The 62,032-nt window shown below is 30.2% G+C and overlaps 6 protein-coding genes and 1 non-coding gene across 12 annotated transcripts in view; 5 read left to right on the forward strand and 2 right to left on the reverse strand.

Moving 5' to 3' along the window:
* The window catches only part of LOC148206434 (uncharacterized), a 2,290-nt gene extending 687 nt beyond the window's left edge, over positions 1–1,603 (forward strand). For all 5 annotated transcript variants that reach the window (XM_088104299.1, XM_088104298.1, XM_088104297.1 and 2 more), the window contains one exon: positions 1–1,603. This exon is cut by the window's left edge. In XM_088104299.1, the coding sequence (XP_087960425.1) occupies positions 139–1,473 (1,335 nt within the window). In that variant the 5' untranslated portion in view covers positions 1–138 and the 3' untranslated portion in view covers positions 1,474–1,603.
* Positions 1,604–24,728: 23,125 nt separating this feature from the next.
* LOC124826610 (homeobox-leucine zipper protein HOX15-like) lies at positions 24,729–26,054 on the forward strand. Its single transcript, XM_047299476.2, has 4 exons — positions 24,729–25,078; positions 25,169–25,398; positions 25,481–25,560; positions 25,641–26,054. The coding sequence occupies exons 1-4, from the start codon at positions 24,904–24,906 to the stop codon at positions 25,945–25,947; spliced, it is 792 nt and encodes a 263-aa protein (XP_047155432.1). The 5' UTR covers positions 24,729–24,903; the 3' UTR covers positions 25,948–26,054.
* A 7,435-nt stretch (positions 26,055–33,489) lies between these two features.
* On the reverse strand, positions 33,490–36,698 carry LOC148206435 (protein trichome birefringence-like). Its single transcript, XM_088104300.1, has 5 exons — positions 35,365–36,698; positions 34,955–35,147; positions 34,670–34,863; positions 34,354–34,512; positions 33,490–34,189 (listed from the first exon to the last, which is right to left on the reverse strand). The coding sequence occupies exons 1-5, from the start codon at positions 36,354–36,356 to the stop codon at positions 33,835–33,837; spliced, it is 1,893 nt and encodes a 630-aa protein (XP_087960426.1). The 5' UTR covers positions 36,357–36,698; the 3' UTR covers positions 33,490–33,834.
* Positions 36,699–48,520: 11,822 nt separating this feature from the next.
* LOC148206436 (thioredoxin-like 3-1, chloroplastic) lies at positions 48,521–50,127 on the forward strand. Its single transcript, XM_047299493.2, has 5 exons — positions 48,521–49,089; positions 49,191–49,265; positions 49,548–49,614; positions 49,716–49,733; positions 49,859–50,127. The coding sequence occupies exons 1-5, from the start codon at positions 48,779–48,781 to the stop codon at positions 49,955–49,957; spliced, it is 570 nt and encodes a 189-aa protein (XP_047155449.1). The 5' UTR covers positions 48,521–48,778; the 3' UTR covers positions 49,958–50,127.
* Positions 50,128–50,432: 305 nt separating this feature from the next.
* On the forward strand, positions 50,433–50,514 carry TRNAS-GCU (transfer RNA serine (anticodon GCU)). Its single transcript has one exon. It is a non-coding gene; the product is annotated as a tRNA-Ser (tRNA).
* A 1,262-nt stretch (positions 50,515–51,776) lies between these two features.
* On the reverse strand, positions 51,777–53,239 carry LOC124826618 (uncharacterized). Its single transcript, XM_047299492.2, has 3 exons — positions 52,294–53,239; positions 52,110–52,189; positions 51,777–52,016 (listed from the first exon to the last, which is right to left on the reverse strand). Exons 1-3 carry the CDS (start codon positions 53,185–53,187, stop codon positions 51,923–51,925), a joined length of 1,068 nt encoding a protein of 355 aa, XP_047155448.1. The 5' UTR covers positions 53,188–53,239; the 3' UTR covers positions 51,777–51,922.
* A 2,417-nt stretch (positions 53,240–55,656) lies between these two features.
* Positions 55,657–58,528, forward strand: LOC148206438 (DNA-3-methyladenine glycosylase-like). Of its 2 annotated transcripts, XM_088113548.1 has the most exons (6): positions 55,660–56,064; positions 56,146–56,217; positions 56,311–56,434; positions 57,030–57,100; positions 57,872–57,929; positions 58,024–58,528. In XM_088113548.1, exons 1-6 carry the CDS (start codon positions 55,720–55,722, stop codon positions 58,188–58,190), a joined length of 837 nt encoding a protein of 278 aa, XP_087969674.1. In that variant the 5' UTR covers positions 55,660–55,719; the 3' UTR covers positions 58,191–58,528. The 2 variants fall into 2 exon arrangements, with proteins under 2 accessions (XP_087969678.1, XP_087969674.1); XM_088113552.1 differs by lacking the exon at positions 56,146–56,217 and having other exon boundaries at positions 55,657–56,064.
* The last annotated feature ends 3,504 nt before the right edge of the window (positions 58,529–62,032 follow it).

Consider the following 62,032-nt stretch of genomic DNA (forward strand, 5'->3'; position numbering starts at 1 on the left):
GGGTTTCTTGGATTTGTGTTGGACTCGAGGTTTTTGGTGGAAAAGTTTTCGCTTTCCTTTTCTTTGTTGTTTCCCTTTCCCTGCAATTGAAATTTGCAATAAAGGAAGCATCTTTCCAGCTTGGAGATTGAAACTGCGATGGAGGAAGAGTCCTCCGATGCAATGAACCTTGATTTGAATCTGGGTCCGGGCCCAGAGCCTGAAACTGGCCCAATAAGCAATGAAGCTGTGAACTTGGATGAGTGGATAGGAGAGCCTCTTCAGAGAATCAGCGAAGCTGTGAGGTTTAGGGCACGGCAACGGTGGCGATGGCGGCATGTTCCGCTACCGCATCCTGAACTTCATGTCCACATCCCACCTGAAGCTGCGCGGCATTTTCATATACCTCCTGAGGCTCACAATATCTCCATGGAATTGAACCAGTTTCTGGTCAATTCTGGAAATGGAACTGCCTTACAGGCTGGAGAAGGCAGTGTGGCGGCCGAAGAGAGAGTGGAGGAGGTGCCGAAGGCGTGTGAGAATGTGAATGGTGTTGCAGAGGACGAGGCCTTGCAGAAGAAGGATGATGTTGAAAAGGGTAGTGGCACTGATGGGGACTTTTTTGATTGTAACATCTGTTTGGACCTCTCTAGGGATCCTGTTGTGACTTGTTGTGGCCATTTGTTTTGTTGGCCTTGCCTGTATAGGTGGTTGCATCTGCATTCAGATGCGAGAGAGTGTCCAGTTTGCAAGGGAGAGGTCACTCTCAAAGGTGTTACCCCAATATATGGCCGAGGGAACACTGTCCGAGGTCACAAGGAGGATTCTGCTCTTAAGATCCCTCCCAGGCCCCAAGCAAGGAGGGTTGAGAGTCTGAGACAAACCATTCAGAGAAATGCATTTACAGTCCCTGTGGAAGAGATGATTCGGCGTATCGGGAGTAGAATTGATCATAGTCGTGATTTTGTTCAGCCACATGAAGGGGAGGGTGCCCGTGAAACTGCAGAGAGAACTACTTCCTTGCTAAGTAGGTTCTTGACTGCTCGAGGGATTCGGAGAGAGCAGAATTTAGGACCACTCCCTGAGGATGTGATGGCTTTTGCTCAGAATAATGCTACTAATAATACTGCTGAGGCAGGGGATAACCGAAATAGGGTGCAACAATCTCATATGCTTCGAAGAACACAATCACATAGAGCAACGCTTTCTACTATTTCAGCATTCACTTCTGCTGAAAGGTTACTGGAGGCTTATTTCCGTAGCAGTGCAATTGTTAGGAACCAAGAACAACCTTCACCTCCAGTTGATGACAGGGATTCTTTTTCAAGCATTGGCGCTGTTATAAATTCAGAGAGTCAAGTGGACACTGCTGTGGAGATTGATTCCATGGTATCCTTGTCAACATCCTCTTCTAGGAGGAGGAATGATGCTTCAAGATTGTCTGATGTGGATAGTGGAGATTCTCGTGCTCCGAGACGCAGACGTTTGAACTGATAAAAAAACTCTTTATAGATCTTCAACTTATTACTATTCTATCATGTACCTCATATGATAATAATTTTCCAACACCTATGTAAGTGCTTCTTGCTTTCGCGTTGCCTTATATTTATTTCACCGTTTACAATTTTGGTAGATTCACGATGATTTCAGATTATTGTCATTCGCGGATTAAGAATTTCTTTTAAGCATTGAGCCGATTCTAGAGTCTCCTGCATCCAGGAACTAAATTTTCCTATAGAATAAGGTACCAAGCTACTCCATTCGGAAGAGTTTACATGGAGTTTATTTTACTCATGAAGAGGGCTATATATGATTTGTTAAAAAGTTTTTTTTCTCAAAAATCTTATTTCAACAAGATTCATAATGAAGTTCATCAAAACAAAGTCCTTTGTTTTTTATTTTGTTCAAGTAGGAGTTCAACATGCAATGAACTTATCAAATAAGTAGTTTAGCCAACCTATTATTTAGCCAAAATGCATTGCTTTATCTGAATTATCCCTTGATGGGATGGTCACCACTTGTATCAAAGAAGCAGTTTATCTGCCGATGTACGCACGAGCTTTTGTTTACTTTTACTGCGGTTGAATTGTTCGGACCCTTCTTACCCATAAAAGAAAAAAAGTTGTGATTCAGCGTTCATAAAATATCTCTTCACTAGATCATATTTAAGCCTGATTTTAGGACCAGAACATCATGGTACTGTCTTTGCTGATATTGTTTTGATTGGACTGATCAATAACTATGTTTACTATCTATCTTCAGATTCAGTCACCGTTGTTTTAGGGCAAAACCAGTTATAATACTGTCTTTGCTGATATTGTTTTTATTGGACTGATCTATAACTATGTTTACTATCTATCTTCAGATTTAGTCACCGTTGTTTTAGGGCAAAACCAGTTATAATACTTACGTTTATTCTAAAATGGTTGTGGAGTTCTTATGTGTATCACTTTGTCTCATCGCATCTTCTAGGCTTCACCTAATCTAATAAAAATTGGTCTGGGTTGAATTAGATTGTAAATTTTGATTTCTTTTAAAATTTGTAATGTCAAAACATACTTTTTTTGTTAGATTTTTTATGATAAGTTTTTGAAAAATAGACTGTATTATTTAAAATCAAATAATTCAATATTTTAAAAATACATATTTTGAATGAACAAAATTGAACAATAAATATATTTATAGATTGGATTTCACAACTCAATTTTCCTGCTCAATTTATAGATTGGATTTCACTATTTGGATATAATTGTTTAAAAATAGTAATTAAAGAAATAACCATGTTCTGGAATGAAATGTTTACCTAATTCACTGTAGTTCATAAAGCATGCTTCATCGTAGATGTCTAAATTTGAGGTTGTAAGAATGCATGTCTCCTTGTACCAGATGTTGACGAAGATATTTTATTTTCAGACATAGTTGGTCAATGCCAATTGGTATAGTTGATGATGCAGGTTGTGGTTCCTCAAGTTTTTGTGAAATAATATTATTGTTGTAATATATATATATATATATATATATATATATATATATATATATATATATATATATATATATATAGTAAGCAATTACGTAGGTATTTGTTTAGTGGTCCAAGTCCAAGAATACCTATTGTGCTGAAGCATCTTGTGCTGCGTCAATCTCAGTTTGCACAGTCTTCTGCGTTACCTTTTGTGGCAAAGTTTATGCACATGGTTTCATAGAAGAATGACACTGTGGAAATGTGATAAATATTCAATCGTTAAATTTATCTATTTTTAAATTCATGGTTGATTTTTTTTTTTAATTTTCTTTTTTGTTTAGTTGGTGATGAAAGGAATAGAAGTACTAGAGAGAGAGTGTGAGTGATTGGTTGGTGATGATTGTGATCTTGATTTAGTGTTGTGTGTTGAATGGAGTGGGGTAGTGCAGAAGATGGAGAAAGAAAGAGAAGGAAACATGTGAGGAAGAAGAAGGATTTTAAAGTGAATGTGCATTTAATAATAGAAATTTAGTTTTTCCATTGCAGGATATTAACTATACTGTGACGTGATCTATTAAGTTTTAACACCAATCTTCTTTTAGTAATTATATCAATCCACTAAATTTTTATAGACGGTTACTTAAATTATTTTTCTTGAAATATTTAGTTGTTCTTACATATGGGTAAGATAATCTTTATACTATTAAGATGAATTTTTCTATATACATTTAAACAGGGGGTGAATGTGTTTGTAAAAGTATTCTAATATGTTAGTTTTTACAAAAATAATAATAAATGTAGAATAAATTAATAATGAATTCTTTAAAAATGTAATTTTTCTATACTATTTTGATAGGTTTCTCTTGTATTAATTGTTAAAAAGAAGATATATATTTTTTGCGATATTGGTTTTTGAAGAATGAATGGGAAGGATAGAAAAGTTTTGATTGATTATGGAGAATGAATCATCTTCTTTTTATCTCCTTTCAATACTTGTGCTTTATTCTTTTCATTAATTGTATGATTTGTTTGATATTCTCATTTAGATTAAAGAGGTAAGTTGATTTAGTGATATCAAAATCCTTTTTAAGGTTTTTAAGACTTTATATGCTGATGGCAAAAGAAATATGTAATTGTAAATATTTGTAACTAAAATCTATTACGGATATTAAATGGATATTTTTAATAGATACTCGTGGAACAAATAAGTATATGTATTATGATATCTGACTTGCAGATGATCACTATCCACTATAATTATTTTTTTATGTTTTTTTGGAAAAAAATTATTAGTGAATGTTATTTTAGTATTTAAAAAAAATAAGTGATTAATATAAAACGATTAGTAAAAAATATAATTATTGAAAAATTGTTTAAAATTTGATTTCGTAGATTTCTATTTTTTATTTAAGCCTATAAAATTGAATTTATTTTCAGAAAAATTCATTCTTTTATATTTATATTTTGGTACAACTCATTCAAATTTGCATTGCATTACCATTTTAGTAAGTAACCTAATTTAAATGGTACTTTAAAAACAATTTTTTAATTTAATTTTATATTTTAAATATTTGAATTTAAGTAATTTTATTCAAAGTTATATATATAAGTATTCATGAGTATCCATGGGTATTCATGGAGTATCCAGAGGTATTTTTTTCATGGATACACCCAACACGTAATGGGATAGATAACAAAGAATTTGTTTTTCGCAAGTCGAATATAAGTAGTGTACTATCCTATACCTGACCTAACATGTTGTCATTTCTATTTACATATAGATTAATGCTTTAAGTTTACATATTCAAATTTGTCTCAATGTCTTGATATGTTGTTATAAGAGACTTCAACCAAGTTAATAACATGTTGTTCGACTGAGTTTGAAGGATAATCATATCATCAACATAAACTTCAAGTTTCTTATCAATTTGTTGATGTAAGGTTTTATCTATTAAACTCTAACAATGTTCTAACCTTTGACGAGTATCCTTGACATGAAGTATAAAACTCTTAACTTTAACCTCTCTTCTCATTTTCAACCTAGTGTTCTCCTGCCTTAAGGCATCCATCTCTTCAACATTCCTTTTCTTAAACTCAACAAACTACTACTATATTTTTGTTTGGGCTTCTAAGACAGCGGTTGTGTCGGTCGAGGAAGGCCTTGCTTCTTTTGCTCCAGTCATCCTGCTTCTTATAGACACCAATGCTTCTCTTCAGAAAATATGAGTTGGTCTCACAACGGGTGTCAATTGTTTTTATAGATCCAACTATATCCTAGGAAGATTTCAATAAAACACTTCAAACGCTCCAAGCCTTCAACTTCAAGGTTGTCCTTTTCAAAGATACTCGTCCTCTCTTAGCCAGACATGAGTTGTGCTTGTAGAAGTAATCCAACGCTCAAGTCAGCTGAGTGCGTTAGAAGGTAATCAGTGTAATAATAAAATAGGTGTCATTAATGTAACTCGTAAAATGTGTTATCTATACTTACTATTCATGGGACCTTACTTGGATGGGCCTAGGCCACATAGTTTAGTTACCTACTAACCTTGAATTATCATAATTAAGTGTGGATCTTCTAGTTTAACTTGTAGATTAATGTGACTAATAATGCAATTGGTATGACCTTGTCCTAGCTGAGTAGTTGCGGGTTGGTACATGTCAACCTAGTAGGCCAACATGTATTCGGTTAGGATTAAGTTTTATATTATCATAGTCAAATGATACTTAGACATATATGATACAATTACTAATAATTTTAATCATAATCATAGGTATATTTGACTATATAATTTATATGGTAATAAAATTGATATAATATTTTTAAAAATTGTGAATTAAAGTGTTATGTCAACTTTAAATAATATTAGTTTACCGTACCTTATATGTCTTGTGAGTTAAATGAACATGTTCAAGGATAGTTCAAGGGTTTGAAAGACTTAAAAGGAAACTTAAGAATGAAGCATTTTATTTAAAATATATTTTTTGAAGTATTTTTTATGCAAACTTATTTATTAAATTGTTGTAATTAATTTTGTTTAACTTTCACATTGTTATCCAATTTTGATTCCTCTTCATGGCTTATTTCATCAGAGATTTCCACTATATTATCCACCAAAAGGCTAAACGCTATCCTACTTAATAGTTCTACAATATAATCTAAGCACAAATTTCAACTCATTAAAATTTATGCAGAAAAACTCTCAAAACTCAAAAATTAAAAAAAGTACCAAAAAATAAAAAACATGACAAAAGAAACACATTTCTAATCCTAATACAAATTCAACAAATAGAATAAAAACAATAGCAACACAAATAGGAAAAAAAAACTAACTAGAAACGAGGATAAAAAGATTGGTATATATAAAAAAAAATTTAAAAATAAAATATGACAAAAAGAACTCTATAATAAAAGAAAGCAAGGAGAGTCATGACTTGAAGTCTGGTAAATGAAAAGTCACATAAATAAAAGAAGAAAATAAAAGTAAAACTTGATTATAAGATAACAAAGGTAATTAATCATTCTCATCTTCTTAAACAAAATCATAATTTATTGAAAAAAAAGTAACTCATTTGATATCATTTTTAATACCAATAAAAATTAATAAACACAGATAATAATTAAATTAAATTTTATTTTAAAGAATATATATAATTAATTTAATAAAAATATATTAGTAGTAAAACAAATTAGAGTTTTTTTTCTTAAACATAATTTTATTATTAGTTTAATAGAAATATGTTATTACTAAAAGACAATTTTGAGGTATTTTTCTTAAATATAATTTTATAATTAAGTTAATAAAATATTATTAGTAGTAAAAAAATGAAACATTTTTCTTTTGAAGTTTAAAACAAATATTTTACTTACTTTTAAAATTCTGGATAATAATACTGAAACTTCTAAAAAAGTCGCGATATGATATTCTTCTAATATTCAAAATATAATATATATATATATATATATATATATATATATATATATATATATATATATATATATATATATATATATATATATATATATTAATGTGTTATACCCATCTCTTTTAAGATATTATAAACAACTTGTTTCTATTTTTTAAATTTAAATGTAATATATTTGAATAACTTTATAAAGGTTATGGACATTAAATTTATATTATTGAACATCTTTTAGATGTTGATTTTTGGGACGATAGACTTTTAAGGACATGAAATGGACATACTTATAGTTCAGTTATTTCATCTCTCATTTAGTAAGAAATATTCTTGTAAAATTCTAAAAACGTTTTTTATTGTAAAATGTTAAGCTTTAATGAGAAGTAGTTTAGGAAAAAAAAATCCTTTCCAAATATTATTAATAAAACTAAATAGCCTGAAATATGTTTTATTAGTATACAAATTAGTTAATTTTATTTTTTTAAAATACGTATAAATAAGTAATCATGCTCGTGTAGTGCTCATAAAACTATCAAATCTAATATTTCGGGCCATTGTTTCCCGCCACTCCGTAACTTTTTTCAGAGAATATTTACTTAAAGTTAATCACTCTAAAACCTCTTTATAATAAAATTTATTATTATAAAATAATATTTTAAGAAACATTTAAAATATATTTTAGATTGTTAATTGTTGTTGAAATTATGTTTATAATAGCTGAAGCATATTTATTTTTTATTTAATTTGTTTTTGTATAATTTGTTTTAGACTTTTTAGTTGTTGAAGATTTAATCATAGTTTACTAATATTTATGAAAAAAAGTATGGGATATTATACAAATTCATAGTTGAGAAAATAAAAGAAGGTGAAACTTCATGAGAAAAAAACTTTACATTTGAAGAGTAAAATACTAGAATGCCTAAAATGACCCTATTCTCCATGATGTGGGACTCTTGTTTGTGTGGTTTGTCCTTGATCTAGTTTGACCAGGGTTGGACGTTCACAAGGCCCAAATGAAAAGCTCAATTAGGATCCAATTAAGGCCCGCATCTGCATTTACAAAAATACAAAGGAATTTCATAATCACACCTATATAATTTATACAAGTCCCTTGCCTCCTGCAAAATCACTTTGAAATTGAACTTGAACTTGAATTGGTATGAACAAAAGAACTGAAATGCTTTAAATATTTGAGACGACAAATCTTAGTTTGATATGATTTTTTCATGAAATGGGCTAAAGCAAAATATATATATATATATATATATATATATATATATATATTGCTTAAAAGTTAAGATAAGAGATTATTTAAATAATTTTTTTATTTCTTCAAAAATATCTTTTAAGAAAAAATTATGAAAGATATTCCGAGTTCAGAAACTACCAATACATTATTCTAATAATATTATTTTAATCATCAAATATAGTAATTCACGCTATATTATTTCAATTAAGTCTCGTACTAAATAAAAGACTATTTAATGGAGATGTATGTAACGGAATTAAATTGTGAGTTTAATCCTTTACAAATCTAACTGGAATTTAATGACACTTTAATTGGTAGATTTTTTTTTAGACTCGGTTGTAAAACTTATTAATCCTTTATTCTTGTAAATATTTATGTAAATGTGCATAACAAAGTTTACTATTGCTAGAAGAAAATTTTATTATTTTTTAAAATTTTAAATAAAGCTATTTGTTTTAGGTTTTCATTCTTTTAAAAGAAGTTCGATTTTTGTCTCTTCAAAATTTTAAATTTATGGTTTAGGTCCCTTATATCCAGATAGATGAATAACATTCATTTTACCATTTTATATTATATGATAATACTAGTTTTTATCACTTACAATAATTATTTAACCTTTTTATTTAACACGTGAGTAGTTAACTAATTCTATAGATTTCATTATTTATATGGGAATGAAATATAGATTTCTATTATTATTTATAATATGTTTATGTAGGATTTGAAAACTACATTTACAATATCATTATAAAGCATTTATATAAAAGTAATTATTAATAAGAAAAATTAGTTTTAATGGTTACTAGTACAAAAACAGCGTACAACGTCGAATATTTTTGGCTTTTCACATCAAATTCGAGATCAACGTCATATCGGGAGACGTTAAATTAACGTCGAACATAGAATAATTTGACGTTAATCAAATTAACGTCGAATTTTGTCAATATTCGACGTTAATCAATTTTTTTTTAATTAATTGTGGTCATTTCTTACAACTCTATGAACATGTAGTGTAGTATCAACAACAAACAATAATAACAAAGAGGTTTAATGTCTCTGTAGGTCCTTATTTTGGCCCAGAATCTCAATTAAGTCCCCTTTCTTTTTGCCGTCTCAATTGGGTCCTCATTTTTGTAAAATTGGAGCAATTAAAGGTCTGCCGTCAAATTGGACAAACGGCCGTTTAATTGTGCGTTATGTGGCATTAAAAACGAGTTTTATTTTAAAAAATGAGGTTAAATCAGCTTTAGGAAAAGGGCACAGTGGGAAAACTCATTACGATTCTCACTTCAGTAATTGGTCTTCCCCTTTCCTTCTCACACACAACCAGAGTGGCGGTGGCGCTTCGGGAGGCGAAGTGTGAAGCTGTGCTTCTCCTCAAGTGAGTCCTGCGCGGTCTCAACGTGATGTGACGGGTTGGCCGCGGAAGGCGTCGTGGACGGTGTGGTTCGGGGCAACGGCGAAGGAGATGCAGTTCGAGGAAGGCGAAGGAGATGCAGTTTCGTGTTTCATTCGTTAAAGTTCTGATTGTTAATTAATCTCTGGAGCATTTATCTCCCTCATCCAAGCTTTTCTAATGTTCCATCATCATGCTGTGAGTGAAAGGTGTGGTACATTGAACTTAAACAAAACCCCGTTTCTGTCCACGAATATCAAGTAATAAGTCTTACCATCTTAGGGACACTTGAAATCAAGTTATCTGATAAGAAATTTGCATGAATGATGATAAGCAATTTGCATGAATGATGGGACCCCTTCCAGTACTCATATCTCTAGTTCTCATCTAAATCTAAAGCCACAAATGCTGCAATGATGTGGAAGATCATCAAATAATCCACTAATTACAGATGAATGGAATTCTCGTAACACTGCTTCAGGACACCGGTACAAGAACATACAGACGATGGCATGGTTGACTCATCATAAGCCACTTGGTTCAATCCCAAGTCCTGACCTTTCCTAGACGAATCAAATCCCTAATTCTCAAATGAATCAATCTGCAGAGAAAACAGATGAATCAAATCCCTAATTTCAATTTTAAAAAAAACCCTAATCTGAAACTCAACCAAGAACGTGATCCCCACCACCCACGAGAACGACCATTGAGATGCCGAAACGAACCCTCCCTCCTTGCACCACGAAGCGGACCGACCAACGTCCTCGTGCAGTCGCCGCGACCTTACTGCTCCATCAATTTGTTATCGTCGCGCCTCCGCTGCCCCTCCACAAGGTCTCTGCCTGTGCTCGAAAACGCAGAATATTCTCTCCCCCAACGTTGAGTCTGTTTGCGTCAAAGGAGAAAGGGAAGAAGCTTCAAGCTTCTGGAGTTTTGCTTTTAACTGGAACAGAGAAGAGATGGGAAAGAGTTTTCCCTTACGCGACCCTGGGGCTGCACTTAAATTTTTATATTTTCTCCACTTTGCCCTTCCCTAAATCTGATTCAATCCAAATTTTTAATACAAAACTCTTTTTTAATTCCACGTGTGATTAGTGAAAACACTGTCCATGCCACATAACGCACAATTAAACGGTCTTTGTCCAATTTGACGGCAGGCCTTTAATTGCTCCAATTTTACAAAAATGAGGATCCAATTGAGACGGCAAAAAGAAAGGGGACTTAATTGAGATTCTGGGCCAAAATAAGGACCTACAGAGGCATTAAACCTAACAAAGAATAACAAACAACAAACAAGTTCAATCAAACAACTACAACAAATAGGTTCAACCAAACAAAAACAACAAACAAGTTAAAAAAAACAAACAAGTTCAACAAATAAGTTCTTCAAAATGAAAAATGAAAACTAACTTTCAAAAGTGGGTTCGTCGAAATGAAGTATTGCCACTAGTGAGAGAGAAAACAGAATATGCCTAAGAAGGACAAAAACACGAAAATAATCAGTCAAAACAAACGAAAACCATACCTAAAGTAGTTAATTAACATCCATTTGTAACAAATGAAAGAAAGATACATGTGATGATCGTCAAACTTTGTTCCAGAAAAGTTTGAGCAGAGAAGAAGGTATCGCGCGCTAAGATAAAGTGAATGAATTTTCAATCTCCCGCTCAAATTTTTATTGAATTCATTAACCTTTTAACGTCTAACGTTGGGACATTTGACGTTTTATATCCTTTTGACGTCTAATTCTAGCGAATTCGACGTCATATGTAAATACATTTTCACCTTCGGACCAAACATTTTCGCAAAATTTACCCAATATAACAAATTGACGTCGAATTACAAATCTAAACAACGTCTAATAATTGCATTTATTTACAAAAATGCCACCGGTCATTTTTAACGTTGGTTATTCAGTGGTTGGACGTTGAACGCGTGACGTTATGCATTATTTTTGCACTAGTGGGTGATACGTGATATCGTTAGGTAAACACCTTAATTTGTAAATAAAAAACATTGAAAGGATTAAATTTATTAATATTGTGTTGTATGGTCATACAACCACACAGAGGGGCTGATTGGATATGACTACCGAGTACGGGCGATTGGACGAATAGGTTAAGATCAGCATCATCATCATGCAAGAAAGATAAATAGTTTATTAACCAACTACACGGTCAAGGACGATGGAAGATCGAAAAACGGCCACCGACAATAATTACCCCTAAAACATCGTTTATAATCAAGATCACTATAAGAATTACTTATTGGATAATGAACAATGATTGGGTCGTAATTAGGATTCCGCTAATCACAAGCTCATTTTGAAACCTATTGTACTATATGGATACCTTTCAGGCCAATGGACCGAGCAGACAAACAATTAACAATTCAATAACGATCGGTAAAGACAGTCATTAAGATAATTAAAGGAACTCTTAGGAAAAACATACCATACAAGAAGGAACTTTTAATATATCTCTTTTGATTTTAACTTCATTTTCTTATATTTTATGAATAAAAAGCTAATTTAATTGTTAAATGTGTAAACATTTTGATTTAATTTTTAAATACTAAAAAAAGAGTACAAAATCATGTTGAAAGTCTTACGTGAATAAAGATAAGACAAATTCAAAATATATAAATAAGTGATGTTATCTCTAACGTAATGAAATTAAGTTAGATGTAAAATTTATGTCAGAATTACATCAAAACTTATCCTAATATGTTAGACATTGTTTAATGCGTTATTGGGTTGTTATTGTTAAATCATCCATGTCTAGTATAACCCTCGATATGTTCGTACCTATCCACTCCTTAACAAATCAGTCTCAATTTTTAATATCAAAATTTAATGTAAAATTAATTGAATCATTATTCAAAATTTAACTTATGAATTAAAACAATCATTTTGTTGAATTTTATTTAATCTCTGTCGTCTGAAATATTAAGAACATTTATCATTATTCTGATATACGTAAGACTGACACTTGAAAAAGAACACCGAAAACAAAATGATGAATTCACTGAAAGGGCGTGGTCGGGCACACGAGTTACTGTAGCTGAAATCGTCACATTTACTTTTAAGTACTATTATTTTATGTTCTTCTTCGATAATTTTATTATTTTTATAACATTAATTCTCTTGCTATATATATATATATATATATATATATATATATATATATATATAATATTCAATGGAATTTCATTTAAGGGTTAATTACTTTCATTCCCTAAATTTTTATCTAAAATTGTATTTTACTTTTTTATAAATTTTGTATCAATTTTATCTCACATATGGATGATGTTTCCTTCTAGTTTGACAAATAATTAGTGAATTAAAATTGAACATCGATTGTGTTGATATTTACTGTGTGTAAAGATAATTTGAATAAAAATGAATTTATGAATTTATGAATTTGAAGATAAATTTTTAGATAAATTTTTATATAAAGGATTTGAATATGAGAGTTAACTAATTTAGAATGAAGTTCGTAAAAAATTGGATAAATGTGATAAAATAAAAGTGTTATAATAAAAATCCAAAATTTGGTTAGAGTTTATACACTGTGAGTGTGTGTGGTCAACAACTCGTGGACACTCTCATCATCATTCTCGAGCATCATCCTTCTTTTCATGGCGAATTGCTTCCATCATCAAAGTCAATATATTCCCTCTCATCTTTTCCATCATTGCTTTTTTGGACAAGCATAAGTTGTTGTTTATCAATGTTATCTTAATCATCATTGTGATTATTGCAATTATATAATAATCATCCCTTTTCAAAACAACCATGCATACTCAAGTATCTACTTATTTATAGCTGGATTTTCTAACACTTTTTTTTAATATGAGATATAAGAAAAAATTTAACTAATTCAGTTTTATTTATAATTACTGTTTAAAAATATAAAAAAAATTATTTTAAATATTAACAACATTTTTTTAATATGATTAAAGATAGGTTAAGAAATACAATTTATAATAAAAAAACAAAATAAACAAATTAGTTAACTTTTTTAATAAGTATAAAATTAGATGAAGTTATTTAAATTTGAAAGGAAGTTGTACACAATGATTTTGACACCGAATATTTTTTATATTAAATTTTTATTTAATAATCAAAACACATATTAGTAAAGTAAAAAAGAGTATCGTTTTGACTTTGGTCATGAGAGAACCAAAACATGAAATCATAAATAATTAATAAAAACACGATTGTACTTCAATTCTTTTAGCAATCGAAACATAAAACCACAAATAAATAATAAAAAAACAAAGAATTTGGCTTCGGTTATCGTGGTAATAGAAGCCTAATACTCCTTTTATGCTTCAAGTTTGGTTAGTTGAAGTCTAAACACCTTTTTTAAATAATTTTTTTTGTTTTTATTGTTTATGTCTACGTATTAAACCTACATAAATTCAAAATAGAACCAAAACCAACACATTGTATACACAACCAAAATCTAGATATAACAATATGTTATCTTTGCAATAAGTAAATATACTAAATATTGTTGTACATTTACAACATATATTTTGTACAAACTATACTTTATGAACTTATCGAGAATTGGCCCAGGATTCTTGAAGAGATAAAAATTTGAATTAATATATAAAAAGATAAAATTTCAAAGTATTTGATTCAATGCAATTATTATTGTTTCTTAACTAGTTGTAATACGAGTACGAATAATGATTGTAATTTATTACATTACATAGTAATGACACTCATATGAGTTAGTTTGTTTATTATACTGCAATATATCAACACAATTATAAATAAACGAGGAAGGAAACAAATCAAACAATTATAAATATATGGACCAAAATACTAAACTTGGAAAGACAATCAAGCAAGTCTTTTGCCTTATCAGTTGATTTTCTTAACATGTTATGTCCAACAATTGAACTATAAAAAAGAGAATATTTTAGTATACACTCATATAACAAAGAAAATTCATTACATTATGTCTGAAATGGTTGGGGAAGATTTGTGCAATGAACAAAACTACAATGTTGTCCTTAAAATGAGAGATTATAAGTACATGTCAACAAACTAAACTTACGCAACAATGTAGGAAAAAATATATTTGTTTTTCTTAGTGCTGTCAAAATGGGTTAAAATCCGTGAGCAAACCCGACCCACCACGGGTTCGGGCTAGGCTGGGTTTGAAAAAAATGATTTTTTTTATATGAACCAATTTTCAACTCGGCACACTTAGAACCCGGCTCACTCAGGTTGAACCTAGATGATTCGGTTGGCTCACCAACCCACCTAGTTTAATTTAATTATTAATTATTTTATGTTTCAATATTATTTGTTAACATTTTTTTATTGTATTGTAAAAGGGAATAAAGAAAAAGATGTTTCAAGACAGCAAAATATTATAAATTTATCCATTCAAGACTCTAATCTTGTAAATGGATAAGTGACACAAAAATTATCAATATTATAAACTTATTTTTTTGCCTTTTGAGTTTGTTTTTGGATTACATTTGTGTTGTATGTTACTTTTTTTTAATTTGAATTGTCTTTGGAGTTTAACATCATTTTAGAGTGAAATTTGTTTAAATTTGAATTACAAAAATATTACATTTTTTTATTTTTAAAAAATATAATTAAGTGAGTCAGTTGGTCAACCTATTTAATCCACCAACTCATGGTGGGCCAGACCGGATTCGAACTTTTTCGGTTCGCTAATAAATGAGTTGGGTTGACTCATTAAATAGTCAAATAGTCAATCTGTGGTGGGTCAGGCTGCGCGATCCATTTTGGTAACATTAGTTTTTCCCTATTAAACACACACACACACACATGTATATATGTGGGATTTGCTAACGTGCATATGCCTATTTTTCAGTTGGTACATTATATATCATGGATTTTAAGTTTTAAGGTTAAGGGTATTTTAATAATTTCCATTCTAAAAACTTTAAAAAAAAAAAAAGAAACCTCAAACCCTTGTTCACCTCCCTCATTCGTCTCAACCCTTTCTCTTTCATCTCTCTCACTCCAACATTTTCTCTGTCATCCTATGGTAGCCCCAACAAAAAAAAATCAGAAACACTAGCGGTTAAACAATCTTACAAAAAATGATTTTATAATGAGTTTTCATTTTATAATTTTTGTCTTATCTAATTTTATCCAATTTTCACAAGCATAAAGGAATTGGTATTTGACCTGAAAAAAAATCAGAAATACTTGCTGTTAAACAATTTCTTACAAAAAATGATTTTATAATGAGTTTTCATTTTATTTGTCTTATCTAATTTTATCTAATTTTCACAAGCATAATAACATCAAAGGAATTGGTAATTGGCCTGGAAAAAATCAGAAACACTCGTTGTTAAACAATTTCTTACAAAAAATGATTCTATAATGAGTTTTCATTTTATAATTTTTGTCGTATATAATTTTATCTAATTTTCACATGCATAATGACATCCGAAGAAAGTGGTAATTGGCCTGGAGGGTTTTTTTAGAGATGATGATTCAACATATGCAGATGATGAAATTAGAGAGGTTAGTGAAGATGGTGAAATTGAAAAGATCTTGAAAGAACCTTTGTCTGAAGGTGAATATGTCAATGACTCAACTCTTTACAAAGGCAAATTGTTTAACGGAAAATGTTTCTGATTTTTTCAATTGGAACTACAGTAGGATGACAGAGAAAAGTTTGGAGTGAGAGAGATGAAAAAAAAGGGTTGAGAGGAAGAGAGATGTGAGTAAGAGTTTGGGTTTTTTTTTTTTTTTTTTTAGTTTTGAGAATGAAAATTAAAATACCCTTAACCTTAAAACTTAGAATCCATGATATGTAAGGATATTTTTGTCTACTAAAATCCGGTACACATTGCTAAAATGTATCAACTGAAAAACAGACATACGCGTGTTAGCAAACCCATATATATATATATATATATATATATATATATATATATATATATATATATATATATATATATATATATATATATATATATATATATATATATATATATATATATATCTATATATATATATATATATATATATATAGATATATATATGTACATACATATACGTATATGTATGTACATACATAAATGTATATGTATGTACATACATAAATGTATGTACACATATGTATGTATGTACACATACACATATGTATGTATGTACACATACACATATGTATGTATGTACACATACACATATGTATGTATGTACACATACACATATGTATGTATGTACACATACACATATGTATGTATGTACACATACACATATGTATGTATGTACATACACATATGTATGTATGTACATACACATATTTATGTATGTACATACATATAGATATACATACATATACATATATATATATATATGTATATATATATATGGTTATTATTTGTAGAAGTTCATTTTTTAAGTGAATTTCAAGTTTAATTGTTTTAATTATTTAAAATACATTTTAAAAAAATCAATTTAAAATCAATTACGTTGTTTGTAATCTTAAAAGTGAAGCAATATATTTTGATTTCTATTGTTAAAAAGAATTTTGGCTAATTGTATTTTAAAAATATAAGTCGGAATTTTTCAAAAGATAATCTATCTTTACCAAAAACCAAGAACAAATGGTGGAAATCAGAGCTAAAAAAATTTATTTTTTAATTTAAGAAGCAGTTTTAAAATAGAAAACTTCATACATATACATAAAATCATATATATTGACGTTATATAATTACTTATTATAATTTTTTCATGCTGTGAAATACTTAACACACGATTCCTTCATCATATTAAACTAAAATATTATATTATAATTACTTATTTAATAATTATTCAAATATAATAAATTTTTGAAGAAAGTTTTGAAGAAAGTTTTGAAGAAGGGTGAGTGGAGAAGTTTGGTGTGGTGCAAATATTTTAGGAAGAGTTTGTCGCATAGTTTGACAGCAGCAGATAGAAGAAGAAGACGATGAGATTATGAAAGTGAGAATTATTATGAAAGGCATAATTAAGAAAAGAAAAGAGCATGAGAAATGTCCCATGATGATGTCTGATGAGGGGAGCAAAAGTGTTGCATTGCATGGTTACTCTTTTATTCTCTTCGTCATTTCGTCATTCATTTGCTTTCTTTCGTTAGCGTGCAATCATGCATGCCAGGTACAACCATGCCCTCATCATTCCTTCTCTACACTTTCCTTTTTTATTATTTTTAAACAAAATCAAAAAATCTCTATTTTCTACTCACCAACCCACCATGTTTTAAAATTTCAGATAATTATTAATCATTATTTTTAACTCAGATTTAACAACTAAAGTTTTAAAACTAAATTTCTTAATGCTACGTTAAGTAACATTATACAATTTTTTTTACAAAAAAAATGTACCTAATTATTTCAAAACTAATTTTTTTTTTCTTGTTCTTACAAAACTAAAATATATCATGTAAAGACTTCAATCAATACTTTAAACATTTCAAATCTTCAACTAATACTCATCCTCTTCAATAATACTCATTCTTTCTTTCTAAACATAAATTATGGCTATAGACTTTCAAGTTTGGCAACAAAATGAACATCATTAATATATTTCGTAAAATATGTTGTTTATATTTATTATTTATAGACCCTTATTTGGATGAGCTTTGATTTAATTACTTTTTAACCTTAAGTTATCTTAATTAATTATGAATCTAATTTAACTTATAGATTAATGTGATTAATAATGTAATTGGTATGACCTTGTTCTGATTAAGTAGTGTAGACCTGGTGCATAATATATTTGGCGAAGATTAAGTTTTATTTGGACATATACGATGCACTTTTTTTAAAATAAAAAATATTTATAACCAAAATTTATTCAAATAGGTTATTGATTTATATATACAAAGACATATATAGTTGTCAAATAACCTTATATATTAAGCAGCCAATTAAAAATTTAATCTCTAAAATAATGTATGTGAAAGAACTGTGTAATCAAATTAAAGAGTTTCCAATCTAATTTACTCAACTCAATCAAACTTGACATGCATATTGTACTGATGACTTAGCGTAATACAATGTAGTTACAGAATAAAAAACATTCTTAGTCATTCATGACAAAAAGCTTCACTTATAATTGATAATAATAAAAAATATATTGTCACCAATCCTTTGTTTTTATCACAAAAAATTTAAACGAAATGGAGTATTAGTTGTTTAGGATTATAAATAAGAACTTAAACTCAAATTTAAATAATTAGTCACTATAAGCACATTGTTGTCACTATATAAACAACTCCGTTTAAAATAAGTTTTTTTCGGTGTAATATTTCTGTCTCTTTAAGAGTAATAATAACATATATGTGTAATTTTGTTTGTGCCTGTTTATTAATTTGTTGTCTTATGAAAAATATATAACCTCTAGTTATTTTTATACAAACTTTTAGTCATAATATTTTAGAATGGGTATCAATATTACTATAGCAACTATTAAATACTACAACAAAATCATGATTTATCTATTAATTATTATGTACGAATATAAATTTATAGATAGATTAAACACTATGTATGAACATTTACATATCAATTATAATATGTAGATAAACTAAAATTGACCTTATTTTTTAAAAAAGAAACAAAATACATACAAGTCATAATATATTGTTTCCATAAGCATTATTTTCCATGTATTAATATTACATATATCATAAAACTTAAATGATTATTTGTTTCATTCATCATATTAATCATCATGCATTTGTTCAGAAGGAGGTTGGATTAAAGAAGATGTTTAGTCCAATAAAACTTTATGTTTAAATTGTGTTGTTTTATTGTAACAAAAATTATCATGTTTTTCATGGACTTAATTTGCCTAGTTATAAGTTTCACATGACATGCTTCATTTATTCAAATTCAATCAACGTTTGAAGAAGTTAAAGGAGTTTGACTTTTTGAACTCTGTTATCTAAAATCAAGTCTTATTCTTTTTGTCTATTCCTTTTATGACATCATAGAAGATGTCATTTACATATGTACAATTGGACATGACATCTTCCATTCATTGTGTCCTCTGACAATTCTACTAACAATAAGTTTTTCAAAATCATCCCAAGAAAATGAAAAAGAATTTCAATAATAAATAGATGTAATTAATGCAAGTGATTTTATGACGAAGGAACTTAAATTACCAATTGTTTAAATAATACAAAATTTAAACCCGTAATCACTTAGATTTTCATAAAAAGAAATAAATATTTAAAAGCTTTAAATGATATAAAAGTGAGATAACAATTATTTGGACTAGAGGACACTTATGCATTAGTCTTAGTAGACTTAAGGGTCTTCTTGAAAAATATCCCAACATATTAGAGTGACATCTACAATTTGTTTCTAAGAAAAAAAAATCAAATTAATTGTGTTTATAATTTTATTGTATTATATATTAATTAGTCTCTTAATTTGTTTTATTAAAGAGATTGATTATCTAATATACAATAAACCATCAAAAAGGAATTTTTAATATGGGCATTAGTATTTACTTTATCTTGTAAATCCTTGCTGTCTAATATTTATTTTAATTAATATATAATCGTAATAGGAATCCAATCTCTCAATCAAAACCATGTGGAACCAAAATACATAGCATTTGAAAATCTTTTTGAGGCTTGTGTTCTTCTAATTTGTCATATGCAAGAAACCACATATTTTCACAACACTACTTATATTTAATACTATTAACATATAACCAACATTTTTATACAATCATCATAAAGAAAAAAAAGTTAATAATATAATTATATTGAAAGTCTTGAAATCACATCGTTGTCACTGTGGGTTATCACTTTCCACCTCTTCGTAAGTCTATTAACTTCCTTCAAATTTCCCTTTTCTTACCTATAAAATTCCACACATTGACTAAATACAGACATCAAGCTTATAAAATGAGACATGTGTAACAAATTAATAAGTTTTAAATAAATATAACAACTAATCTAGTAATTTGATTATTAATAAGATAATGATGCAATACAACTCTTAGTAGATTCAACATTTTGGTTAGCTTGTGCATGGTATGGAATTGTCCATTAGATTTTGATTGGAGAGCTAAATTTGAAGAAATTAATATGGAAGCCTATACGGATATTGGGTTGCATATAAGAATTGATTCATGATTAGAATATGTGTTAAAGATGGGGTGTTCTACATCTAGTCATACCTTTTCCTCTAGTATACTTAATTCCTCTCGCTTTAGTTGGCATATTATTATATATAATAATGTTGTTAAAAATTATTACTTCATGTGAGTCAAAATCATTATAAGAAAAAATGGAATTAATGATGGAGGATTCATCGATAGTAACAAAATTTCAGCAATAAAATCAAAATTTTGAAAGAAAAGTGATGGAAAAAATTGTCAGTAAAATATACTAATAGTTATGAGATATCTTATGATAATTATCTATTACCAAATATTTGTTTGAAACTATTCATCAATAACCATTGAGAATCATAATCTATTAATAATTATCATAATTTAATTCTTTTTTTAATAAAACCTTTAAGAACAAATTTTACTATCAAAATTATTGATGAATTTTATAAAAAAAATATCAAAGTTCAAAAGAAATTGTAAAAAAATTAAAATCCATTTTATCGATGAAATTTATTAACGAACTAAAACATTCAATTACCAGCATATTCATCATAAATAGAATTTATTGACAAATTCATTACGACGTCAATATCTATCAATAATAAAAATTGCAAATTATTTACATAAATACTTGTTAATAGTAAAATTTTTAAAGTCCATCAATAAACTTTACATTCTAAGAAATTTTTATTCGTTAGTTAGTAAAATTTCATTAATATATATATATATATATATATATATATATATATATATATATATATATATATATATATATATATATATATATATATGGGTTTGTTAACGCGTGCGTACGCCTGTTTTTCAGTTGGTACATTTTAGCAATGTGTATCGGGTTATAGTAGACAAAAACACCCTTATATAACATGGATTCTAAGTTTTAAGGTTAATGATATTTTAATAATTTTCATTCTCAAAACTAAAACAAAAAAAGAAACCCCAAACCCTTGTTTACGTCCCACATTCCTCTCAACCCTTTCTCTTTCATCTCTCTCACTCCAACATTTTCTTTGTCATCATATGGTATTCTCAACTGAAAAAACTCAGAAACACTGACGGTTAAACAATCTGCCTTTGTAAAGAGTCGAGTCATTGACATATTCACCTTCAGGCAAAGGTTCATTCAAGATCTCTTCAATCTCACCATTTTCACTAACTTCTCTAATTTCATCATCTGCATATGTTGAATCATCATCTCTAAAAAAACCCTCCAGGCCAATTATCAATCCCTTCGAATGTCATTATGCTTGTAAAAATTAGATAAAATTATATACGACAAAAATTATAAAATGAAAACTCGTTATAAAATCTTTTTTTGTAAGAAATTGTTTAACGAGTGTTTCTGATTTTATTTTTCAGGCCAATTACCAATTCCTTTGATGTCATTATGCTTCTGAAAATTAGATAAAATTAGATAAGACAAAAATTATAAAATGAAAACTCATTATAAAATCATTTTTTGTAAGAAATTGTTTAAGAGCGAGTATTTCTGATTTTTTCCACGACAATTACCAATTCCTTTATGCTTGTGAAAATGGGATAAAATTAGATAAGACAAAAACTATAAAATCAAAACTCATTATAAAATCATTTTTTGTAAGATTGTTTAACCGCCAGTGTTTCTGATTTTTTTTAGTTAGGGCTAGCATAGGATGATAGAGAAAATGTTGGAACGAGGATGACAGAGAAAATGTTGGAGTGAGAGAGATGAATATATATATATATATATATATATATATATATATATATATATATATATATATATAATTCTTTTAACAATTAATTAAAATTATAACTTTAATTTAATTCATAAATTTATATTTTTTCCATTTTCCTATATATTTGTGTGAAATATTTCCTACCCAAAATGGGGAAGGAAGAACTAGTTCTTTGGTAAAGAAATTCCCTGCTGAAGGAACAACAACAAAATAACACATCTTTGCTATTTTCTGCTTCATTTTTACATGTTTTATACATTAAATATTACTAATTTTCAGGATTCTAAATATATTGTAATTATTTATTATCCATATTTATTGATTTTTTTGATCAATCAATTAGAGAGTGTCAATAATTTCTTTGTTATATTCAAATTCAATTCAATTTTTTTTTTATTGAAATCCATCAATGCAGCACTGTGTTTGTATAACACATCGTGAGTGATCATTCTAACTGGTTACTGCACCAGATTAATCTCTTTCCATAAGCACGACTTCAAAAGTGATTCTGAGATACTACTACTAAAACCCTCAAACCTTAATCAAATTATTAATAAAAAAGCAAATAAAAGTGCTTAATAAATGCATACTAAAGCCTTAAACATATTCCATAAGGGAAATCAACCAAAGTCTTCTCTTTTTGAATGCAGTAAAAACAATTACCAAAAAGAAAAGGTTGATATTTTGTGACAGAAAGACAAAAAAGAAAACACAGGTCCTTCATTTGGGCTATACATTCCATTAACAATGATTACACGATGTTCACTTTCTGCCATTGTTGGTCTTCTCAGAGATTGTCCTAACCAATAATTCAAGCCTTCTTTCTTCTCTCACTACACCTTATCATTAAAGTCTGCATCACTTCAATTATTGCAATCATCTCAAAACCACCATATATTGCATCTCTTCACTTTCTCTATCTTATTCTTTTTCTCTTCTTACAAATAAACATATCAATAAGATCAAAAATTTAATATTCTATGCAAACTGCAATCCTTACCTGTATTTTCCGAATACGTATGATAACACAGGATGCAAAAATATCATAACAAATGTATTTACTTATTTCATATTTCAAAAAATTATAATCCAATTCTTAAATTGATATGTAACACAAACATTATTTCAAATCTGTATTTGTGTGATATTATATTTTTTTTTATCAAAAGTAATTCTCCTTTCTCTATATTAATTAAATTAAGAGTATAATCAAAAAATCATGTAAAAATTTGACTATTAAAGAATAATGAAAAAAAAACACTAAGGACGTATTTGTTTCTGCATATAGAAACTTTGTAAGTACAAAAATGCAAAGAAAGTTAGAAAATTGACACAACAGTTCACAAAAGACAAGATAAAATTATCCATTCAACTTTCATTTTTATCCATATTAAGATATTTTTTTAATCTACTAAATACATCCCATTATTCATCTCAAATTCACTCATTTTTATTCTTCAAACCCACTTTTCAATCCAAACACAAGCTAAATAAGGAGTTGAGATTTTTTTAAATGGATGAATGTGGTATTTTTAAAAATATTTTAAATATGATGTATAATCTAAAAATATCACATGATAAAAAGGAAGATTGACGTGTTTATACATGCTGGTAATGACTACCCGTGTTCGGAAACAGTGTAATAAATCACATCAAATAACAATAACACCATACTGTGTGATAACCAATTGCATTCATGAAGTTGATGTTTAAAATCGATTTTTCAGTTATTTTATAATTGATTTTAATTCCACAGAAAACAAAGCTAAGTAAAGAGCAGTTTTATCATTCTTTTATTAAAAAGACTACAATATATTGATCCAAATAGGTATTTGTAGACACGAGAATAAATTTTGATAATTATCAAAATAAGAAGCGTGAAGATAAGGAAAATCATATTTATGATGATGGGTTATCAAACTCCAAACACTAAACAGACACAATGTTCATGATGTTGTTTTTTTGTTAATGAAAGTTTATTTCTCAGTTTACACAGAAGGTTGTGGTCACTGTTGGAAGCCACCTGTGTGATTGGTTATTTTATTTCCATTGACCACTTATTTCTCAGTTTTTTGGACTTAAGAATTGGAAGAGAAGAACCAAACCAAATTCAGAAAGGAAAAACAATATAAGGATCAGGGCATGACAAACGTTGTTGCAACTACCTCCACATATTAAGAATGCAACTCCACAGACACTCACAGAACAGGCAAGAGTCATACATTAACGTTGTTGATTATAAAACTGACATATAAAGTAGAAAATAGTAAAAAAAAAAAAGTAGTATTTAGGTGACAAGAAAAAATGAATATGATGTGGTAGGACAGAGTGATTATTGACAGAGAAATGTCTTGAGAGAAAACATTGTATGTCATAGGATTCATTCTTGCACCACTCTGGTGTGTGCCTTTTCACACTCTCACTTTCGTTTAAAAACCTTCATCATACTCAGTAGTAGTAATACATAGAATTACAAATACTCATTCTCTCTTGGGAATTTCTCAAACCACACAATCTTTTTTCCATTTTCAGATGGAGTTGGCTTTGAGCTTAGGCCACACAAACAACGCTTCAATGGGGTTTTCCGTGGCACTGTCTCACGACACAAGAGCTTCCTCAGATCCACCCCTTCAGCTCCACCACCTTCTTCCTTCAACACCGGTTCTTCCTTCTCCACGCCTTCCCATTCCATGGCTCTCCCATGCATGTAAAAACACTCATATCATATCCCTTCGTCTTAATTAATCTCTTCTTTCTTTCATCGTCTCATGTGTCTGCATGTTTCTTCCTATAACAGTAGGCATGGAAGACACACCGGTGAGGGCGCTTGATGACACGGACGACGGTGCTGCAGTTTCGTCCCCCAACAACAGTGCAGTGTCGTCTTTTTGCAGAAACAGTAGAAAGTTTTTTGAGGGTGACAGCGAAGAAGACGAAAACGGGTCAACAAGGAAGAAACTCAGACTCTCCAAAACACAATCAGCTTTTCTAGAAGACAGCTTCAAAGAACACACCACTCTCAATCCCGTTAGTAACTCTCGCTTTCCTTCTTTCATTGTTTCAACCAAGGTACTGTTATAGTTCTTATTCTTTCTGTAAAAAAGTGCAGAAACAGAAACTCGTTCTTGCAAAAGAGTTAAATCTGCGTCCCCGTCAAGTGGAGGTTTGGTTTCAGAACAGAAGGGCAAGGTAATTAAGAACTTTCTGAAACCATGTTTGTTGCTTTTTGTTTCCTTTTTCTTTTTCTGATGAAAACACGATGATTACAGAACAAAGTTGAAGCAGACAGAGGTGGATTGTGAGTACTTGAAGAGGTGCTGTGAGAGTCTGTCAGAAGAGAATAAGAGGTTACAGAAGGAACTGCAAGAACTGAGGGCTTTGAAAACTTGTGAACCGTTTTTCATGCAACTTCCGGCTACCACCCTCACCATGTGTCCCTCCTGTGAACGCGTCGCCACCACCACCTCCGCCGCTGCTTCCGCCAACAACAATGATCGTGTTTCTCTGAACAAGCCCAGAATATTGTCAGGCCCACACGAAGCAGGCCCACATGGCCCATCGGAGTGTTTCTTCTGATTGGCCTATTTTTGTTGTTTAGGTATATATCATAACAATAATGTGTATCAAAGAGACAAAAGACTTTCAACTTCATCCCTTATTTTCCTTTATGTATAAAATGTCACATTTTCTAAAACTTTTACTTATTCTTTCTCTATATTTCTTTTTCTTCTTCTCCTTATTCAATGGGAAGAATGATAATTTCTTTTAGACCTTTGAGGAACTACCAACTATTTGAGTTGTAATAATTTTCTTATAATGTTTTTCATCTTACACTTAACTTCTTTCTCTCTTCTTTTTATATGTAAGAAAACAACATATACATAATTTATACACGAACTATAATTTCTCTAAGTTATCTTGTCAGTAGAAATGTGAAACCCATCATTACTTCTTTTTTTATAATGTCTTATATTAGGTTGTTTGATGATTATAATGTAGGAAAAATACTTATTTATCACCCATTACTATTATTTGACAAATCTTTATAGAAGTAAATTAGTTCTAACAAAAGTGATGTTTCGTATTTCTAAAAAAAAAAAGTAAAAAAAAGGATAATACCAAATAGGAGTAAAAAAAATTGGTGTCAAAAATATCATTGTCTTAACGTATTACAGTTTAAATACTTTGAAACATACTTATAACTCATTTTTAAAATCTTATATAAACATATTATACATGGTCATACACATGGACGAAAAGGTTACAAAACAATCAAGTGACTAAAGAAAGGGTATGTAGGTTGAAACTCATTATTTATTTTTTTAATTATTTGTAGAAACAAGTTAAGCAACATGTACTGAAAGTGTATTAAGGATAATTCTCAGGGATCAATGCCTTTATCTGAGGAGTTGCATTTCTTACACACATAATTTTAAGTTTATTTTTATAATATATATGTATATAAAAAAATACAATTACAACGAGTTTTCACTTTAATGTTTCATAATCAGACTACTTTTAAATCATAGTTGTTGAAAATAATTCTTATAAATCAAATGTATTTTGTGTTAAAAATTTATAAAAGAAGAAAGAAGATATATAGTTTCTTGTGTTTTAAATTCAATAATTTTTCTTCATATTTTTTATTTTAAATATTATAATCTTTTTATACAAAAAATACATAAAGTTCATATCAAACGAAATAACATTTAATACTTCTTATATGCTTATAAAATTTTTAATTTTTTTCATTTTTTATGATATAAAATATTCCGTAATTTTTTAAAACCTTCATTCTTTCAACTAAGATACCGAAAAAAAAACTGAAAGTCCTAATTGAAAATAAACTATGACTTCAACTAAGTTACCAAAAAAAAAAACCGGAAGTCCTAATTGAAAATAAACTATGACAATTTAAATCATATTTTCCTTTACTTTATATGTGTGAGGACCTGAAAATAGGTGGCACTGATAGGTACTCTGGATTAATGAAGCCAGGCACTTAAAACCCATTAAGGTTAAAAAGCAAATTTTCCAGCAACTGGTTCATTAGCTCAGCCCTTATCTCTCTCTAGATCACTTGTTTTTCATTTTCTCCTCCTTCTCTCTACCACTCCTTCTCATTCAGCCGTTGCATGTTCGATTAGGTGGTGCCTAGGTATTCCTGACGCCGAGAGCTTCAAGTATCACCGATTACTTTCTCGTTTCAGCTAGTGAGTGTTCTTCTCTTTCTCTATGGTTTCTAGGGCTGTGAACATGCAAGTATTCTACTTTGCATGTGATTAGCGATTCTTCCTTCACTTTCTATCTCAAATTAGGTTTTGAGAACCGTTCTTGATCACTGAATGGTGAATCGTAGGGTTCTGTTGAGTCATTTTCACAGTGCAAGGTACTTTAGAGACGCGTGTGTGAGCTGTGATGTTCAACTTTAAGGTAAGGGGAGCTGGTTATATTTTAGGAGCTGTATGAGGTGTCTGTTTGATTTATTTTGATGGTTTTATTGTTATACTATATTTTGATGATGAACATGTTGAGTTGCATTGATGAATATGTGAAATTTGTGTGACTATGGTATACGGAGGTTTGTTTGACTTGGATGAGTGTGTGTTGGCTGTACTGGATTTCTGGAATGGTATAAGAACTCTCTAAAATAGTTAACATGGATATTGAGTGGGTACAAGCACTGTTTTAGGCTACTGTGAGGGGAGTGGAGTATCAAAAATTGGGCAATTGGGGTCTAGAGTACCATAGGGCAGTTTGGGTGACTTAGATAAATAACTGGTGACTTGTTGAGAGTATTGTGTTGGTAGGATAGAGGAATTTTAAAAACCTGAGTTGGCACATCCCTGATCATAGAGCAGCCCTGGCCTGGTCCAGTCAGTTGTGACTAGTCATATGTGCTGGCGTCGAAGGTGAGACTGATGCGTTCAGACATCTAATTCTTCTTCGATGACCAATTGGGTTAGTAAGGTGTTGTTGAGGTGGAAAATCATGTGTTAGTCTTGTTAGAGGTGAAAAGGTTAAGAGAGTATTGTTTTTGGTCCTGTGAGAGGAACTGAGGTAGGGAATTTGAGCATAGGTGGTCTTGAGTGCAATTGGACAGTGTGGCTAGCTTGGATGAGTCCATTAGAGAAGGTTAGGGTCATAAAACTGAGTAAAGTCATGGTTAAAATGGTAGAATCAAAATTGGGTCCCTGGGTTAAGGAACTTGGAAATTTAAGTGGAAAACTTGGTAGTACTCACTTTAGAATCATGCTAAGAACGTTTATAATCATCTAGACAAGTTTAATTAGGTGTGAGACAAGAATTAGGAGGGTTAGAAGTTGGGGAAAATAACTAAAAATGGTAAAGGATGTGTGAGTTTCATAATTATGCAGAATCTGCGTCATGCAGATTATGCAGACTCGCTATGCGAGCTGTCTCGCATAGCGAGACCCTGTAGAGGGTGCTCACTGTCTTGGTAATTCGTTGTGCGAGTTGGTGCGTCGTGCGAATTACTAGGGGGTGATGCTCACTGTTTATGGACTCGCCATGGCGAATCTTGTCGCTAGGCGACTGGTGGTGGTCTGGGATCACTGCCCATTTAATTCGAAGGGCGAGTGGGGCGCATAGCGAGATCTTTGGGGAGGTTGGTCTCTGTCTGAGTTCTCGCATAGCGACCTGAGTGCGCTATGCGAGAGGTTTGGGGTCTGATGTATGCTGCGACTCAATTTGCTATATGAATTAAGGTGTGCGTTGTGCGACTCCTGTCGGGTCAAGTCTTTTCTTTTGATATCTTTGATTTGATCAATTGCTTGGAATGCATAGTATGATGTGATTTATGTGGGAAGTACGTGAATGTATGAGAATATTCAACAATGTGATGTATGGTTAAAGAAAAAAGATATATGGTTAAGAGTATGGTGGATTGACGTAATTCCATGATCTTCAAGGAGAAGATTCATGGTGGTGCAGTAGTGTTTAGAATGATCTACATGGGAGCTCAGTCTTGGGGGTTATCCTGACTCTCCAATGGTCTTTCATTCTCAAGTAGAGAGGATTGAACCATGTGGTGAGGAGTAGCAGGAGGTCTTAGTCTTGGAGGCTTCCAGTATGCCTCAAGGCCCGGAACAGGCTAACCTCGTGAGTGTGGTAGGATGGGGAACCCAAGTTTCATAAGCCACCATGAGTGCATGACCTGCCATAGCTCGGTAATCATTCTAATTCCGGACGAGTCAAGTCTAGTTTATGACATGTTCTTGGGATTATTTAACTTGCTCGGCTTAAAGTATGTATTTGATGAATTGTTTATTCTAATATAGTATGCTTGTTGTAAAACTAGCTCACTCTTCTTCTTGTGTTTGTCTGTTGTTTGTGTCGTGTTTCTGTTGCAATGATCATCCACTTGGATGTGAGCAGAGGTGGATGAGGTACCCCTGGAGCAGGCCCTGGATGGTGTTGATGTTGCAGCTTAGTTTGTTTAGGATTTCTTAGTTAAGTTATACTATCTTGAAGTACTCTTATGGGTGTTTAAAGTTTTAAATGATAGTCATTTTTGGGATGACTGTAATTATTAAGACTTTAGCTGCAAGTTTGACTCCTAATTGTTCTCCTATATTAGAATTGTGGACTATCATAATATATATTTGTTATATTTTTGGGATGTTACAACCTGTACCTAGGGTTATCCTACATATTGATTTGAAAATGCGAACAGTGGTGGAAGGGTGGTAAGTAACTTAAAATGTTATTTAAAGATATTTATAATCTGTAAATATACTAAAATTATATATTTAACTTAATATATTTTATAGTATTATTAAGAAAATAATTGTTTTCAATTTTAAATTTATTTTTTCATATGATACTTTCATAAATATTTATTTATGTTTATAGCTTATATTCATTATCTAGTTTTATATTGACTAAAAGAAAGTGTGCAACATTAATCAAATCATTTCTATGATGTTAATTTTTACATATTAGTATAGTATAATAATATTTACTTTTTTACTTTTTTTTATTATTATTTTTTAATTTTATTAACGTGAATAAAACAACCAGAATATCGTTTAATTAAATTAGAATTTTTCACTATGTACAATTTCTTTTGCGAAAGACTAAATTTTCATAAGTTTTTTTTTTAATTTTATAGGTTTTTATTATTAGAATTCTACTTTTTAAAAACGAATTAATAGAAATACTTTTTTAGTTTTATAAATGTGTATATTTATTTATAATAAATTACTTTATTAAAAATCTATAATTTTTTTATAAACTCGGGTGAATATGAATTTAAAAAATATATTTAATTTAATATTTATAAATTTACTGAGAATAAAAATTTTGAGGAGTGATTATAATAAATAAGATAATTTAAATGTATTATAATGATGGCAATAGAAAAAATTATCATAATAAAATATTGTAATTATGGTTGTTTTTTGTAAAATTAATTTTGATAAATGTATATTTATATGGTTAAAATAAGTTATGTAATATATTTTGGTGTGTAATAATTTTGAAAAATAAAATTAAAAATTATGATTGTGGTAGAAATAATTGAAAAGAAATTTAATGTAAAGTTAAAAATTAGTAATCTGAATGTAAAACATTTAGGTTTATTTATAAAAAAAATTACTTAAAAGAAATATTTAAAAAGTATAGAATATTTTTTTGTAATTTATTTATTTATAGTTATTAAATTTAAAATTAAACAATTAAGAACTCCAACAAATAATTATCTAATTTGAATGTATTTTTGAATTTTATACCTTTTGTATTTTAAAAAATTTATAAAACTCTATTAAGAATATTTATATTTTTCTACATTTTAAATTTATATTTTTTCTAAATAATTTTTTTAAAAAAAATCAATATAATTTTAATATTTTTTTAAAATAATTTTTTTATGAATAAACCTAAATGCTTTGCATTCGTATTACTAATTTATAACTTTACTTTTTAAATATTTCCACCTATAATCATATGATTATTTAATTTTATTTTTCTAACTTATTACACACAAAATTATTACATAAATTATTATAACCAAATAAATATACATTTATCAAAATTAATTTTACAAAAAACAATCATAATTATAATATTTTATTACGATAATTTTTCTATTACAATAACTAAAATATATTTAAATTATCTTATTTATTATTATCATTTTTCAAAAAATATTTTTAATTAATTTATAAATATTAAATTCAATATAGTTTTTAAATTTATATTCACATGATTTTATGAAAAATTATAATTTTTAATAAAATAATTTATTATAAATAAATATACAAGTCTATAAAACTAAAAAGATATGTTATTAAAAATTCGTTCCTCAAAAAACAGAATTTCATAAGTAAGTAGCCTACAAAAATAGAAAAAACAATAAGAATTTAGTTTTTTTTTTGCAAAAAGAGAAAAAGTTACACTTGAACAGTAAAAGAGTATAATTTGAAAAAAAAATCCTAATCATCTACTTATGTTAATAAAATTAAAAAATGATCTATAACAAGAAAAAAGTCTTTACTTTATGAAAATTAAACTACTGATGTAATAAAAAAATTATTAATTTAATTTTAAAACTAACACTTAAATATTGATAAAAATTATCTATAAAATCCATGCAAAAGATACAAGAATATATATATATATATATATATATATATATATATATATATATATATATATATATATATATATATATATATAATTACAATTTCTAAATGAAATATAGCCGTTAAAAGTGGTTATTATTGTGGTGGACGATGGCGGGATCAAAAAGGTGGTAATTGTGGCAAAGTATATTTATGAAAGTGATAAGAACTTGAACTACAATCTGTATTCTTTTAATAAAAATTCATTTTAGTTAGCTCTGTTTTTACGGAACATAAAATGATTTTGACTATTAATAAAAATGATGGTCCAACATAGACATAATAATTTCTATTGTAATTTTAAATAAAAGACCTCTTTAATATGCTCAAGCATAACTATAAAGAGTTCAACACAAGTTCTTTAAGTGAAAACCTATTACCTTTATAAGCCACTAATTCACTATCAACATCATGTTTTGTTATGCATAAGTCATTTTTTTAATGGCCATACTTTAATGTAAAAATTAGGTCAAGCTTCGGAAAACAATTAAATGTGGATTTTTTTAATATTAAATAAGTTATATTAAGTTTTTTTAAAAAGAAATGATTATAGGGAATTTGTTTTGGGAAGAGAAAAGGATTTCGGTGGTACCAAGTAACATAAATGTGAAGAAGATAAAAGAAATAGATTTTTCATGAACCTGACTTCAAAAGAAGAAAAAGAACATGTAAAGAGAACAACAACACCAGCCTTGTCTTTAGGATTAGCCTTGTCTTTAGGATTCGTGGTCACCTTCTCTTGTGTTTTTGGATTCTTACTCATATAAATTAGTAATGCTTATTCATTTACACATTTTTGTTTAATTATTTTTTTCTTACAAATTTTTAAAATTTGTTTTCATTCTCCTTTTTTATCCTCATAATTATTAAAATGCTGATAGTAAGTAAATAATATAGCCAATAATATTATACTGCGTTAAAAATACATCTTTTCAACTAATATATGACTTATATTCGAAAAAATTAGTTATTAATACATATTTTTCTTATTGCATAATTTTCAAATAGTAGTGTCATATATCATATTTGTTTAACATTTTTTTTTCATATTGTTTTTTAATGCATTACACGTTACCTACCTAAAAATCAAATAAACACAACATTCCAACCATTCCACCAAAAGTTAATAAAAAATTGAATTTAAACCTAAGAATATGAAATTTCAAACACCCTCCCTTCATACCTAAACATGATTAGAAAAACAACTCAACAATGAGTCGTATAATAAATCTCGTTATATTAAGTAAATTTAAACCTAATAATGTCAAAATTTCAAACACTTTCTTCACATCGAAACATGATTAAATAACAATCTGACAATCAATGATAAAATAAAATAGACTCTGATATCATATTAAAAATAATAAAAATTGAATTTAAATCTAATTCATTCTCGAACTGAATTGTTGCAAGGTAAAGTTTTTCCTATCTATATAATAATTCACAATTACATGAAGAAGCACAGTGAATCAGATAATTTCAAATTCAATAATTTGATTATAATAAATAAAATGTAATTGAACTTAGATTTACAATAGGAATTGGAGGCTTAAAAAAGAAATGAAGATCCAAAAGAAGGATAATAATTTACACTGATAAACAAAAGCACCCTTGTATTCTCTCCTCTTCACAAATTCATGTCATTCATCCATATCAACAAATTTATTGCAGCACAAATGGTGTATATATGGGTCCACTTAATATCATGAACCTTCATATAAAAGCCTTTTCTGTATATGCTTTCTTTCTATGCGTAGGAACAAAAATGGTATACTGCATATGTTACTTAACTCATTAAATCTCGTAGTTTATTCGTTACCTATGTTCTCTTCTGCTTATGCTGATTCCGATACTCTCTCATCAGAAGTTCGGCATAAAGAATCTCATTCCATATATCAGGAACACCAGGAAGGCACCAGTGGCTGCAATCTTGGTATCTCAATGGCGATTTTCTTTCTTCGGGAGTTAGATTTTGCTTCCTGTATATGGAAGGATGACCATCCTTTCGAAAATCTGTCATTCTAGTCACGTTTTGGTAGGTCACACGGGTTTTCATGTTCTTTAGCACCTTCTCCAAAACAATCATCTTATCTGGGTACTCAGTTAGGTACTTCTCGTTCTCAATTGGATCGGTTTCACTGTCACATTGCCCACCAGAATTCCACTGTCCACCACTGCAGTTTCACAAGTTTCTAGTTATGACTAAGTCTTCTAGCACCATAATCATATGGGGGTGCTCCATAAATGTATTCTCTACTTGCAAGTAATGAACTTGAAACAGAAATTATCCTAAGTAAGATTTCAAAAGTGTGTTTAAACTAAATTACTTGTATTTTACCTGAAATGGGAAGCAGAATAGCCTCTGAAGAAGACCACGGTCTTGGATGGATTAATGTTGGCATCAACCCACCTGCTCCATGTAGTTAAAGCTCTTCGGAATGCCTCAAGAACGTTTAACTCAGAATACACATGGCTACCTTCTTGGTAATAGTCCTGCCTGAAAATTGTCAGGGTCAATTTTTAGTCCACGTTCATGACAAGGATTCCTCTAATCTTGGAACTTAAGAATCAGTGATGAATAATAAACAAGTGGAAAATCAAACAGTTAGTGGTTATCCATTGCAATGAAAGGAATGTTGAGTGTCATGTCATACCCTTTAGAGGTTTTATCATGAGTCCACCAGTGGCCAGTGTTGAAGATGATAATGTCTGCATCTTTATATTGAGACGAAGATTGACCAACTAAATCAAGACGAAGTGTTTCCTTCTTTGTTCCATTCTTATCAGTCATTTCTCCTTCTTGAACCAAAAATGGAGACACAAAAAGCTCCACAGAAAAGTGATAATCCTGATTACACCAAACCAGAGTTCTGTTAGGCAAAGAATAACAAATCAAAACAATTACGGAAAGCTAAAACACAAGAGAGTTCAATACTCACTTTGAATATAAATGAATAAGAGGCTTCGCCTCTGAAATGAACTCTTCCATTTGCTTCGAAAACCTTTTTTTTATCCTTCACAGCACCTCTCAATATGCAAATCAGAGACTCCCACATGTTCCTATTGAGCGAATCACCAACAAAAACAAGTCTCTTCCCTCTCAACAATTTCAGCATTCGATGCGCATCCAACCTACATTACCAATTCAACCAAATTGGGAACCCCAAAAACAAACAACCAATGGATCAATTCTAGTACAATACAAAACACAGCAGCTTCCCATTAGCCATACAAAACACCAACACGAAGCAGACAAATATTGTCAATTTTGGACTAACGTAAGCATCCATGAAATTAAAAACTTTGCCACCTAAAACTATAAACAACAAAATTCAATATTTTCCAATACCTTGGGAGGCTGCAACCCTTAGGCTTCCACTTATACGTTTGATATTCCTTATCGGGCCTTCCATTCCTAATACAATTGAACTGTTCATCTATCAAAGAGCAAGAATCTGGCTTATAGAGAGGGTAAGAATCATCCTTAACCCACTTTCCATCAAAAAAATCACACTTCATAAGAGACTCCATCGATTCATCGTTCCCCTCAGTGTGATTATTCCCATTAATCCGTTTCCTCGCCAGAGAAGCCGTGTAATTACCATTCGAAGCAACACCCTTTACCGAATCAGCCTTCACAGAAGAATTAGAACTTGAGTTCTGATGTGGAACTTTCTGGACAGGGAAACTCGCTGAAACATTGGTTGCAGGTGTTGCAGGTGCAGTAGCATTTGTAGTTTGGTTAGTGGTTATAGCTTTAGCTTCAGGGGTGTTAAAAGTGTGATTTTTTTCACCCCCAGATGTTTCCTCAGGGACAAGGGGTGGTGGCGATTTCACCTCCAGACTTGGAGCGTGAGAATTCGTGGTCTGGTTTGCGGTTGGGAAAGGAACCGCACCTTGGGATGAAACATCCGAGGATTGTGTTCGGTTTATAAAGGAGGTTGCTTTGAGTGTTTGAGTTTGTGAGGTAGTGTTGAGACGAGGAGAAAGAGAAGTGGCATTAATATTTGCAGATCTAGAAGTGTTGGTGTTGTTGAGCAGTGGATCAGAGGAATTGGAGGGTGAAGAAGAGTTTGGGAAAAGGAGTGAGAAAATGGAAGGGATTTGAGGTTTGTAGGAACCATCTGGGGAGGATGTGGAAGAGAATATGTTGGTGAACCAGGGAGAGGAAGCGTTTGGAGAAGGAGAAAAGGCTAAGAAAACAGTGAAAGCCACGAAGGCAATTACGAAAGCGTATGCAAAAGCCACAGTTTTTCTGGTTTTGAGAATTGCTGAGAGGCTCTTGAGGTCGGAGGAGAGGTTGGCACCACCGATGGGAACATACTTGGTGGCATCAGCCATGGAGATTGGAGATTTGTGTCCCTATTTTTTTGGTAGAAGAAGATGAGAGTTAAGAGGTGAGAGAAAAGAAAGGTAAAGTTGTTGCTTCCAATGGCACACAGTTGCAGCCTTCAGCGGTGTTGAGACATGAACATGAACATGAACAAGAGTATGTGTGTGAGAGTGTGAAAGTAAAGAGTGAGTTGCAATATTGGTGGGGTTGTTGAGTTATGTTTGGCCAACACTACACTACAGCAAAATCTAGAAAATGTTGTGTGAGAATACCATAGCTAGAATTTGGAGTGTTGTTCAGTGATAAAGAAGAGAGAGACAGAGAGAGAGAGAGAGAGAATGGTAATTAGTGTAAGAGAGAGAGGGCAGAAACTTCCATTTGTTTGATTACTTGTAAAAATCAATATGAATGAATAAAAAGTAGAGTTTCCAAAGGCACTGTAAATACTAAATTACGCTTATAGTAACAACATAATATTTTAACAATAACACAAAAAGGGTAGACAAATTTAAAATAGTTAATCTTGTCTTTAGTTTTTGTTAAGGTGAACCGAAAATCTTTCTTCCAAATAATTTATGTAGAAGTATATCACATATATACTATATATATATATATATATATATATATATATATATATATATATATATATATATATATATATATATATATATATATATATATATATATATTCAGAAGATTTCCAGCTTGGTTGATTAGAGGAATTAAGTAGCATGAGAGGATTAGATTAAACTCTTGATAAAATATTATTAGCATGTTTGGAAATTAATTCAGAAAGATAAATTTCCGTTATGATGAGTAAAAATATTAAAATAATTGATTTGATATTTATTACCATTATTATAAGGATTATACTGTTAAATTGAACAGTTGAATATTTTTCAATGTAGTCATTTTCTTTCAAAGGCAGAAGATGTTGAAAACTCGTAACAGAAAGATAATAGCATTTGTCTTTTATAGGTATAAATGATGTTGTATATAATGAAGTTTAGTATTTTTTTTTTTACGCTATATAGTTTTTTTAGTTAGTTTCTTTCTGTTACCCTTCTCTTCTGTATGTAAATCAAAGCTTTTATGTTTTTAATAATGAAAAATATAGTTTATTTTCTCTGTATTGAAACAGAATGTTTACTATTTATAATTTTTAATTAAAAGTATATTTTGAATCGTTTAATAAATATGTATGTGATAAGAGAAAAGTAAGAAGAAACAAATCGTAAGGTGTAAAAGAAAAACAGAAAATAATTAAGAAGTAACATAACAATTTATAATTTGTGATATGCATGATCTATATAGCAAAAGGATGAGAAACAATAGAAGTAGAAACATTAGGCCGCTATAGTGTAGTATGGTGTCGGTGAAGCCGTGTTTGCAATTTGGAATATTGGATATGCACATGTACTCCACGCACTAATACATGAACAAATTCAAATTCTTTTCTAAATATTCTTTTTACCGTATGTATTAATAGAAAAGGTACATTTTTAAACTAGATAATTTTAAGAAACAGTCAGACAACTTATTACTATATTACAAAAATAAATTAAAATATTATAATAACGAATTATGTATAACATGAAATGTACTGAAAAGGCATGATAATTTCATGAATTTTGTTTGCAGTTGTTAATGGTAAAATACAGAGGAAAACATCACAAAGAAAATTATGAAAAGGAAAGAGATTAAAGAATAGTAAAAAAATTATGTTAAATAGACGTAAAATATTTGTAGATATTAAATATTATTTTCAAAAAGCAAAAGAATAAATATTTGATAATAAATGTTTGTGAAAATTAAACTATGTAAATGGTTAAAAGAAAATGAGACGTCAATCTACGTCTGTGAGTACGGGTAGACTTCCGTACGTCATTGCTTTTGACGATGGTATAGTGTTATAAACGGTTTGGATCTAAGGAATTAGCTGTTACGTCTTGTCTGTAGTGGTGCATCAGACGCGCTTTCGCATAGTATTTTGTTATTTGCCGTTGTCGGTTGTTTTTTATTTGTAAGGAAATAAGCGTGTATGGATATGTGTATCTGGGTGAATGGGCATTGCCATTCGCCACACCACATTTACATCCCAAAATCTACACATAATTCCCGTGACAACCTGCCTTAGCCTACACTCTTTCATCATCTTCATACACTCTTTTTAATATACACTTTACAAATTTAAAACCATTATGTGGCTACCCTAGTCTTAGAGTGAAATGTAGGACCTTTTTAAGGGTTTCTTTTGAATGCTTTTGTTTCATTCTTGTTGATGATTTTATTTATTTTTTATCAATACAGTGAAGTATTATTAGGAAATTTGAATTAATAAACATAAATATTTTATTATTGGTGATAACTAAAAATAACGTATAACATATTAATTGTTTAATTTTATTTATATATCCTAATTTGAACATTGACTTGGATGACGCTAATGAAAATAAATTAAAAAAATTATATTCTACAGTACTTTTATATTCAACAAATATAAACGAAAAATATAAAAAGAATTATAATTAATGAAAGAGATGAATGTATGGAAATGGATGTGAATTGAGAGATGAGTGCGAAGGAAGAAGATGAGGAGAATGTTGACCAAGGAGAATAGGAGAAAAATATAGATGAAAGAGATTAGAAAAAAATGTTGATGAATGTATGTAGATGAAAAAAGATGAATATGGATGAAGGAAATAAGTATGGGTGGTGAAAGTGAATGTGAGTGAAAAAAATGAGTGTGAATGTGAATGAAAGATACGAGCCTTAGAAGATTTATAAGTGTGAACGAGGAAGATAAGTGGTATAAGATTTACATAAAGTGAGTAAAGAAAATTACAAATAAAGAGATTTGGCATCTTTAAATTTATGTAATTGGATTAAAAGTAATCTACATCCACATTCAATATAAAAAATATATGCGGATTCGAAATATATAACAGAAAATTAACACTATGTTTTCATTTCTTAAACAAATGAAGGAATTCATATACTAAATGAGTTCTTTGACTTTGAGATCGTATCAACTTAATAGTAAAGAGAGATGTTTCAAGCTCTTTAGTTACCCACATATGAGTTCACCAAAATAAAGAACCAATACTAATAAAAACCAAAATATGATAAATACAAAAGTATTTCCTTTGAAAGACAACAATATTAGAAAGTGATAAATCCCTTTTACATTAGTGACGAGTTGGTTTACACATTTTGAACAAATTTCTTAAAGTAAAACACATAAACTTGTTGTTTAAATTTCATACAATTGAATATGTACCCACATATCAATTCCAAACAAAATATAAATAATACAAAAATCTTCTATAGAAGTATTTTCATGTTCTTCCAACAAAAAATCATATATCACATAAACATGAACTTTTTTCAGACAAAAATACTTCCTACATTCATTATCTACGTCAATCTCATTTAAATCAATTTTATCTTGACTACTCTAAGTTCCAACCCTCAACATACATATAATAAATTAAATCAAACTACTTCTAAACTAAGAAAAAAAACATCACTTCTTTCAACCCACCTAGTACCTAACTTACATGATAAAATTGTTCAAACATGGCGAACCATTCAAATAGTGTGTCTTCAATAAACATTTTTTTTCCACACTTAACTTTTCATTTTAAACACCAAAATATTTCTATTTACAAGAATTGCGAAAAGCAATATGCAAAAAGAAACTTAGGTAAAAAAAATCAGCAAAAATCTTCATTATCATACAAATAGATACCTTTGTGTCATGACTCATTTACCAAGTTCATCACACTGTTACTCTCAAACGCCACCAAAAAGCAACACATTGTTTTGCAATGTCTACTACATCGCTACCATAAACAAATTTTTCGTAAGTAAAAGAGGAAAATTACCACTACATATTGAACTTCTGTCAATAAAAAAAGAAAATAATAATTGAAAAAATGAGAATGATGATTGAAAGAATGGCGTTTTCTTTCGACAAAAATAAATGAAAATATCAATTATTTGGTAAAATTAAAAACTCAATGTTACAATTTGAAATTTCAACATGTACCAACGTCTACCAACTTAAAAAAATATTATTGAAAATTAATTTTGAAAAAGTTATATGTCAAAACTGTGTAAAAATAAGTGTCAAAATCTCAAATGCAGGTGGTTGATTGGCCGAATGCGGCATTAAATTCGCATCACATTCATGCACCAAACTTCTCTCCACCGACTGAAACATTATGCTGCAACTGTCCCAACTTTAGGTCATGCATGCCCAACCAAATCACCATCAATTTCAATTCCTACTCTGTCATCACCCTTTGTAGTGCAGTACTGTAGTTTCTTCACTCCATGCAATTTTTTCTCCAATTCTTTTTTCTCAAATCCACCTCCAAAGTGCACCAGGGAGACCACTGTTCAATCTCTCTACACGTACCCATCTTTAACACATGCCGCACGTACAATTCATTTCTCCTATTGTACCGTAGCATATAAAAAAATATTCAAGCTTTATTTTCTACGGAATAAATGAGATGTGCTTTGAAATTTTATCTTTTTTCATTATGTTAGGTTAACGTAAGGGTCAAAACGAATATAATCAAATCAATCAGACCTAACTAGTGAATTTTAGGGCATCTTTGAATAAATTGCATTGATTGGGTCTGTTTTTCTTTCATCAGATGAATGCAGAAGAAGGGTAAAAATATATATACTCGAACACAAGACTTTGTTCTAACAAATTCTTGGGAAGTACCCCAGCAGTTTCAAGTAGGCACGTGTTTTCTTCGAGGTTCCGTTGGAAAAAGGAAGAAACCAAGATTAACGTTGGTAAAAACAATTTGAAATCTAGGATCTTGTTCGAAATTATTGTTTTTTCTTATTCCCTATATCCCCCATATACTACTTCATGTGGCCATTAAATATACATGTCTTAATATGATTTATTTGAATGATAATTGATCATTATGATAGATGAACTCGTTGTGCCAGACTGAATTCCTGGTGATGTTGTAGTTTACCTATATCATAAATTCATGTTCGGTTCAACAGTTGTTTTCTCTCATTCATGCGTTTAGTAAGGTGAAGGATAAAAAAAAGAAATCCTATATTGTTTATCCCATTTGTCATTACAATATGCATGTGAGTATTGTTTTATTTGTTTTCAACTATATATTGTTTGATGTGTGTGTGTGATATGGAAGGAGAAAGTAAAAGAGAGTGCTATAGGAGAGTGCCACCGTCGAGTTCCAAACCACCGTCACCGCTATGAAGCGCCGCCACAGATTCCGATAACCTCAACTTTTACTCTTCCTCTAAGTTAATTTTTGCTATCAAGTTCTCTGTAATGTAAGAAAGCCTTAATGCAACACCAATGCCCCTTTTTAAAGATAAATATACTAAAGAATAAACACACACATGCAACTTGACGACCATGTGAGGATTAACCAAAACATGGATATTCAAAATATAAAAGCTAAACTTGTTCTACAACACAATTTACTCGATAATGTCAGATCATTTTAACCTGATTTTGATTCATGTAGCTATAAAATAATTTTAAAAAATGTCTAATATTGTTATTAGACTTAAAATTATACTATAATCATTAAATATTCGAAACAAATATTTTCATAAAGTTTTTGTCTCTGTTTTGAAGATCTTTTGTTCTTATAATCACGGAAGAAAAGAATGAGAAAACATTAAAACAAAGACAAAAAAGATGCATAATAAAGTCTAGGAGGAGAGAAAAACAGTTAAAAAAAACACATTTAGAATTTTTCGAAATGTTTTGTGAATCTAGTTAACTTTTATAATTTTTTTTTATAGAATAATGTTAACTCATGGAAAACTTGCAGCTTGATGGAACAACTTGTTCAGAATAATAATAATCATAACCTCAACCACAACAATAACGTCATATACCAATGTTAATTCGTTAAATATTTATGGTTGTTCACGACATAATCATCCATTTCTATTTGAGATGAAGTTATTATGAGTGTTAGGATCATTCCCCAATCCAGGAACTCCTACTTCAATACATTACACAACATAACCAACTTAGGATATTTTTCCTTGAAATTCCTTTTTCACACCATACTTGAATCCACATTTTCCATTTCATTTGAATATCATTATGCATGTCTACCATATATTTTTACCATACTGTATCACATATATAGCCTCATGTAAACATCATCATACAATCCACATAATCATATACATATATTTCACATAAACATAGTAAGAAATCACACGAAAGCATTCCATATACATCAATATATAAGAATCAATCCAAGAAAAATCACTAAACAACACAAAAACCCTTTTAACTCATATTTACAGAAGTAGCGCTCAATCCCATAAACTAGCGCTCAACGTTACAACAACTGGAATTCTGACGCTCAACGCCAGAATCTTAGCGCTCAGCCCCAGCGACATTGGAAAGTGGCACTCAAGCGCCATGACAGAGGTGCTTAGCGCCATATCAGAACTTGAAACTCTATTTCTATGACCTTGGGCACTTCCTACACCACTTCAACTAATCCCTAGGACCCTATTGACATCAAGAAACCTCACAAAACACCATTCTAAGTCAAAATGACCACTTCAAACCAAATCATTTCTACTCTTTCTAACATCAATTTCAATCAACCAAAGGTACATATAAATGACTCTATGACAGACCCCAATTCATCCTTTTTACCCCGGACGTTCTAATTCAAAATCTCACCCATCAAATCCCATAAAACTAGTTGCAATTCAAGTCAAATTCAATATATCAACTACTAAAGAGTCTTACAATAGTTTTCCTATCATTCTTAAAGTTCAAACAGTTTTAAATCACCTAAGGATGGGCCTAAAAGTTCTGTTTTACAACAAACTTGCTTTTTTTACACTTTCACATATTAAAACATTTAAATCCCTTTGAAACAACATTGTAAACATGCTAAAATCATTATCATCCCATTCTAAATCACATATCAACCAACTCTGATCCTAATTAAGTTACTAAAGATCAAATAAATGGTCTTAAATCATCAATCATCCCAATAAACCAAGATTTCAATAATTCACCCCTCGAACCTATTAAATTAACTATAAAGCACATAATTTTGACCTTTTACTAGCCTTTACACAGCCAATTTCAATCATCAATGCAACTTCATAACATGAGATTCATCATCATAATAACATCCCAACATATTTCATCATAAACCAATTCTCAAACAAGCACATATACTCATTTAAATGAACAATCATCATCAAATTTTGTAATTTAATTTAATTCAATTTAACATATGCCAAACTTATACAATAAACATACATTAAAGTTCAATATCTAGTTTCTTTTATTTTACACTAAAACTATATAGCTCTTAGAACATATTCATTTGCTTTCTGCGTAAAGAACTCTAGAAATACCTACGAATCACCAAATTGGAATAGAAAAATTTATGTTAATATTAAAGTTTAAAAACTAATTTTGTATTAAAATTGAAAAACTAAACATATTTAATCTTTTTAATAATATATAACATTTAATAAATACATAATATTGAGACACGATTTTAAATATATTTAAAGAATAAAACCTATAAAAAAAATAAGAGCTAAAGATCTGGTACACTGGCATTATTAATGATAAATTAGAGACGTGTGAGATCTCTAAACCTTCACGTGACAACAGGAACAATGCTAGCAGGAATGTATTTAAAAAATACTTTGATAAACATATGTAATCTGACATATTAAAATGTAGGTTATACATTAATTAACTTATAAAAATGTTGTAATATTATTTCTTTAATTATATTTATAAGAAACTCTACTTAAATAAATACAGTTTCTTAGAAATATTTATAAAAAGAGTTATTTAATGTGGTTGAGAAAAGGCAACACCCAACTGGACTCCACCATTAGACATAACGTGATCATAGCCTACGTGTCCCAACCACTTTCCTTCTTTCCCACCATTCCTTCTTTCCAACAAGTCCACTATACAAGTCAACAAAATATATATTATAATATATTTATACTATTTTTTATTATCATAATAAATGTAATATAAAAATACCATAACACCTGATTTTTTATAATCATTATGAAAGAAAGGAAGATGGATCGACCGACCTTATTATTCGTAAGAGATAGACGAACATCACATGCTTGTGAGTCACTCTTACACTCTGACTTCCAGCAAGCATGCAGAAAATTACTATTATTTCTGTTCTTCCTTTTTAAGCAAACTTACCAATTACCTTTTCCCTCTATATATCAATCACAAAACCCCCCATCAATTGCTATGCATAGCTCCACAAACAAAATGCACCAATTGTTGCATAATCATTTTATGCACACACCTGTTTCTCCTACCTCAACATTATAATTATCAACATCTCATATAATCTATTAGATTGTATATACATTTTACAAACTCTTTTAATAAGATTAAGTTAAATTTAAAATTTAATTTGTTGAGATAGTATTATACTTGTTCAAAGTTTATTTTAATAAAATTTATTCTTTATTAGAATGTTACATAATATTATTAAACTGATAATTCATATTTAAAATATATATTCTGTCATAAGAAAAGAGAGTATTAAAAGTTTTACATCACTGAAAAAAACTTATATTATATAAATATTTTTTATTAATTATTTTTAAAAAATTGAGTTAAACTTAAAATTAATCATTAAAATAAATTATTAAATATGTTTTTAATTTTTTAACTTTTAATAAAAAATTGAATTAGTTCATCTTTTAAATTTTAATCCAATTTAATTTTTCAACTTTAAAAATTGTATAAATATAATTCTTTTAACTAAATTTTATTATGTTTATTTAATATTCCAAACATGTTTATCAGTTAGTATTAAAACAAAAATTATCATGTGAACAATTCAAATATTATTGTAAAATACGCTTAAAATATTAAATAAATTTAACAAAATTTAATTAAAATAATTAAATTCACATGTTTTTAAAATTGAAAGACTAATCAAATCAAAATTTCAAGTAACTAATTTCAATTTTTATTAAAAATATAAAATCAAAGCATATTTAACTCTAGAATAAGTAATCCAGAAAGCAAAATAAAAATAATTTCCTGAATATCCAAAATCTTTCCTATGTCCCCCACACAGAAAAAAAAAAGTTATAAAAGGCCTGGGGTATTGTAAATAAGGAAAGAAAAGACTTACAGAGGTTGAAAAAGAGAGAATTAGGGTATTCATTTCCATGTATCTTTGGAGAACCTTCATATCAGGACTGAGGTGGCCATGTCTTTAACTTTTTCAACTTTCGAATCACTACACTGCTTTAGTTCTTAGATTCCTCTCAAACACTTTTTTACTTAATTTTCTTTTATGTACTATCACTTCGATACCTTAATTTAATAACAGCTAATCATAAGTTTGAAATTATTTTGTCCCAAAATAAGTTTTATTTTATTGTAATTACATATCAGGAGCGTATGGAGATCAGATAAGCTTATTGCAATGATTGAATTGCAATATGATAAATAGAATGCTAAAAGAGACAGAAGGGACCACTGCTGTTCTCTCATTAATTATAAGCAAAAATTGATAGTGGGTTTGTAAAATATGCAACGATTTGTTTTTATTTTATTAAGGATTCAAAAGATATTACTAATACTGTTAAATATATATTAAACTATCTTAATCAGTATTTTAACACAGTCTATTATTTATTGTATGATGATTTGAAATATCTTTAAAACTTCAATTAACATGTCAACTAATCAAATGACATCAGTCAATATTTGAAGCTAATGGACTAAATAGTTGTGCACTTGGCTATCAATGTAATTTCAAAACAATCCTAAGATTCTATTAGATTGACTGTGATTACACGTAGGATAATGATACTTTCACAACATTTTTTTATAACATTTTAATACGTGTCATTAAGTGATTTATCAAAAATTATTTCACAATCAATAATAATAATTATAAACACTAACATGAACCAATAACAGAATGACATGTAAATGATGTTAAAATGTTGTCAAAAAAATATTGCTAAAGTATATTATCTTTACACATAATCTCTAAACTCACACGATTCCAAATAAGTTAAGTTAGCACAAATATATTCATATAATAAACAATCAGAGTTTAGAATCTTCAATTCAAATGTTTATTTATCATTAAATTTTAGCGATCTCTAAATTTTGCATGTTCATATCCTTGTATCGTTCTATATAATAATTTAATGTTTAATCTCTTATTTCTTTCACTAGATTATCGGTAGTTGTATATTTATAATACATGGTTGTTCCACCTAAACAAGAATATATATATATATATATATATATATATATATATATATATATATATATATATATATATATATATATGGGTTTGTTAACGTCTGGGTTCTAAGTTTTAAGGTTAAGGGTATTTTAATAATTTTCATTTTCAAAACTAAAAAAAAGAAACTCCAAACCTTTGTTCTCCTCCCTAGTTCCTCTCAACCCTTTCTCTTTCATCTTTCTCACTCTAACATTTTCTCTGTCATCTTATGGTAGCCCCAACTGTAAATCTGAAACACTGGCAGTTAAACAATCTTACAAAAAATGATTTTATGATAAGTTTTCATTTTATAATTTTTGTCTTATCTAATTTTCACAAGGAATTGGCAATTGATCTGGAAAAAATCAGAAATACTCGTTGTTAAACAATTTCTTACAAAAAATGATTTTATAATGAGTTTTCATTTTATAATTTTTGTCTTATCTAATTTTCACAAGCATAATGACATCAAAGGAATTGGTAATTGGTCTGGAAAAAATCAGAACAATTTCTTACAAAAAATGATTTTATAATGAATTTTCATTTTATAATTTTTATCGTATATAATTTTATCTAATTTTCACAAGCATAATGAGATCCGAAGGAATTGGTAATTGGCCTGGAGGGATTTTTTTTAGAGATGATGATTCAACATATGCAGATGATGAAATTGGAGAAGGTAGTGAAGATGGTGAAATTGAAGAGATCTTGAATGAACATTTGCCTAAAGGTGAATATGTTAAGTGTTTCTGATTTTTTCAATTAGGCTACACTAGAGATGATAGAGAAAAGGTTAGAGTGAGAGAGATGAAAGAGAAAGGGTTAAGAGGAATGAGAGAGCTGAATAAGAGTTTTAGAGGTTTCAAAACAGGCCTACGCTCGTTAACAAACCTCTATATATATGTATATAAATTTAAGGATTGACACGAACAAGATGAATGAATAATAAAAAAATATATATTTTTACATTTGTGTAAAATAGCATTTATTTTGACTGCTTCATTTTAATAATATAATAACACATCAATGCTTTAATTCAAAAATTTAATGAAATATTAATATAATTGATTGTGAAAAGATTGTTTTCGTTATTAAGAATGTGAAGTATATGCTGAACTATAAAACAATTTGTTCCCATTAAACTAGTGTTAGTTATTAGTGGGAAACTGTTATGCAATAGCAGCCCAATCGAAGCAATTCTACAAGGCCAACTTCTTACAATGAAGGAAATTAAGTACTTTCTGCTACTCATACTTTCTTTCTACACTCCTACATTCTTTTGAAATAGCCATTAAATACAATTAACTATATTAAAACATCGTGTGCGACCTTAATTCAAATTAATACTTCATTTTATTTATACTAATTGTCAACATTTTATTTTAATTTAATATAATTTCATGCTTTTCAATTTCTTTATTTTAAAAAATATATCACATTTCATTCTAACATATTTTGTAATATTATATTTTATTTTAAGTCACTTTTTTATATTCAATGATAAAATCATAATTATTCTATTGCTATTATTTTTTTAATCTATCACATTATTTATTAACTTCATTTCATATCTCTTCATCTCTCATTATCTTTTTTATAATTTAAACAACTACACTTTCACTTCTCTTTCTCTTCAAATTCACTTCCAAAATCATTCCTAAATTCAAACTCAAACTTAATAAGTTTCAATTATAGAGTGTGGATCTCTACTTGATGTACCAAAATAAGAAAGTGTGAAATCAACATCTTCAAACTCCCCCATTGAAATGCCTTATAAAATAAAGATTGGAGCTTTATCCGAAATGCTTGGGCCAAAAATTCTTTATCCTTCGAATTTCTATATATATTTTTTCCATGTCTTTCTTAACACACCTTCTGGATAAGCCTCCCCTTGCGTTGCGCCATTTTTCCCAACTTTTTCTTATTAAAACTAAACACTATTTATTGAATTTCACCAATTCAGGTTCACAGAATCCCAGATCAGCACCTGAGTCCATACTCTGTAACCCAAACCTAAGAAACCAGGTAGAATGATAGTGTTCCTTTTCCCTTAGCAATAAAGAAGACCATTTTCTTGATCGGCTTGTGCGTTGTAAAGATCAAAGCTTGGAGTGCAAAAGGGTATGTCAGTAATAGGGGCGTGTTCACAGTTTCTTTACGGAGAGGTTTATCAGAGAGATGAACAGTGGGCACAGTGCTTGGTGAGTGGGAGAGGGTATCTGTTTTGTCGCAGGAGTGGTGGGTGTGGGAACATATGGGTTGGAAGCAGAAAGAGAGAAAGGAAGATGAAAAGGAGAAATTTTCGCGTGGAAGCTATGTGGCCAGATTTGTCAAGACCAAGTGAAGTGGAGATGGAAGAAATCACTGATTCCGACCACCTCGATCAAATTCTTCTTCTTGCCCACGACAACTCACAACCTATCCTCATTGATTGGTTCCTACTCACAACAACTTGTGTTATTCTCTCAAGTAAAAAGTAAATTATACAGTAATTTCGAGGATATATATGTTGTTTTGATTATTTTTGTAATGCAGGATGGCTACTTGGTGTCGGAAATGCATCTATTTGAAGCCCAAGTTGGAAAAATTAGCAGCTGAATATCTCGATAAGTAAACTACTCATTGTGTCTTCTTCAGTTAGATGACTCTTAATATTCTCCTTTAAGTCAAAACTATGTTAATCTGATATCAGTCCTGTATAGCTGCATTTAACATTTGAAGTGAACACTAGACTCAGCTAAATAGAAGTTTATTGCTCTCAATTGTTCGAACATTATTCACAAAAAATATGACATTTGAAAAGACTGTCTATGAATCCATTGTGTCTTGTTAATCCAAAGCAAATTAATGCTGCTAATCATTCCTTTGTTATCTCATCCTTGGATGTTTCAGAGTCAAATTTTATTACGTGGATGTGAATAAAGTACCCCAGACTCTAGTCAAGAGAGGAAACATATCTGTAAGTATGGATCTTCATTCTTAATTATTTCAGTAAAAGGATGTTCCATGATGTTGCGTGCTCGTTGTGACTGTTGTTTGTTCTGTTGTTCTGAAATACAGAAAATGCCAACAATTCAGGTGCGCTCTCTCATTAAGTTAATTTTTGTATGTGGTAACATTAAAAGAAAGTATTTTTTGTGACTAGAAAAGGATGATTTGGATATGCATAGGAAAATAAAAAAGAGAACTTGAATTGTTTGCAGCTGTGGAAAGATGGAGAGATGAAGGCAGAAGTGATTGGGGGCCATAAGGCCTGGCTAGTTACTGAAGAAGTCAGAGAAATGATCCAAAAGTTCTTATGATTCAGAAAAACAAGAGACAACAAAGTTACAATTGAAGAAACTAGTCTTCCAATTTATATATCTTTCTTGTTAATACTTTTTGTATGTTGGCAATTGCATGTAGTTGTAGGTTATATATATATTAATGGAATTATGTACCATAGCTGAAAGAAATTTAACTGGGAAAAGAAGATGCTCGGTGTTTGTCCCTCCCTCTCACGCATTAGAGGAATAATACCAAGTTAAAAACTTACAATTGTTTTCTATCAGTGACAGAAAAATATTATTAAAAATGGAGTTGAGGGAAGCACATTGACAATTACCTTGTACATGTTGTTGATTGTGATGATTGCTAAAAATTCATGTTTTAATAATTGGTTTTTTATTTACTTTCAAGAGGTGGATTTGGAGCTGAATCTGGTTTTGGTCCTTAGTTTGATTAGGTGATTGAATACCCAAGCGTCAAGTATGCATATAAGAATAATCTTTCATCAAAGTCGCTTTGGCCGAGTGGTTAAGGCGTGTGCCTGCTAAGTACATGGGGTTTCCCCGCGAGAGTTCGAATCTCTCAGGCGACGAATGAATTTTTTTACTTTCGTTCTGAGCTAAATTCCTTTCAAAATATTAATTCTTAATTTTTTGTGAATGAATTCACACTTTAACATACATTTTCTTCAGGTTGAGATTAGAATAGTAAATAAAAATTATTCCTCCATCTCATTAATATAGAAATTTCTTTTTTTTTTGGTATACACACATTTTTACCATCTTTAACCCTTTAAATATAAATAAACATTTATTTAAAATTTACTTACTTTTAAATTAAATATAATTATTTTTTTCATTGTAAACTTCAAATAACTATTTATTTAAATTTAATCATTATCTTAAAGTAAAATAATTATCAACAACAAAAAAACACTAGTAAATAATAATTCTTGTAAAGCAAATATTTCTTTAATTTTTTTTACACTATAGGCACACTAGCATATACCAAAAACCAATACCGAAAGATTATATGTTCATGAACCAGTCTGAGGAGCTTCAATTATGAAAATCATACTTTGGTAATTGCAGTGTTGTTTCCGTATTCATGAATCATTTTCAACGAGTTAGTTACTTGGGTAGGTTTTACTTTTACAATTATTAAAATTAATTTAACATTTAAATATTAATGAACTGTCGTGTTAATATGTGTCACTAAAATAGACTTAGGCATTACGCTTTGTCAACTGAGATTATATTCAACATTCAGAAATTGCATAGCTCTGTACTGACAAACAGAAGTACCGAGCAAATTGAGATTTGAAACAAAGATTTAAATGATATGCTTCCGCAGACGTTCTGCACCAACATTCCAACAGCAGCATGACAGAAAAGGGCCACTTTATTTCATTACACCAGGCATAAAAAGTCACAATTCACAATATCTTCTGCTAATCACCTTCATAGTATATCATCTAATTTACCAAGGATGATTGATGCTAATTAACAGTGTTTAGTATTGCTTAAATTACTTATTTTACACTTATACATTAAAGCTATGGTTCATATAACAAAACGTCTCCGACTATCTGCAACTTGAAGATTTCTAAAACTGCATATCCAAATGCCACAGAAAACGAAATGCCAAAATACAAAAAACAGAACTGCCATTACATTAACACGAAAGCATAGTAAAATTATCAAAATTTCCTATATCAGGATTATCTGATCCAGTCAAAAACACAAGAAAACAATAGTCTCTAAATTCTATATTTCGAGTGTGGTATAACTTGAAGCAAGGTGACTTCTCAGATTTCAACTTATTCATCGTATGACAACTGACATTAGTCACAGATAACACTCAAACCAGATATGTAATTGCACAAACGAAGATGCATTATCCATTAATGTCACATTATCCATGAATTAATCTTTCCTTACTAATGAATATCAAATGAAAATCAGCTAGCTCCATGATGCAGGGAATACAATCACAAAATCTCAAATTCCAAAACCAAAAACCGCACGTATCCTTTGGAAGATAAGATCCCGCCACCCCCTTTCGGTGTTCTCCGCAACAGTTGCATTTCCATACCTGTATCAATCGGAAACCAAACCAACTTAGCAAAATCAAACCAAACAAAAACATAACTTCCATAAGACCAATTCCAAGCACACAAACAGTCACCTGTCCTCTTCAGGCACATCAGAATGAGTCAGCTTAACAACCGTAACACCCGTTTCAGGCTCCTCAAACACAAGCCTCACCTGCAAATACACACGTATCGGTATTACCATACTGTAAGTTGTGTGAAATTTAGTTATTTGGCTTTTTTTTTCCTAATAGTTAACATAAAAAGCAAAATACTTACTGTGGATTGAACTCCATCGTTCCAGCTTCCGAACCTCCATTTCTGCACAATCAACTTACCCTCCTGCAACTCCAAATTAGTTCCAGTCACCGATCCATCAAAAATGCTAAACTCACCACCAACCTCTTTACTAATCCTCGCATTGCTCTGCGTGAAACCCTTCCATCTATTCTCATCCATCAATATCTCATACAAGTCCTTCGCCCTGCAATTGAACCTCTCAGTCATACTGATACTCTTCACTCCCTTCTTCTCCTTCTTCTTCGTAGACGTCGAAGTTTCCTTCTTCGGCGCAGCCGTAGTGGGCGGTGACGGAGACGGCGCCGGCCGCGCCGGTGATGGCGACGGAGACGGAGACGGCGCTGGCTTCTTCTCCAATTCGTCCTTAACAGGACCGCCTCTGGCCATGCTCTGCACCCAAACCCTAACCTTCTCCAAGATCAAAGGCTTCCCCTTGGAAAGCATTGCGTCCTTGATCCTCTTCCCTACCGGTCCTTCGTCGTTGACGGTGATTCTGAGCTCGGGATCCTCGTCGGCATTCTCGTCGGATATGTAGGGAATTTCGACGGCGCCGTCGACTTGGAGAAGCGAAGCTCCGTTGGAGTCCTTGGCCTCGCCGTGCCAATTGAGCGTGAGGCTGATCTCGTAGCCGGGGATGATCTTTCCCTTGCGGATGTTGATGTAGGCCTCGCCGTCGAGGGAGCGGAGTGAGGTGGTTTTGATGAAAAGATTCCCCTCGCCGTCAAGAATTGTGAGGTTGGAGAGGAGGGAAGAGAAGAGTGTTCTGGACCATTCGAGACAGTTGGTCTCCGCCCAGTGCCAGTTGTGGACGTTGGTGCCGTCGGGGCGGTCCTCCACGATCCACCGTTTGTCGCCCTCGCCGTAACGAGCCATCGTAATTTCGTGCTTTGCTTTGTTGTAATGAATGGTTAGAGAATAAGGGTTTTCGTTGTTATGGTTATATAACGTCTTAAAAGTGTGGAAAGGTCTAGAATCACTTGAGAGAAGGGTCTAGTTTCTTCTTCTATTGGGCTGGGTTGCTTTACATTTCAGTTTTACTTCAACCTCATTACTACTTTTCATTTTTATATGAAATTATTTTTCATTTCAAAAATGCTTTTATTTACATTTGTGGCTAATTAAAACTAAACCATGTCTATCTTTCACTTTAACTAACCAATCTTTATTACAGAAAAAATATTGTGCATTAGTTAAGTGCGAAAACATTTAAAAGTTACAAAATTACTTCAAACACACCATAAGGATGATTTTGAAAAAACCCACCTACTTTATATATTCAAATTGGTGTTTTCAAAACAACATATAAGTAACAAAAATAAATATCCCTTTTGAGGCATTTAAGTATAACAACAACAAAAATATCAATTTAAAGTCAAATATGTTTTAAAAGGTGATGACACAAAAATAATAAACAAATCACAAATTTCAATAATTTGATTTAAGACGCATGTAAAAGGAAATGTGTATAAAAATGGCTAGTGAAATGAAATAAAGTACATATATCTTAAATAAATATTGCATGTAAAGAGAACTTTAAATCCTCTAAGTATTAGTTTAAATTAATGCATTTAGTAAACATGAAGAGATTTTCTTTGTAGATTCTTCACTTAGTAAAGTTTAGACTTAGAAGTAACATAATCACACAGTAAAAGTGAGTTTATATCATATAGTTTTAAAAATATTGTGTATTTGTCGTTTAATCTCAAAGGAGATTAGTAGAAAATATGTTATTTTTGTGTATACTTAAAATTCAAAAGAAGTTACAAGAGATAATACTTGTAATTATGTGTAATTAATGGAACCATCTATTGGTTGTGAAGGTCAGACACACTTCGGGTGAGTTAATATGAACTTTTTTCTGTTACTTAAGTTATTTCATTGACTATCATTTTAAAGGTATTTATGAAAAACACTCTACCTTCTACGTTGATTTTAAAATCATTATATAATCCTATCAATGTTTAATTGGCTTAGTTTAACGAAGTTTTTCAAAATATTTTAAAACTCTAATTAAACCTTCTATTTTTAAAGCTAATGATTTCTTTAAAGAATGTTTCATGTCAATTATGCGAAATTTAGAAAAATCCTTTTTTCAATTTACTTTCTTATGTTATAAGATATCGAGATGATTTTCATTTTCAAATTAGAGATAAACTCCTATATTATTTATACACAAAAAGTGAAAGTTTAAGAAAAAAAATATAAACCAAAGTTTTATGAATACAAAACTAAACTTACATGGACAAAAATTCTATTTACTTTCCTTTAAGTAAAACTATACAAATGAAAGAAAATATTCAAATATGCCTTTCAACACTTATATATTTTTGTTTGTAAAAATCACATTTAGGACTAACATTTAGGACTAATATTTGAATAAAGTGTTATAATATTACAAAAGTTAAAGGTTGGTTTTGAAAGTTTTACAACGTTCGTATTTTTATTAATTGGCAAACAATAATATTTTTAAGTAGTAACGTTTAAATTATTTTAATTGTTGCAATGTTTAAAGTTTTTATGATAAATAATATTTTTTATTTAATTGATTCTTCTCTAATTCTATAAATAGAGAGTTAGAGAGTTCTTCCTCCGTTCCGAGACACACCAAATTCATTCTTTCTCATTCTCCTCTTTTCATTCTTTCTCATTATCCTCTCTTCTTAGTTTCATCATCTTTTTCTCTTTTAAAATTATTATGGGTTATTTAATACTCTTTTTAGATATGATTGTTAGTTCTGAGATCCTAAAAAATTCTAAAAAGTTCATGTTGTAGCTTGATAAACTTGCGTAATACACCACGACCTTAAGGATAATGAAACTACAAGCCTTAGAAAATAATGTTTTGTTAGCTTTTCTACCTCATAAATAAGCCTAAAACTTTTAACTTTTACCAATGATCAATTATAATTCAAAGTTCAAGAAGAATATTTACTCTAATGTTTATAAAAATATAATTTACCTAATTGTCTTATTTTGCTTACCAATATTTTATACCAATCATTATTCAATATTATAAAATAAAAATTTGGAATTAGATACGATAAACTAGACATCAACTATCTCATTCATATAAATGTAAAAATTCACATATTTTTTATTTTCACTAAGACAAATCATATAATTCATATTTTCAAATGCAAAATGACTAAAGGCGTGTTTATATCCCTAGAACATTTTTAAGTATAAAGAATGATGTTCCATCTAGTAAGGATAACCAAACACAACTCAATATGTGTCAACATCAACAATTTTAACAATACAAACTTTAAATGCATTCATTTCTTCTTCTAATGTTTTTTTGATTTTTTACCTAAACAAATTTAACAATTTTAAAAAACAAATAAAACTATTATTATTTTGAAAAGGAGAGAATGAGATAGAGAAGTAAAGAAAGGCATATGCGGCATGTCGTCGGCACTCTCCATCCCCACCAAAACGCCGTTGGAGCGCAACTCAGCTTCTCCGTCTTCTGACTCTGACGTATTTGCCTCCTTCCGTTTCCGTGGCACCGTAATGAAGCGCAACCAGCGTTTCAAACGGGTTGCCAAATCCAGGTTACCGGTTCAACAAACTGAACCGGTTCGGCGTTCGCTCCGAGTCAAACGCAACCCATCACCGGAACCAGACACTTCTCCCGTTGAAATGAAAATCTTGCCACGCGATTTCTTCCAAATCGATGCCCTGGACCTTGCCCCACGTTTACTGGGAAAGTTTCTTCGCCGAGACGACGTCGTTCTTCGGATCACCGAGGTATATACTATTCCCATTACGAAGCATGCAACTTTGTCGTTTGGCTTTATTGCGATTTAACGCGGAATCAATGGCAGACAGGTTGAAGCGTATAGACCAAACGACACGGCTTGTCACGGTCGTTTTGGTGTCACTTCAAGAACTGCCCCTGTTGTAAGATTGCGCCTTTATTCTCACCTTGAATCTCTAAATGCTGATTAGAGTTGTCTAGAGTAAGATTGGTGTATGTTTGTGTCTATTTTGTAGTTTGGAGCTGGTGGGCATGCATATGTTTATCTTTGCTATGGTCTTCACATGATGCTGAATGTGGTGGCGGATAAGGAAGGAGCTGGCGCTGCTGTTTTGATACGCTCTTGTGCTCCAATTAGTGGTAATGTGAAATACTGTATTTAGGTTATTTATGGTTACTATGAAATGAACCATTCTGTTGCTTGGTGTGTCGTAACTCCAAGGCCACTTTATTAGATTTTTGTGTTACCGATTCAGTTTATGAGTGAATAAAGGGATAAAGTGTCATTAGGTGTTCTTGGTCTTTCAAGTGACGTATTATAGGGAGTTTTTTCTTCAAGTTATCTAAAAAAGGGAAAGAAAACGAAATCTTTGAGAGATGACCGAGTATTGGTCTTGTTGCCTACAAAAGAATAAATCATCACAAGCTTGTAAATTCTTTTGGCTTATTTCGGTTGGGTACAAACTGTAGACTGGTTGAGTATCACACATGACTATCAAAAGAAGTGTGTGGATAAAATGTATATGCAACCGCTCTTGTTAATCTAAAGCAAGAAGCTGGCTGGCCAGTTGAAAAGGTGAAGGTTTTAGTGTGAGTTAAGCATTCTTTTTCCCCTTCTCGGTCCTCAGATTAGTAACACTAACATTTCAGACGATTCTGTACTTTTATTCATTATAACTTAAGCCTGCATAAAGTTATTCATAGATTTATTTTATACTATTGGACAATGTCACAGGATTCGATGTCATTCAACAGCGCCGAGGTCTGAAAACTGAGAAACCTATACTTCTTACCGGTCCTGGGAAGGTTAGTTCTTTTCCTTTCCTCCTGTTCACCTGTTTAGATGCTTAAGGAAAGATGTTTTGGTTAAAAATTTTGCGCTGCCATTTGACTTGTCAAGCTAAAGATATGAACATTCTAGTGCTTCACCTGCAATGACGAAATGGAAAAGGTAATCATGACAGTTGAAAGCAGATGGAAAGAGCTAACTCTGAATATCGTAAGAGAATACGGGGATTGAAATTGGATTCTTGGCTCAATACAGACATGTCGTCTTTCTTGACAAATATCATTGAGATTAAAGAAGGAAATGGAAATTGTACCTTAATAATTTTCAGTAGATACTCATGGATTATGATTTTGTACATGCTTGTTTTGTTTTCAGTTTGTTATGTTTCATATTTTGGCTATTTCTGAAATAGGCCGACTCTGTAAGTTTTAAAAGATTGTGCTTCGGCTCCTTTAAGTGTATAGAAATCTCACATGACATGATGGATTAGAAAGGTTCAACATTTGTGAAATTTAATTTGTATTTGCACAACCTTTTGGTATATGGCAGAATTACTATTTATCATATTCTTGCTAGAAGGAAAAAGTTAGAGAAGGATAGAAGGGTAGGAGGAAAACGGGTTCATCATTTATTTTTGCTCTTTTTCTTGACCATTTCCATGTTTTTTATGAGGACTTTTAGAATTGTTGGGAATGACAATTCTTTTCTTGTGAAGTGTCCATGCACATCTAAAACATCTCAGTTTATTTTTTTAATAAGAATAATGTGAATGTTCTTCCAAATCTTAGGTTGGTCAGGCATTGGGTCTATCGACGGAATGGTCCAACCATCCTCTCTATACAGCTGGTAAGCTTACAAGTTATAATTGAAGCGTCTGAAATGTAAAATTGACAAATGGATATCCATTTGTTTTTTGAAAACTGAAAAGTGTATGATGCAGGTGGTTTAGAACTCTTGGATGGTCCAGAGCCGGAAAACATATTGGTTGGTCCACGTGTTGGTATCCAATATGCTTCACCAGAGCATGTCAATGCATTGTGGAGATTTGCCATTGCAGGTACCCCTTGGATTAGTGCTCCCAAAAACACTCTCAGGCCGGCCTTGTAGTCAAAATAGCTGCTTAAGAAGGGAGGAAAAATGGTTTCATCGTGATCAACTGATTACTTAAATTCCCTATGTATATATTTTCACCTTAGAAATAGATTGGAGATTGATCCTGCATCACCTTTGAACTCTACTTAAGGTATGGCAAATTTTTATCCTAAAGTTTAACATAAATTTATTTTAGCTATATTAATATGTAAGAGGAGTGCTTCCGACACAATCCTTCTGACACACTACTATTAATGAAAATACTCATTTAGTAAGAAACGAGACACATAATTAAGATTTTGTATAAATCTTAACCAATTGTAAACAAATTAACGTAAATTATTTGTCGTTTTTCTCTTTGTTTTAGGTATAATTTTGTTAATGGACATTGATTGTATATATTTTCTGATGTATAGTTAAATTTTAAACCAAAATATTATAATGTATTTAACTTATATTTTTGTTTTCTTTGAATATGAATCTATACGGTGTTTACTTATTGTAAAATTCTGATATAGTTTTCTAGTATTATTTCATTTGTTTTAATATATACCGAAATCAATATTTCCCAGAGTGCCAAGCAGCCGTAGGTTGTATTTGAATTGGAACATGGATTTGTTGGGAAAAACAGATGAACGCTTCTGAAAATTAGTGAATTAGTAAATGTAAGTTTCATAGATTAAAAATTATTTTAATGGGTAAAAGTAAAGAATTATCATTTTGCTCTTAGTCGAAAAAGTAATTTAAAATAAAATATAATTATTAATTATATTAAAATGAATGTGAGTTATTAATATTATTATGTTTATTATATTATTATAATTATTATTATTACTATCATTATTATTATACATGTATAAAACCAAGATAGGCACGTACCGACATGGGAGGAGAATCAATTCGAAGAAAAGAAAATTGATTATTCTCTATTCATATTTCCCAAAACAATTTAATAGCATGGATTCGGAGGAGAATTGATTATCCTCCATTCATATTTCTTAAAATGACTTACTAATATACAAGAATCCGTGAGAAAAGAGGAGAGTCGATTCTCTGGCTTTAATATTACAACACAATCAATTTTCTCAAATTAATAGAAGATAATGGATTCTATACTTTTGCAGAATCGATTTTTGGCCCTTTTTATCCTTCTACAATCCATCATCTCCCAAAGAAAAAAAAAGAAAAGAAATCTAGGAATGAAAACATGAGGGAAGACAACCGATTTGGTCCTTCAATGAAAACATTAAAGTACCAAATCGTATTTGCATATCATGTAAGATGGCTTCTCCTCACTTGAGCAAAGACGTCCTCGTTGCAACTCCTACAAATCGGTCCGCACAAATTTCTTCAAATCATTTTATTCAAACGATCCACTCAATTGTTGTTCCTTCCTCGCCTAAAGGAAATCAATGGAAGCAAACAAAGACTCAGTAACTTGGCTTAAAACCATTTTCAAATGCACCAGTAAATACATAGCGATAAGATATTTATTTCTTACCTTTTCCTCTTATTTTTGTCAGAACAAAAAGCGAGAAAATAAAAAATAAATCAATAGAGTAGGAAGTAAAATTGTTTAAATTAGAAAAATAGAAGAATGAAAAGAGTGAAAACATAGAGAAAGTTTAAATGATTATTTAGTATGATATAATAAATAATGTATAATTTTAATAATATAGACAATTATGAAAATATATAGTGTGAATGAATATTTAAATACATCACATCTTGTCTAAAAAAATTCATTGTTACTACATGGGTTACTGGCCAACAAATAGTGACAAATCATTTTATACTTGAAAATAAAAATCCTTGGACAACGATATCTAACATAATAAATTTAATTAGAAAAAAGTTCTTAGATAACCGTCAACAGTTTACTTTTAAAAAATAGTGGTTTGAAATTACAAATTAAATACTTTTTTTTAACTTGAATGAAACAGAATATTTCCTTGCATTTCTCTTTGAAGGTGTAATATAATTGCAATGGTGGTCCATAATATCTTTCACTCCTCTTCATCTCAAATCATTAGACAAACCAACCCTTTCCTTTTACATCTACTCCCTCACTTGCACCACGGCTAATCACGTACAAACAAACAAAACTGTTAGGCGCATTATAATAGGACTGAACTAAACCTACAAAAAAACTGCTAAAAAAAAAGGAAAATGAATTAAAGGGATACCTTCTGAAGAAAATAAGGATGATGTCATATCTATTACTGCTGGTAAAAAATTCGGTAAATTTGAGAACGTGTACTTAAGGCAGGCAAATATTTGGTGACACCATAAAAAATAATACACCTTTCTAAAAAGGCTGAAAGTGATAGCCCCAAAATGGTAACGAATGACGAATAGTCATAGGAGGAAAGAAAGGTAGACCACGTTCCAACCCTTCACCTCTTAGTTTACCTTGAAATAGTCGTAATTACAGTTTTCACTCCTAATCTTTTCCGACATCATCTAAAAATATATAGAAATACAATGTCAAACAAATACAGAATGAGGTTTTACAGAACGAAGTTTATATTGATTACATTCTCCGATTCCAAATACAGTTCTACCTTTTCGTAAGGTAGTTATTTCATCCAAGGTATCAATTGGTGGTGACATTTACCGTCAATATTCCTCCCTTTTACTTAAAGGATTGGGAACGATATTATTTACACAAGTTATTATGATGTAAAAGATTATGACGTTTTGTGAAAGCAAAATACAGGAGACAAACTAATAAAAGAGGAAACACGTGTAGATATCAATGGGATTTTAGCTAATTTGGCTCTTATATAGAAATTCGACATTTTTCTATTGGACGAGGTTGTCTGGTTACATCGATCAAATGTTGACATGATATTTTATATCAATCATGTTTCAGACATAAAGACAAAATACTAAGATCTCTAAATCTTTCTGAATGGTTTTACTTTCACCTAGTGGTTACTTGTGTACTTGTACATCCGGCAGTAGGGCTTACCCTATCTGACCTACTGTCCAAATCAAGGTTGTATTTGTCTTCTCCCGAATCTCCATACATTTTTACCATTGTCTTCTGAAATAGGCATTAACTTAACTTTCTCACAAGAATTCATTCATCTAAATCCTATTTTGAATAGTATGCCCACTCATTTTCTTATTGACCCTTTTTCCACATAGACCGTAAAACATCATTTGAATATTATCCCCCTATGCTTGAATAGTTTTTTTTTGTTACAAATAATACTCAATGCACTTTTCCAATTTTAACCTCAGCTAGGATTAACGAGCCTGTAGCTAAACTTACATTCTACAGACTTCACCTTACTTCCACCACTTGAACAAAAGAAGTGCCTCTAAAACTTGACACCTGGTCCACATCTCTCTCAAAAGAGCATGCCTGGTAAACACATTCGGTACCACGCTAAAAGGATACGAACTCCTAGTTTACCCTTGAGTTGATATAATCCTTTAGTCACCAGAAAAATTTGTTATGAACCCCGCCTTTTGTCCTCGTACTATTTTGATTCCCTCGTACATATCCTTGATTTGATGCTTGATTATATGCAATTTACACTCCTTTCTTCAGTTACGACTTTCCCAATACTCATCTGGACAACTTGGCTTATCATATGCTCTCTTTGTAAGTACTAGAAACGGGAAGAGCAATATTATTTATTGAATGGACAACGTGCCAGCTGTCAATCTTGTACAGTGATAATAATAAGTATTTGGTAGTGCATATGCAACATAACAAGATTATTACCAAGCAAGTTAGTTTTACATCTCACTTTAGTCCAAACAACTAATTTACTACTAGGGAAGGAGAAAGGTTTTGCTTCATCCACATAATATCTGCAAAAGAACAGGAATCAAAACTACAA

The sequence above is a fragment of the Vigna umbellata genome, chromosome 1, assembly GCF_029865625.1.
Source record: "Vigna umbellata cultivar VRB3 chromosome 1, Vumbellata_1.0, whole genome shotgun sequence".
Lineage (NCBI taxonomy): Eukaryota > Viridiplantae > Streptophyta > Magnoliopsida > Fabales > Fabaceae > Vigna > Vigna umbellata.

What these genes read in the sequence shown, in the direction of transcription:
- LOC124826610 (XM_047299476.2), top strand. Translation starts at nt 24,904, where the DNA reads ATGGAGTTGGCTTTGAGCTTAGGCCACACAAACAACGCTTCAATGGGG. An exon ending in AACACACCACTCTCAATCCC is followed by an intron (nt 25,399 to 25,480) that starts GTTAGTAACTCT and finishes AAAAAAGTGCAG; the next exon opens with AAACAGAAACTCGTTCTTGC. An exon ending in TTTCAGAACAGAAGGGCAAG is followed by an intron (nt 25,561 to 25,640) that starts GTAATTAAGAAC and finishes CGATGATTACAG; the next exon opens with AACAAAGTTGAAGCAGACAG.
- LOC148206435 (XM_088104300.1), bottom strand. Translation starts at nt 36,356, where the DNA reads ATGGCTGATGCCACCAAGTATGTTCCCATCGGTGGTGCCAACCTCTCC. An exon ending in CATGATAAAACCTCTAAAGG is followed by an intron (nt 34,513 to 34,669) that starts GTATGACATGAC and finishes GACAATTTTCAG; the next exon opens with GCAGGACTATTACCAAGAAG. An exon ending in TATTCTGCTTCCCATTTCAG is followed by an intron (nt 34,190 to 34,353) that starts GTAAAATACAAG and finishes GTGAAACTGCAG; the next exon opens with TGGTGGACAGTGGAATTCTG.
- LOC148206436 (XM_047299493.2), top strand. Translation starts at nt 48,779, where the DNA reads ATGTCAGTAATAGGGGCGTGTTCACAGTTTCTTTACGGAGAGGTTTAT. An exon ending in CAACCTATCCTCATTGATTG is followed by an intron (nt 49,090 to 49,190) that starts GTTCCTACTCAC and finishes TTTGTAATGCAG; the next exon opens with GATGGCTACTTGGTGTCGGA. An exon ending in GCAGCTGAATATCTCGATAA is followed by an intron (nt 49,266 to 49,547) that starts GTAAACTACTCA and finishes TGGATGTTTCAG; the next exon opens with AGTCAAATTTTATTACGTGG.
- LOC124826618 (XM_047299492.2), bottom strand. Translation starts at nt 53,187, where the DNA reads ATGGCTCGTTACGGCGAGGGCGACAAACGGTGGATCGTGGAGGACCGC. An exon ending in ACGATGGAGTTCAATCCACA is followed by an intron (nt 52,190 to 52,293) that starts GTAAGTATTTTG and finishes GTGTATTTGCAG; the next exon opens with GTGAGGCTTGTGTTTGAGGA. An exon ending in GATGTGCCTGAAGAGGACAG is followed by an intron (nt 52,017 to 52,109) that starts GTGACTGTTTGT and finishes CGATTGATACAG; the next exon opens with GTATGGAAATGCAACTGTTG.
- LOC148206438 (XM_088113548.1), top strand. Translation starts at nt 55,720, where the DNA reads ATGTCGTCGGCACTCTCCATCCCCACCAAAACGCCGTTGGAGCGCAAC. An exon ending in CTTCAAGAACTGCCCCTGTT is followed by an intron (nt 56,218 to 56,310) that starts GTAAGATTGCGC and finishes TCTATTTTGTAG; the next exon opens with TTTGGAGCTGGTGGGCATGC. An exon ending in CCATCCTCTCTATACAGCTG is followed by an intron (nt 57,930 to 58,023) that starts GTAAGCTTACAA and finishes TGTATGATGCAG; the next exon opens with GTGGTTTAGAACTCTTGGAT.